The 58,407-nt window shown below is 35.2% G+C and overlaps 1 protein-coding gene across 1 annotated transcript; it reads left to right on the forward strand.

Annotated features, from left to right (window-relative positions):
* The first annotated feature begins 12,494 nt into the window (after positions 1 to 12,494).
* Positions 12,495 to 14,375, forward strand: LOC131642212 (expansin-A10-like). The gene is made up of 3 exons (XM_058912481.1): positions 12,495 to 12,753; positions 12,986 to 13,298; positions 13,710 to 14,375. The coding sequence occupies exons 1-3, from the start codon at positions 12,588 to 12,590 to the stop codon at positions 14,011 to 14,013; spliced, it is 783 nt and encodes a 260-aa protein (XP_058768464.1). The 5' UTR covers positions 12,495 to 12,587; the 3' UTR covers positions 14,014 to 14,375.
* Positions 14,376 to 58,407: the final 44,032 nt, after the last annotated feature.

The following is a 58,407-nucleotide window of genomic DNA, read 5'->3' on the forward strand; positions in this document are numbered from 1 at the left end:
TACACATTATCCGTTCTTTTAGATTCAAGATATATCACATTTTCAAAAATAGAAAACTGTTCATCCCAATTTATTTTTAAATTTTTCTTCCATTTCAAAAATTGATAATACAATCAAATTGATAATATTAGTATCATATTTATTTGTCTATTTTACATCCCAAAAGTGATAATGAAGAGTAGAAAACTGATTCTATTTTCAAAAATAAAGAAAGAGATGACGAAAATTTAACTACTATGTCCGAACCTCAAAGAGTTCTTAATAACCCAAGAATTGAAGAAAATGTTAATAGAGAGTGGGGCACGGTCATCCCAAAATTTTCTTCTATTTCAAAAATTAATAATACAATCAAATTGATAATATCAGTATCATATTTATTCATCTATTTTGAGGCTTTCTTCCAATTATGTTAATTTAAAAAATATTGTGTAAGATTGAACTCTGAATTTATGGATTTATAGGATTGCTTCTCTATTGCAAGTTGTATTGTGAATTTAAAGAACTTTACGATTTTTTGTGTTGCGTTGTGCTGAAATTTTATATGGAGTTGAACAATAAAATTAAAGTGTTTTTTTGTTAATTTCTTCAATTGATTTTGTAGCACAAAAGTGATAATGAAGAGTAGAAAAATTGATTATTTTTCAAGAGGAAAGGAAGAGATGACAAAAATTTAACTTCCATGTCTGAACCTTAAAGATTTCTTGAGAATTCGAGAGTTGAAGAAAATGTTAATAGAGTTTGTTTGGATGACAATGAGAATTCTTTAAAATGTGATCTTGGAAAACGTCCTCCAATATGAGAATATCCATTAAATCAAATGGATGAAATACGAAGAGATTATTTGAAATGGGATCTATATCAAATGCATTTAGAGCAATATCCATTGTCTGGTAAAGAAGACCATCAAAGAAGATTTTAGAACACTTGGTTTTGACTTTTTTCTTCATGGTTAGAATGTTCACCTTTAGAAGATGCTGCTTATTGCTTACAATGTTATTTATTTTTAGCAAAAGACCAAGTAGACATTCTGGTTCAAATGTCTTCATTTCTCCAAGTTTTAGAGGTTGGAAGAAAGTTTGAAAGGGAAAGCATTGTGCCTTACTTATGAAGTGTAACACCTTTGTGTGGCTGTTTCATTAATTTATTCATAAATTATACATGGGGTTTAGAAGGGTGTTACAGCCACTACCGAAAGATCTTTCTTGGCAATGAAAATTATCAAGACAAGATTGAGAAGCAAAATGGATGCTAATATTATAGGGGATAACATGATAGTTAACATTGAAAGAGAAATTAAGGCAAATATAAATTCTGGGACTATTATTGAAGATGTCAAGCTACTTAAAAATCGTAGAACATTATTATAAAATATTTTTAAATAATATTTTTTAATCATTTCATGGTAATTTAGATATTTTATGAATAGTTTTTAAATACTTCTAGTTTCGCCAAAATTCGTACCCGCAGGTACCCACTCGAACCTGTCCCGAAGTTGACGGGGAAAATCCGCTTAGTCAGGATTTGGGTTCGAGTTTGAGTTTTTTTCGATTAAAAAATAGAGGGACAAGTCGGATAATTGAGACACTAGTATTCACGCAGAAACTGCCCCCGAACATGCACCGCTTATTTTATTATGTATATTATTATTTATTTTTGATAATTTAGAATATTATATATGTGACCAATATTTTTTATTTGTATTTATTATTTAAAATACTTGAAATATATGTATGAAATTTGTTGAAATTATTTTATTTTATTATTTATAATGCAATTTAATTTTATAAAAAATTAATATTTTTATTAAAAAATTAATTTTACTAAATAAATGGTGGCGGAAATACCCGAACGGTTTAAGTTTTAATTCTTCATTCTCGTGTGTTTATATATATATATATATATATATATATATATATATATATATATATATATATATATATATATATATATATATATATATATATATATATATATATATATATATATATATATAATTTAGTCAATATAGAATCAAAGCCACGTCAGTTTTATACATATATATATGTATAATTCTTCATTCTCGGTTTAAGTTTAAGTTTAAATTAAGTTACATTCAATTTATAAAATTTAATCTTAAACAGTTTTAAGAACTGAATGTAAATTTAGTCAATATAGAATCAAAGCCACGTCAGTTTTAACCGAATCAATTTTCTCCATTTTATTCATTCAAAATTAACTTTTATCAATAATAACCAAACATACATGCATGTGCTTATTTTCTGTCGGCAATATGTAAGCTTTCAAGTATGAAAAATGAATATTTTTAATACTAGTTTTTTCCCATGGCATTACACGTGACCTAACAAAACATTCAACTAAAGTCACAACAATATCCACAATGTGTCTCTTCACATGCATAGTACACATTTGTTTGATTATTTCGGTAGGAAATCTCTTTGAAAATCAACAAGTAATATAAACTTATTGAAGATATCATGAATAATGGATAACCTCAATAATAGTTGATACCATCTTTCTTCTCTAGTTTTATTTTAATTCATGAACAAAATATGCCCATGCTGACACATGATACGATAGTATATTATGTTCTTTTTAAACGATAATCTTGCCAAATAATTTAAACATAGAGATGAAGATTTCTGCTAATAATGTCTGACATATTTTTTTTTAAATCAAGATAATAATAACGGGAGAATTGAAATTTTCTAATCTTTTTACACGAAAGAAACAGAATAATATTCCCGACAAAAGAAGCACAAAAGAGGCGGGAATTACCGACCAATTGAAGTAACGAAAGAAAAATGAGTCCTTTGTAAATTCGTAGACGCTAAAATTGGATTTTGTAATATCTCCCAAAATCGCCCATCTCCACACTAAGCTCTTTACATTCCAAACTGTATAATGAACATTACACCCGTCATTGCGAAAACAAATCTCGTTCCGGGTTAACCAAATGGACCAAAAAACTCCACATTTATCCTCCTTAACCCTCTTGCTCTTACAATACAAAAACCAATCCTTAAAATTCCCGAAAAACTCCTCCTCTAAATCATCCGGTTTGCCTATCCAAAAAACAATATCATTCCAAATAATCTTCACCACTTTACAAGAGAAAAAAAAGTGATTCCTACTCTCCACCTCAAGATCACAAAAAACACACTTTAAAGATGTTAAAGGAAGAGAAATACCTCGAGATCTTAAAAGGTCTTTAGTAGGAAGTCTATTCACAAAAAGTCTCCAACCAAAAACCTTGATTTTATAAGGCACTCCAATCTTCCATATCTTTCCCAACACCGCTTCATCCCTATTAGGAGGGCCGAAAGGAATACGGAAATTCGCATAGAAATGATAATATGAATCTATCGAAAATATCCCACCCTGTTCCCCACACCAACCAACCTAATCATGCTCGAGTAACCCAATCTCCACTTCTGATAAAATAGAACGAAGATAAGCGATTGAATTATGAAGCTCTGAATTTAATAAATTAACTTTAATACCAAAATCACCCCAACACCAAACATCATTATTCCACCCATCCATACCGCCCACTGAAACTTTTTTCAAACAAGATAAAGAATAGAGAGCCGGAAACTATGTCTGACATACTAAAAATAGTTTTTATAATAAATTTATTATTAGACTTTACTTTCTGCAGTATTTGTCACATGATTAATCAAGGGAGATGCTTTTTTGTTTTTGGTAACCTATACATAACATAAATTATACTTAAGTTAAAAGTATGAATTATACTTAAATTATTAAGAACACTCTCTTTAACAATTACATTATGAATTGAGAATAATTGGAATAATTGCATCTAGTTTTATTAGCGTAAAAAATGAATTACACCTTGGTACTTATACAATAAGTAAAGTATACAATTGTTACCATACATTGCCATACATAGTATTATTATTTCCTAACTAATTCTAACTATAATAACTAACAGTCAGTTAGTTGGTTAGTTTCTCATGCACTAAATCTTTCTTATTGTTTATACTCAAAGGAATCTCATGTTGTAACACCCTCCCACAAGTTGATGGTTGATACATGTCAAGCATCATTAACTTGGATATAAAATTGTTGAACGGTTGAGGCAGCTGTGGTTTGGTGAAAAGTCTGCTAGTCGATCCTTTGAAGTACATGGCAGTAACTTCATCAATCCATTTAACATTTTCTCCCTAACAATATGGCAATCTATTTTTAGATGTTTGGTTCTTTCGTGAAATACAGGATTAGCAACAATATTTAATGCACTATTGTTATCACAAAAAAACCCGGGTATCTTCATGCATTCAACATGTAAATCTTTGAACATGTATGTAAGCCATTGAAGCTCACAAGTGGCAGCAGCTAGAGCCAGATATTCAACTTCACTTGATGACCTTGAGATAGTCAATTGTTTCTTAGTTCTCCGTGAAATAAATGATCTTCCAAGAAAGAAGCATTGACCAGAGATAGATATTCTAGTAACTGAGCATCTAGCCCATTCTACATCTAAATATCTCTGCAACTTCAGTTGGGAATTTATAGGTAAGAAGATGCCCCTCCCAGGACATGACTTCAAATATCTTAGAACCTGAATAACTGCATTGAAATGGGTAAAACTTGGAGCTGATAAAAATTGACGAGCTATTGAGTGCAAAATGTTATGTCAGGTCTTGTAGCATTCAAAAAAAGTAGCCTTCCAATAAGTCTCATATATGCATGATTGTCATGGTGTGGTGCACTTGAATCTTTATGAAGTTTAGTGGATGGATCTTATGGAGTAGAAGCTGGTTTGGCAGATAGCATATTTGAATCCTGCAAAAGACCTAGACAATATTTTCCATGACAAAGTGAAATGCCAAGTTTTGAATGAGCAACCTCAATTTTAAGGAAGTATTTTAACTATCCTAGGTCTTTGATCTTGAACTCATGGTGAAGCTTCTCTTTAATCTGGTGCATCTCTTGTAGGGAACTTCCGGCTAAAATGATATCATCTACATAAACCAATATGATTATAAAAGATGTTTTGGTCTATTTAATAAACAAGGATACATAAGCAGTAGCTTGTTTGTTGAATGAGGAAGGAAGTTAATCTTTCACGCCATTTTCTACTAGCTTGTTTTAGTCCACATATGGACTTACTAAGTTTGAAAACTTGATTGGGTTTGGCATATGAAACACCTGGTTGAATTTTCATGTAACATCCTCTTGAAGTTGTCCATATAAAAATGCATTGCTTACATCTAATTGGTGAAGATGGCAATGAATGATGGTGCAAGAGCAATGATAGTTATGATAGTAGTTAATTTTGCAACAAAAGAGTAGGTTTTAAAGTAGTCTAGGCCTTTAATTTTCTTGTAACCCTTAGCAACTAGCCTAGCTTTGTATATTTGAATGGTGCCATCAGCATGATGTTTAATCTTGCAGACCCGCCTGCAGCCAATGGGCTTGGATTTGGAGGCAAATATAGAATCTTACAAGTACTTGTCTTCTTAAGTGCAATCAACTCGACTTGCATAGATTTGTCCAACAATCATACTTAGCTTACAAGCATCAACATATGACTTAGGCTTAGTGTGAGAGGAAATAGACAGGAGTAGTGACCGTGAGGTGAAGAAAGATTTGAATATGACATGGATTGAGAGATATGATAAAGCATACCATTAGATGATGATTTGAATTTTTGAGAATTTTAGCATACATAGTGCTGCAAGTATGATGGCTTGTGAGAAATTCTTGATGATACACGAGTGGGAATGGTAGAGGGTAAGTAGGTGGTTTTAGGTGTGTGGTTAGCAGAATGGGCTGGGATATATGGTAAGTTGGGAGCATATGAAACTGTTTGGTGGGATTTGGAAATTAAGTAAAAAACAAAAGGGTATGGTGAATTTGCAGGTGATGTTTGAGGTGTGGAAGGATTGTGTTGATTATTAGTTTGGCCATTCGGTGAGCTAGGATAATAGGTCCAGGACTGGCAGGGCTGAGGTATGTGTGGTGTAAGGTAGAATATGCTCATGAAAGGAAACATTTCTTGAGATAAAAACTTCTTTGGTGTTTAGGTATAAAAGAGTGTATCCTTTCATATGAGGAGGGTATCCTAAAAAAAAAGAGATTTTCTAACTTTAGGGTCGAGTTTAGTTATGTGTACACTAATACTTGAAGCATAACAAAGTAATCCAAACACTTTGAATGATTCAATATTAGGGAGGTTGTTATGGAAGACTAGATAATGGGATTGCTTGTTTGGAATGGTAGTAGGGACTCTATTGATTATGAAGGTAGCATAAAGTAAGGCATAAAACCAATAGGTTTTAGGGAGTTTATATGTGTAAAGTAAAGCTCTGCCATCATTAAGTAGATGTTGGTGTTTTCTTTCCACAACATGTTCTCGTCCACACCATTGAAGATATCATTCACAACATGTTCTTGTCCACACCATTGAAAATATCATTCACAACCTTGGAATTTAAAGAGTTTACCCATTTTCAACATCAATCCATTCAAATTCTGGTTTCAAACTGGTTGTACCATCTTCAGAAGTAACCATTGGATGTCTCCATCCATTTATCACAGCTTTCCATGCTTTATTGACCATGGATTTGAGAAAGATAGGCATCAATAACTTCCAATAATCATAGTTAGTGCCATCGAAAATAGGTGGTTTGTTGACTGATCCTCCATCTTTCATTGTACCATTTGAGTAGAAGTTAAACCATAATCACCATAATTAACTTGTATAAGATGATGGAGCAAAAAAGAAATAAAAATACAATCAATTGGTAACCCAGTTTGATGTAACCTGCACCTACGTCTAGAGGGTTGGCTTCCAATCCAAGAAAGGAAATTATCTATTAGTAGCTTAGTACAATTATCCTTACAAGCAACCCAATGACTTTCTATTTAGGACTCCTCCTAAATATGAGACACACTCTCAATTTCTCTCAAACACTGTCCCTAAGTGTTTAGACTCCAATCACTAACCCATAACGATTAACTTCAATCACAACTAAGTGATGTTAAATCTTACAACTCAACTAGACAAACCTACAACTATTCCAAGTTACTGAAACACAGTGTGGCGTACATAAAATAACAAGGACTCCCTTATAAACATAGTACTCTAAGATCTTCAATATGAATGCTTCAATTTTAATGTAGGTTTGATCTCCTTATATAGAATAATGAATATAGGCTTTTCTTCATGGATATTTGATTTGATTTGATTTTATCTAAAAATAATGCAAAATCTATTGGATATTATATGTTCCTTAAATCTCTCCAACAACATATGATTTGTTTCAATTTAAATCTCAATTGAAGTTTGAATTATTCTTCATCGATCCGTCAAACAAATCTCTACATCATATTGTTAAATCAATAAAAATAAAATATAATCCAATCTTTGACCAGAGAATCTTCAAAGTGCAGTAGTAATGCCTTATTGCGCAAGGCCTATATGTCGTACCAACATGTTAAGACATCGTGTCCAGCATGTGTCCCTTCTGTACTTCCATACAACTTAAGCAAGCTAGAAAAATTTTGAACACTTTGAACACTTCTCCATGTTGTTATTTTTCAAAATTCATCCAATCCAAAGAGCTAATTTACAAGGAACTTCAAGATAGTCTTTATAAAATTAATCTAAGTTATTTCCCAATCCCTGTGGATTCAGCATCCTTACAATTTGATCACTTTCTACTTAAAACATTCATGTACTTTCATGTAACTTCACATGTTTTCAACCAACATACTTATAAGGAAGCATTAGCTTCAAGGGACTCTTCCTATTTGTTAGTGGCAGGCGGCATGAACGTTGTATAAAGGAACTAGCATAACAGACATGCTTGAATTTATAAACACAAGACAACTCTAAATCACTCATTTAATACAAAAGAACTTTAATGGTGGGAAAAAATGAAGTAGGTACGAATAGAAGAAGGCCCAAAATATCCAAGGTATCCAAAACGAAATGGATCCAATAATGTCAAACCATACCCGAGAGCTTGTAGATTTACCTAAGGGATCAAGACCCATTGGATGCAAGTGGGTCTTTAGACAAAAGTATCATAGTGAAGGTACACTAAACACCTATAAGGCTAATTTAGTAACAAATGGCTTTCGATAAAAGGAAGCTATTGATTATTTCCACGCATATGCACTGGCAGCAAGGACGATAACATCTAGAGTGTTGCTTACATTAACTTCTTTGCATGACTTATTAGTTCATCAAGTAGATGTCAAATTAAGTTTGCTAAATGGAGATCTCGATGAGGAATTTTAGATGAAGCAACCTGAAGGTTATGTGCTTCCTGGAAATAAACAAAAGGTGTGCAAGCTTTTCAAATCCTTGTAAGGACTAAAACAAACACCAAAAAATGACATCAAAAGTTTGACGCTGTAATACTTTCAAATGGATTTGTACCCAATTCTTGTGATAAATGTTTGTATACAAAGGTGCATGAAAATATTTTAATATTGCTTTGTCTCTATGTTGATGACATTTTGATCATTAGAAATAAGGTGAATGGAATTTTATAAACAAAGTGGTTTCTAACTTCCATTTTCAAGATGAAATATCCTGGACTAGTTGACACTATTTTGGGAATCAAAGTAAGAAAAATAGTGGAGCCTATGAACTTAATCAAACATGTTATGTTGAGAAAATACTTGATAAGTACAAATTGTTACGTTACAAGGAAGTGAATACTCCATTTGATCCTAGTGTCAAACTTCAAAAGAATAGTGAAAGAGTTGTGGCTCAGTTGGAATATGCAAGTGCAAGATGAAATGTACTAGATCTAATATACCATTTGTAGTTAGTAAAATGAGTAGATTTACTAGCAATACAAATTGTGAGCACCGGACGACCATCACTAGGATTTTAGGTTATCGTTTAAAAAACAAAAATCACGACATTCATTATGGTAGGTTTCCTGCCATACTATAAGGATATACCGATGCGAGTTGGATATCGAGTGTTTGAGATCATAAATATACAAATGGGTTGATATTTACACTAGTTTGAATGAAATTTCTTGGAAGAGAAATAAACAAATGTGTATCACTCTCTTAACCATGGAATCAAAGTTCGTGGCACTTGCTTCCACCGATCAATAAGCTGAATGGTTGAGGGACCTCATGTTGGAAGTTCCACTGTCTAAAAACAATGTTCCAAAGGTGTTGATACATGCGATAGTCAAACCAATTTAGCTAGAGCATATAGTAACATGTATAATAGAAAGTCTATGCACATAGTTCTTAGATATTCCTTCGTGAAAAAATTGATTAAGGATGAAATCATTTCACTCAGATATATACGTTCAAGTGATAATTTAGCTGATCCATTTACTAAACCACTGGCTAGAGTTTTAATAAAGACTACCTTGAGAGAAATGAGATTGAAACTCCTCGAGTAAGATTTTCAACTACAGTAGCAACCCAATCTAATGTTAGGAAAACATTAACCTCAAGATTCAATGGATAACAATAATTTGTTGATTTGGATGTTTGTGCAATATTATGTAATAAAGTTGACTATTGCATTTAGAGGGTTGAGTTTTTCAAACTCTTAATGTAGTTCAATGTCGAGAATATGTATCTCAAGTAAAGTGGATACAATATGAACTTCACTACGTGAATTTTGAGACAATGTCGTCTCAAAGTGAGAATTAGAGTTTCTCTCACGATGAATTCACAAAACAGGAAAACACATGATCATAAACAATGTTAGGTGAGAGATGTATGAAAAGAACTATTAAAGAGTGTGCGTAAGGTAATATCTATTTAATTACAAGAAATAACAGGTTCAAAGCTTTTCTACCTAAAATTCCAATTAGACTCTATGTTCTCTTTACTAAGATTAAGTTTAAATTGAAAGCTACTTATTTGTATTGACTTTCTTTGCTACTTTTTATGGAATTGGTTTTGTCATTATTAGAACAAGTGGAAGATTGTTATAATTTTTAATTATTCATGAACATTGGTGTGTTTCAAAATGACAAGAAAACTTGCTAGTAAGTAAATGAATATTCAATCATGAAAAATAGTCTCACATAGAAAGTTTAACTCACTTTAATGTTCCTTTTATAAAGTTGCATTTATAAATTCAATAAAGGAGCTGAAGAAAATAAAGTGCCACATAGACGAGTGTGGTGCTCCTAAGTCTTATGCCACTTGTCGCCTTCACACTCCCCTCGTCGATGTCGCCACATGCGACACTGACTTTGACTCCAGCACCAACATTGCAGACGTGGGTGTGGAGGCGACTTGTAAGTGGAACTTGAAGTGACAACACTTTGGGAAGTGTTGCAATAGTTGATAAAATGTGAAAATAATTTTTCACCAACATCGGATGCAGGGACATTCCTTTAGTTTGTTATTTTTTGAGCTCGAAAATGACAACGCATTGTGAAGTGTTGCAATAGTTGGTAAAACATGAAAAATTGCAACACTTGTTTGAAAATAGATAGAATTATCCTAAATATTCTTGTCTACTGTATAACATTTTAAAATTACTTAAAATACAACTAGAAAAATAATTACATGCATTATTATAGTCTTAATGCATTTAACTTACAATCTTTATCTAACATATTTGTTATAATTAAGGGTAAACCAGGTTCATAATTTCTATAGTATACAAATTTTATATATAGTTAAAAACTATAAAGGTCACTTTTATTTAAAAAAATCAATAAATGAGCAACGCTGTCATATTTCTAGCTCATGTTTAAATTCTTAATTAAAGACATATCCACCTTTAGTAACATAAGAGCTTTAAATATGATCATTGAGTAGAAGTAATTATAACCTATAAAGATAAAAATGTGGATTCACCAAAATATTTGCTATTTATTTCACATGGTATTTCATCAAATATTTTGGTATAAAAATGTATATGCCATTGATTTGACATGATATTCCACCAAAAATTACTTACCACATTAATGCAATAAAGTATATATATTTAGTATTTTTAAATCTAATGTATTTATCTCACACGAGGGTTAGTTTTGTAATGATGTCAACCACTGGTACCAAGCACAGTTTGTACAACAAGAAGCAAAGCTAGCTGTTTCTTTTTAAACTATCAACCAAACATTTAAATTACATTTAAGAAGTTAATAAATTAACAAACATGAAACATGTCTTTGTTTTCTTATATCAACGTGGCACATTCTCAGGCACATACAAGATACTGATTTCCTTCCTTCCCCTCTTGATTATTGGAAAAGGGGAGGTGCATGTCCTTAAGAACTTGTTATTGAGAGATACTCCTCCATGTGCTAAGATAGTGTTAATCTTTTTCTTAAGACCCTACTCATTTCAATTCATAGTGTAGTTTAGGCCTCTTTAATTATTTAAAAAAAATTGTTGTCTTTATTTTTGTCTAACCATGTCTACTTTTAATATATAAATTGAATTATTTGTGTATAATTAAAGAGATTAATTTATTAAGACAGAAAAAATTGTAATAAATAATAAAAATATTTAAAAATATTTAAGACCGATGATTGTCTAAAGTCGGACTCGAATCTCAAACAAATTAAAATTATAAAAATTATTATCATCTCATTCAAATACTCTTAGATTAATTTAGTCTTTTACATAGTTTGTTAATAAAATAAATAAATATTCTTAAAATAAATTACTATGATATATACAATATAAAATTATATTGAAATTTGTTTATTTCTGAAAAATAATAAAAAAATTGTTTTAGAGATTTTTATTATTTAATTATTTGTTGATCTAAGATTCAATTTCTGAAAATATTATTTTTTTTATAATATATTAATATAAATAAGTTATTGATTTTTTGTAAATTTATATATTTTTAAAATTAAATAAACACAAATATTTATTTTAACAAAATTTAAATATAAGTCTCAATACTTTTGAATATTTTAAAATAAATAATCATTTTATTATTTAAACTACCAGTTTTCACAAATTTAATTTATAAATTATATAAATATAATAAAAAATTGTTAGATATATGAAATCCGTCAATTTATATTTCAAAATATATAGAAATCATCAACTTGGTTCTTAAAAATCTTAATAAAAAGATAAATGTGATAACTTTTAAGTTTTTAAATTATTTATATAGTTTAAGAATTAAACTGAAAAGATAATAATGATAATTATCTGAGGATTAAATTAATAGCTAATTGATTATTTTATTATTGAAACTCTTAACACCAAGCACTACCTAATCATTCACAAGTTCTTATCCTATTATTATCCATTATAAACAAGTGGAAAAAGAAATATAAAACTATAGCAATCAAATGATATTGATGTTGGTCTATAAAGTTAGGAAGAAAAATAGTTAGGAATGCATGTGCACTACTATGGCCCACAATATTAGCGGTTGGGAAGCCCAATCAAAACAAAAGCATGTGCCATTGATTTGTCACTTGTTATGTGGCTTTTGGGAAGAAAAAAACACATGAACATGTTCATCTTGATTACAAATTGTTGCTTATAAATAGAACTCCCTTATACCTTATGACATCACAACACAACACAACACATTACAATACAATACAACATAGCAAACAAAGTGCAACTTCCTCTGTTTTTTCTTCTTAATGGCTCAAAAGCTTAGAATGGGAGAACAAGAATTTTCTATTGCTATGGTGATTCTATTTGTTTTGTTTATTAACATGAATATGTTAAGTGTTAGAGGTGATTATGGTGGTTGGGAGAGTGCTCATGCCACTTTCTATGGCGGCGGTGATGCTTCTGGCACAATGGGTGAGTTTAAGTTTAACTGTATCAGGACAGTTTGTTGTCTGTTTGTCTTTTAGAAAATAAATGTAAAATATATTGTTTAATAATAAAAAAAATGAGCCCTCCAAATTTGGGGACTAGTGCTATAGCACAGGCTGCACCTGCACTTGGCCGCCGGGTCTGATTATAAATGCAAAAATATATGTAATATTTATAATTTTGCATATTGTCACATATAAGTTGTCTTTTTTTATAGGTGGAGCATGTGGATATGGAAATTTGTATAGTCAAGGATATGGAACAAACACAGCAGCATTAAGCACTGCTTTGTTCAACAATGGATTAAGCTGTGGATCTTGCTATGAAATGAGATGCAATGATGATCCAAGATGGTGCAAACCTGGTTCTATTATTGTAACTGCTACAAATTTCTGTCCACCAAATCCGGCTCAAGCTAACAACGATGGTGGTTGGTGTAATCCTCCTTTGCAACATTTTGATATGGCTGAGCCTGCTTTCCTTCAAATTGCTGAATATAGAGCTGGAATTGTTCCTGTCTCCTTTAGAAGGTCAGTGTGAATCACAGTCAAATACGACTTCAATTCCTATTGTGTACGTCTAAAGAACTATGATATTGTCACCAATCTTATTTCAACTGTCGAAAATCAATATTGTTTTGATGGACGCCAACATAAGAGTTCGAACCATAAACCTCACGTGTTTGATAAATTTTAATGATTGTTACAATTTCGTCTAAAGATAAATAAAAAACGTGACACCAGAGTTTAAACAGGGTACGTTTTCCGAAATTTATAATTTATATTTCATTTGGTCATTATTATAAATCAAAATTCACTTTTAAAAATTTATTGAATAATTTGTGTATCTGAGGAATCTATAAACTGAATATTTGTTTAGTAGGTCTTAATTAGTCATTGTTAATGTGTCTAAAAAGGTTATTATGTTTGTGATGATTTTAGGGTGCCATGTTTGAAAAAGGGAGGAGTAAGATTCACAATAAATGGCCACTCTTACTTCAACCTAGTTTTGGTCACCAATGTGGGTGGAGCTGGTGATGTCCATTCAATTTCCATCAAAGGCTCAAGAACTTCATGGCAACCAATGTCAAGAAATTGGGGTCAAAATTGGCAGAGCAACTCTTACCTTAATGGACAAAGCCTCTCATTTCAAGTCACCACAAGTGATGGTAGAACAATGACAAGCTATAATGTGGCACCAGCAAATTGGCAGTTTGGTCAAACCTTTCAAGGAGCTCAATTTTAGAGTTTGCAATATGAAAAAAAAGTTTGTATACTTAGTAAGTTCATTCATCAATTTGAAAGGCCTAAAAAGTTTCATAAGAGGTATTTGATTATTGAGAATATGTTAATGTGATTTTGAGAGACCAGTGTTTTATTTGATTGGTCTGTAAAGTAGCTGAGGTTGTTATGTAGCACCCGCTGGTCACTTCTTAAATATATAATAATATAATATACATGATGGAGAGTTTTATGTCTTTTTGTTTATGTATTGTGAGAGAGTTCTTTTCAATTGATATTAGTAAGATTGATGAGAGAAATGTTGTTGTTATTTGATCTCAATATAAATAATAAATAGATGATACAAATATTTGCTTATTTTATAAATATGTGGTTGATGGTTGATGAGAGGAATGTTGTTTGAACTCATTTTTTACTTATATGTCATAAGTATATGATCGATTACCTCAACCATAATCTAGATGGTATTTCATAGTTTTGGGTGTTGTTCTAAATGATTGCAAGGTTATTGTTAAGTTGATGGACAAGAAAAAGTCAAACAAACAATAATTATAATGAAATTAAAATTTTAAATAAATAAAGATTGTATCAAAAACAAAAATTAAAACTTATGTGTTAGAAAATTACAAACAATTAACTAAAGACGAAGATAAAAAGAGTAGAAGAATGATAAAAATAAAAAAAAAAACAAAGTTCAACGTTAAAAATGCCTACATTTTTAGGGATGAACTCTTGTTGATATCACAAGAAGAAAGCATAAAGGAAAGTAATTTTGTATTATTGAATAATGAGTTCCTGTTACATTGAGTTTCCATATATATATATATATATATATATATATATATATATATATATATATATATATATATATATATATATATATATATATATATATATATATATATATATATATATATATATATATATATATATATATATATATATATATATATATATATTGTATAAATTAAGTGTACTATATGAATAAAACTATACACTATGTATATTAATACATCATCATGCAGCTGTATGTATACTAAGCTAATACCTCCCCACAAGTTGGAATGTGGATATTGCACAATCCTAACTTGGACAAAAGAGAGGAAAACAGTGGTGAGTGCAGAGGTTTTGTAAGAACATCTGCCAGTTGAGAATTAGAAGGCACAGGAAGCAAATGAATGAGGTTAGATGCCAATTTCTCCCGAATAACATGTCAATCTATTTCGATATGCTTGCTGCGTTCATGAAAAGTTGGATTGTGAGCCAAATAGATAGAAGATTTGCTATCACAATAGACGGAAGCTGGCTCAGAAAAGGGGATGCGAAAGTCATCGAACAAGAAACGCAACCATTGAATCTCACAGGTTAGAGAAGCTAATGCCCGATACTCAGCTTCACTGGAGGAACGGGAAACAGTGTTCTGCTTCTTGGAACGCCATGAGAGTAAAGAATCACCAAGAAGAACATAGAAACCAGTGACAGATTTCCTAGAATCAGGGCAACGAGCCCAATCGGAGTCTGCAAAGCCATGAAGTTTAAGAGCACTAGAACAAGAAAAGAAGATACCTTGAGCAGGAAATGTCTTCAGATAACGCAGGATTCAAGTGGCAGCTTTGTAATGGGAGACAAAGGGGTTAGCAACAAATTGGCTGAGATGTTGAACCGCATATGAAATGTCAGGGCGTGTATTTGTAAGATAGAGGAGTCTGCCAATTAGTTTCCTATAAGAAGAAGGATCATCCAAGGGAGTGCCATTAGTGGAAGAGAGCTTTAAGGTGGGATCAATAGGAGTAGTGGCAGGTTTAGAACCAAGGAAGCCTGTATCCTCAAGCAACTCTAGCACATACTTCCTTTGATTCAAGAAAATGCCTGAAGAGGATCGAGCTATTTCCAGACCAAGAAAGAATCTGAGCTGACCTAGGTCTTTGATTTTGAATTTTTTATCCAAAAAAGACTTGACCAATTTGATCTCAGTGAGAGAATTGCCTGTAAGTACTATGTCATCAACATAGACTAGAAGGGCAATGAAATGTTGGTCTGTGTACTTTGTATAAAGGGAGAGGTCAGCTTCAGATTGTGTATACCCCAAGGCTAAAGGTGCAGTGAATAGTTTTGCTTGCCATTGCCTGCTAGCCTGTTTCAAGCCATATAAGGATTTTGTGAGCTTGCAAACCTTAGAAGAGTTAGGACAGCCATAACCTGGTGGTAGTTGCATATACACCTCCTCATTGAGATCACCATGGAGGAAAGCATTGTTGACATCAAGCTGCTCCAAATGCCAATGCTTGAAGGCAGCAACTGCTAAAAGAACTCTGACAGTTGTGATCTTTGCAACAAATGAGAAGGTATCAAAATAGTCCACTCCCTCAAGTTGAGTGTATCCCTTAGCAACAAGTCTTGCTTTATATCTCTCTATGGTTCCATCAGCATTGTATTTCACCTTATAGACCCACTTGCATCCAACTAGAACTTTACCTGCAGGAAGATCTACAAGAATCCAAGTTTTGTTAGACTCAAGGGCATAAATCTCAGCATCCATGGCATGTCTCCAACATTCATGTTTAGATGCTTGGTTAAAGGTTTTAGGTTCAGGGATAGTAGAAATGGTACAGCAAAAATGTTTGTAGGCATTGGATCAATTTTGATATGATAAGAAATTTGAGATGGGATAAGGAACATTTGGACAATGCTGAGAACTAGTGGATAAGAGATTGCAACGAAAATCTTGGAGGTAACTAGGGGGATGTTTAGCCCTAGTGGTTTTTCTTGTAGGCTGAACTAAGGCAGGTGGGGAAGGATTGGGAATAGGGCTGGTGATAGCAGGGGTAGCATCTGACAGGACAGGGTCAGATGGAGAATTAGGGTCAAAGTCTATTACATGAGGACTGGGAATAAGACTTGTAGGGACCACAGAGTCAGAAATAGGGGAAGCAGGTTCAGGAGTGATTGAGGGAAGGGATGGACTTGCTGAGAGAGAAACAGGCTCAACTTCAAGGGTAATGTTATTATCCAACATGTCAGGAGAGGTAGCCTGCAAGGGAATTTTAGAGGGAACAGGTTTGAAAGGAAAAACACTTTCATAGAAAACCATATTTCTTGAAACAAAAATCTTATGAGATGACAAATCATATAAGAGATACCCTTTTGTACCATCTTTGAAGCCAAGAAAAACAGCCTTTCTGGCTCTTGGCTGGAAATTAGTTCTATGAGCCTGAAGAGTAGATGCAAAAGAGAGGCAGCCAAACACTTTGAGGTGAACTAGAACAGGAAAAATGTTAAAAAGCAATTCATATGGGCATTTGTTTTGAAGAAGAGGACTAGGAATTCTGTTAATTAAATGCACAACATGTTTAATACTAAAACTCCATAAGGAAGTAGGCATGTTGGAATGGAAAGCATGGGCTCTAGCAACATTGAGAATGTGCTGATGCTTTCTCTCTACCACCCCATTCTGTTGGGGTGTTTCAACACAAGATTTTTGGTGAGAGATGCCTTTGGATAGAAAAAATTGACTTAGAGTGAGAAATTCTGAACCATTATCAGATCTAAAGCATTTTAAAGTTGTTTGAAATTGATTTTCTAAAGAGGCAACAAAGTGGACAACACTCTGCCTAACTTCAGTTTTAGATTTTAAGAAAATAATCCATGTGAAACGAGAGAAATCATCTACCAATGTAAGAAAATATTTGTGACCTTGAATAGATTCAGAGGCAAAAGGGCCCCAGAGGTCAGCATGGAGAATATCAAAGGGAGCAGTAGTAGATGAAGTACTAATGGGAAAAGGAAGCTTTTTCTGTTTAGCTAAATGGCAGGAATCACAAGGTTCCATACTATCTTTATTTGAAGGAATAATAGGAAAATTCTTAACTAAAGTAAGCAGACAAGAATCAGAGGCATGGCCTAACCTATAGTGCCAAGTTTCAAAAGAATTGGAAATAAGAGCATTACAATGAGAAGAATGAGTGTGAGTATCTATGATATAGAGGCCTCTTTGCAGCTTAGCTGTACCAATTGTTTGCCTCGAATGGTTCTGCAAGATATGACAGGAATTCGAAGAAAATTTCAGAGAACAATCCATGCTATCAGTTAGTTTGGTAACAGAAATCAGATTAACATGAAAGGTGGGAATGTAAAGAACATTATAGAGAGTGAGAGTGGAAGTGATGTTCACAGTGCCAGAAATGTTAGCAGCTATGTTAGAACCATTAGGTAAAGACACAGATATAGGCACAATAGTGTGATAGGAAGAAAAATTTGAAATATCAAAGGTGATGTGATCCGTGGCTCCTGTGTCTAAAATCCATAGGGTAGAAGTCTTACCAAAACCTGATGGTGTGTTGGAATTCGTGGCCAAGGGAGAGGTGGTTATGGAATTGATGGCAGGGGTGGATTTTGACTGTTGAAGCAAGGCCCGGATGCTTTGAAATTCTTCCCGAGTGAAACCAAAAGAGGATCCTGAGGCAGTATCTGCAGAAGCTGATCCATTGGTGGCAAGATTTGCTTCAGACTGTGGAGGAGTATGAGCAGGAGTCTGGATTTTGTTCCTCTGTTTGAATCCAGGGGGATAACCATGTTTCTGAAAACATGTATCCACAGTGTGATTCGTTCGACCACAGTGAGTGCACACTCGATTACCCTTGCCCTTGGAAACATTAGGCTGTTTTCCATGTTGAGCATTGACATGGAGAGCTGAGATGGTAGATTCAGTGGAATCTGAAGGTGATGCATAGTTAAGCTCTCGTTCTTGCTGAATAACAAGAGAGAAGACCTTGTCAATGTGAGGCAAAGGTGTCATCATCATAATCTGAGACTTTGAGTGAGCAAAGCGCTCATTCAATCCCTTCAAAAACCTGATAGCATAATCTTGTTCACGGTATGTCTTAGCAGAGTCGACAACGCCACATGAGCAAGCAAAAGAGCAGGTACAACAAGGGAGAGGGCGATAATTCTCAAGCTCATCCCAAAGCATCTTCAATTGAGTAAAATATTCAGAAACATCAAGAGTACCTTGGCGGAAGTGATAGAGTTCTTCTTGGATATCTGAGATGCAGAAAACACCGCTCTGTGAAAACCTAATCCGTAAATTGTTTCAAACGCCAGAAGCCATCGCAATCCACAAAACTGATTTCGCAATGGATTTAGAGATGGATCTTTGAATCCAAGAGAGGACCATATTGTTGCATCAGATCCACTAAGCGTATAAAGGATCTGAGACGAACGGTTTCGGAAACGTACCATCAACGAACTTTTCCTTGTTCTTTGAAATCAATGCAAGAAGCATGGATCTGGACCAGGTGTGGTAGTTCTTGTTATCCATAGGTGGAGCAACAAGAATCAAAGCAGGACTTTCATTCGGATGGAGGTAGAAGGGATTAGCAGAGTTTGTTGCAAAATCCGCATAGCTCTGGTGATCCATGGTGAAGAGAAGAGCAGCGATTGAAAACCAGAAGATGAAGAACTTGATCAATCGGAGAAGAGAAGAAAATGAGGCTTGTGCAATCGGAGAAGATGAACAAGCGAGGGAGAATAGCTTGTGCAATCGGGGAAGATGAACAAGCAAGTGAAGAGATTGGTCACCAGAGCTCAAGTGATGAGATCTGATACCATGTTGATATCACAAGAAGAAAGCATAAAGGAAGGTAATTTTGTATTATTGAATAATGAGTTCCTGTTACATTGAGTTTCCATATATATATATATATATATATATATATATATATATATATATATATATATATATATATATATATATATATATATAGTGTATAAATTAAGTGTACTATATGAATAAAACTATACACTATGTATATTAATACATCATCATACAGCTGTATGTATACTAAGCTAATAACTCTCTACTATCAGCGAGACTTTACAAGAGTTACTAAAAATTCACAAAAAAATAATGTCAATTGTTAGAGACGAAGAGTTTTAACCTCTCAACCCTTAAGGACTTTCATTTTATAATTCAATTGAGAAATGTTGAATCCTCTCCTTGTTGTGATATAAACCAAGTTGTGTAGCTCAAACCTAAAGTTAATTAGGGTTAGAGTTTGTTATTTAGTATACAAGTTAATTAGTTGTATATAAATAGATATTATGTAATTTGGTTTGTATCATTCAATAATACCAATCCCTATTTCTATACTTTTTTCTCACCTCACTAAAAGTGTCTTTCACACTAACAAATTGGTATCTAGAGTTCCGGTTAGATTCTTGATTGTGTTTTCAAGAACCAAACGTCAGTGATCGTGTTTTTGGGATCGTGGGTTGTTAATCATTAGCTGCAAATATGAATGATACTAATGACATTCCGAATTGTCTTTCAAATCTTGACGGCAAAAATTAGAACCAATAGAACAAGTAGATGAAGTCTTTGTTTGGTTTTTATGAAACCCTTGAAGTGGTCAACAATGGCATCCTTGAGCTTGCTGATAACGCAACTGGTGCTCAAAAAGTTAGTCACAAGGATGCGATGAAGAAAGATTGCAAGGCTGCGTATTGTATTTAGTCAGTGGTAGATGCGGCGAATTTTGACTGGATTTCTCATGTTGAATCGACGAATGAGACATGTGATATTCTTGCCAAGTATTACGAAGAAGGTGAGAAGGTTAAAGTCATCAAAATGCAGACGTTTCCAAGGGAGTATGAATTACTTCATATGGGAAAAGAAGAAAAGATTGCAGGCTATGTCTCAAAAGTACAGAATCTCGTCCATCTCATGAAGGGTTGTAGTGAAACCCTAACTGATAAGATGATAGTTGAGAAGGTAATGTGTATGTTGACCTCTCACTTTGATCACGCTATCGTAGCTATTCAAGAATCCAACAATCTTGCAACCCTAAAACTGGAAGATTTGGTTGGTTCATTGGAGGCGTGTGAGATTAGGATTATCGAAAGGAAAGGCATGGAAGAAGCATGGTGGTTCCAACAAATTCAAAGGCAAAGGAGAAAAGACTTAGAGTAAGAAGTCTTGGTTGAACCCTCAAAAGCATAAGGTCGATGATAGTGCCTCCGAATCCTCAAAAAGAGGAGAAGAAAACTCATATTAGAAAGACAAATAAAACAAAAATGTGTGAAGTGCTATAGATGTGAAAAATGGGGTCACTTGGCCAAGAATAGTTAGTACAAGAAAAACAAGGGAGCAACAAAAGGCAAGGACAAAGGAGAGAACCTTTCACATCAAGATTCATATGATTTGTGCTCATGGCTGTTGTTGCAGATGACCATGTTGACACCAAGACCTTGTTCCTTAATATAGGCTGTTTGAATCACATGGCTAGTAGAAAAGTGTGGTTGGCAGATTTCGACGAGTCAAACAAGAGCAGGGCCAAACTTGCTGATAATAGCTCGTTGCAAGCGGAAGGTACTGGCAACATAGTTATTCAAACGAGTAACGGAGCAAAAGCTATGACCAAAGATATACTCTATGTACCTAGAATAAAGGGCAACTTGCTAAGTGTTAGACAACTAGTCGAAAAAGGGTTCTTAGTGGTTATGAAAGATGTAGTCTTAGAACTATTCAACATTCGGAATAATTTGGTCTTGAAATCTCCTCTATCGAAGAATAGGACATTTAAGACCATGATCAATTTGACTGAGGTACAATGCATGAAAACAATTATCGACCACAAGAATAGTTGGTTGTGGCATTTGAGGTTTGGCCATCTGAATTTTAGGTCACTCAATCAACTGATTACTTAAGATATGGTAACTAGTATACCAATCCTTGATATGCCCGACAAACTCTATGAAGGTTACTTAGTAGGGAAGCAACCCGGAAAGGCTTTTGTTCCGACTATGCCAATGAAATCCTCCCGCATACTCAAAGTTGTATGTATGTGGCCCATTCGAGGAGCATACAATTGGTGGAAACAAGTCTTTTGTCTCATTTTTTTATGAGTATAGTCGAAAAACTTTGTATCTATGTGATCAAGCGAACGAAAAAAGTATTTGAAATCTTTAAGAGATTCAGAATGCTTATTAAAAACCAAAGTGAAAAGAAGATCAAGGTTCTGCAAACAAATGGAGATGGCGAATACACATCCAAGATATTTGAAGAATTTTGGGAAGAACATGGTATTGATCATGAGGTAACTGCTCCTTACACACCTCAACATAATGAAATAGCAGAAAGACAAAATAGAACCATATTGGATATGGCGAGATGCATGTTGAAGCAGAAGAATATACCTAAATCCTTATGGGGTGAAGTTGTCACCACTATTGTTTATATTCTGAACAGATACCCTACCAAAAAGCTGAAGAACAAGGTTCCGAAAGAAGTGTATAGTGGTAAACGACCATCAAATAGTCAGCTGAAGGTGTTTGGCCCTATTTGTTACAAGCATGCTTCTTATGAAAGAAGAAGAAAGCTTGATGACAAAAGTGAACCTATGATTCTGGTAGAGTATAATAAAATTGTAGAAAGAAATATGAACGAAAAATAATAACCTAATTTGAATGAATATTTAAGGTGATTTGGATCATCAAACAAGAATGTCTTGAATCATATATTTGTAGACATATGTACCACAAATCTCTACTTTGACTTCAAATCAACGGTGATGATCATCTCTTACCTATAAATCACTTATCGCTCTCTCCAAACTGAAATTTCTCTTCAACAAAATTGATTAAGTCCAAATAACATTGATTTAGGTAATTACTTAATGAGAAAATTCGTCAAGTTTTCCGTATTTCTGCTTTTCTAATAAAAATCAATAGGATGTCGATGTGTTTCGCTCTGTATAAATACATTTGGTGATTTTTCTAATGATTCAAATTTTCGTTATCACAATGTGCTTCACTTATCCTTTAGTAATTTATACCCCCTCAATCATACTCTTCAACTACATGATTTTCTTCACCATTTTAACAAGACCAATGTACTCAACTTGGATATTCGATATTACCACAATAAATTGTTGAGTTGTCTTCCAACTAATAGTTATTCTAATTAACTCAAAAACATAATTCAATAAAGATTTTCCAGTGTCCACAATTTTGAATAAATCTTCAAAACACCACACACACACACACACACACACACACGCACGCACGCACGCACGCACGCACGCACGCACGCACGCACGCACGCACGCACGCACGCACGCACGCACGCACAAAACATATTAATTATCTCAAAACCCACTTTAAATCTTTTTTATACATTTAACCAGGATTTGCTTTTAACAAGCTCCTTAAGCTAATTACATATGTTATGAACTACTATAAGCTATATCATGAATAGTATTTCCTACTTTACTACGAGCATATCGAGTAATGTCCATCTTCCTCATATCTTTTTTATTGTATGATTACAAACTTCGCATGATGACTTAAAGGAGTTCCAGCTAACTTAACTTTGTGTTGTTGGGTTTTCATAAGATAGGCCTTAAGAAGTCAAACCCACGAGCGGAATAAATTTATTGTCACGGATCACGTAAGCAAAAAAAACTCACAAATCAAACTCTTGTGTTTCCCTCTTGAAGTATCAAAGAGGATGCAAATCACCAACATACAATCTTGTCTTTATACTCGGCTCACACGAACATTTGCCTCATAAGTAAAAGTTTATAGAGTTTGTTTAGAAAAGGCACAATATAACTCAGTTTTTATTAAGGGAACAATTTTTCAATCTATCGTAAAAAATTGGATAATATACATTCAATTAATTATATAATACTATTTAATAATAATAAATTTAATTATTTATTAAATATTACAAATATTTATTGTTTTCAAAGTATTTTATATTCAAAGTAATATTATTCAATTTTTTTAATTGAATAGATAGAATTCACTTTTCATCGGTCAACCTTGTATGTTACAAATATAATTCATAATATTTAGTTAAATAATTATTTAACTAACAAATATTTTTTAATTAAAGGTTTACTTTCCCAATTAATTGTTCTATCGTGTGACTCTATATACACTTACTTAATTTGAAATAGTATAAATATTGATAAATGAATGATTTCTTAAAATGGACCAATGTTACTCACATGGTGAGAAAAACGATGATACAATATTATTTAGGGAATTTCTTAACCCGCTTTATATTTTTCTTACGCATTACTTAAATTTTCAAAAATTCTCCTTAAAATTAGAAATGCATATCGGGACGCACTAACTTTGGAAATCTGGATTTTAATGGACGAGATCATATGTGAGAGCTTTAAACTAACCGAAAGTACAACTACGGTTAGGAATCAGAGATGCATTTCGGGAAGCACCCCACATTCATATGGATTTTTAAGCCTTATTGACGTCTACATGCAGAAACAGACTGGAAATGCACTTACGAGATATAATCGGAGATGCATCTCTGGTTTGTATTGCAACTTAAACGCGCGATGCTTCTTCTCCTCCCACAGTTTCAGAAATATATTCAAAAGCACAAAACACATTCAAACCCTCTCAACTCTCATTGCGTCAAAATCATCTCATTTTGCAAAAAGTTTATCAAGAATCATCTATCATCACACATTATTGTTCAACCAAATTGAAGCAAGAAAAATCATCACTTGTAAGTTGTTTTTGAGCTTTTTAGAGTTAATGTAATTTCACCTACAAATTGTGTTTTAGGGTATAAAATTCAAGTTTTTATAGTATTTGCAAGCTTAGAAGTCATAATAGACGTTTTAGAAATGTTGTTTTTACGATCAACGACCATGTTTTTGAGGACTTGGTGGCTGAGTTTCGCCATTGACGAAACTGTAAAGTTACAGGTCGTACCGGAGATGCATTTTTTGTTTTGTTCAACGTTTCATCAAAAATCAGAAATGCATTTCCTATTTTATCTTATTTGCATTTTCCATTTGTATTGAGCCTGATTCATATTGTTGATGTTTGTTTCGTTATTCTACATGAGTAATAGTTGATGAGAGAGCTTCTAGACTGAGACATGGTAGGCTACAACACGCTTCTATGCATAGTGTTAGTGCTTTTGAGGATTGGCTTTATGTTTGGTAAAACTAATTTAGCAGCAATAGGATAAATAGAATTACAACTTGTAAGAGAAAGTAGGTGGAAGTTCTATTTACTGGAGAAACATGTTGTGTTGAAATGTTTCAACATCTGGAGCAACATGTCGAAGAAGATGTCGTGACATCGTGTTTGAGCTGACAGTTTGGATTCTGTTATAACAGAAACAGAATATTCCTAAAACATTGAATCCTTTGTGGAGCTATATCTAAGGAGAATATTTAGGAAACTAAATGTTGAAATATTTTATAGGAGAATCTGTTGCAAAAGTGTAACAACTTATTGTTGTTACTTGGAGCATATTTTATGGAGATATTTGTGGAGAATATCTTGGAGCTTATATTGTGGAGCAATTTTAGCAACATTTTTTTATGTTAGTTTGTTACGATTTGAAGGCCCAAATCCAATTGGGAATAGGTTATAAATAGAAGCTTTGTAACCTAAGTTTTGGACCAACCGTAATTTTAATAATGTAGTTTTTAAGGGCTGAGTCTGTAGAGTGAACCTCCCGAATTGTGGGAAGGTCACCATGTTTTGATGCGTATCATTTGTGAGTTTTGAACACTTGATCAAGTTAAATGAACACTACCCTGCCCCAGGGTTAAGATAAAGGTTTTTTTCTGATCACAAAAGAAATTCCTACTTCAGGGCTCAAAGGGGATAACGAGGGTCTATCTCCCTTATATCTTCAGTGTTTGGGGATTTGAAACAATGCCTGTACATCCTCAGCAGGGTTTTATTCAAAAACACACAATTAGGGATTTTGCATTTTTTTCATCATTTTCCATCCGCCCGTTGCCTAAGCAAGAGATTAAGTAAAAGTTGGTATCATAATGCCAAAACTTTTTATGAGTGAAAACGAATGGATTACTTCAAGACAAACATAAACAATGTATTATGGTTTTCATTCAGAAATTAACAAATTTTTACATGCTAGCAATGCTTAAACAAACAACAAAATGTTACCAATGAGAATGCAATAAATAACTAAATGAATGCCCTTGTTGAGGAGGCTTGACTCCGTATGGACTTATTGCTCTTGAATGCCTTCTGCAGTTTTGATACCCCATTGAGACTTCAATTTGTATAGACCTCTTGGAGTGAATGTGATCGTTCTGAAATCAATGAGGACTTGAATTATGCCTTTGAATGTCCTACCACCTTTAGTTGAATGGCTAGGTTCCCCATCATGGTAGCCACTTAGCATTATCCTACGTTCCTTCCAAACACTTTAGATGACTTCCCAGAAGAAAACTCCGACAAAGTCATACATGAATTGTACGTGTTTGCCTTACTTTAGGGATTCGAGCAATGCAAATGATGCAATACTCAAGATAGACAATGTCTTGCTTATCCCTCGGTCGGGAGCCCCAATCATAGTTGCTAGAGTAGTAATCACCATCATAAATGGAAGAACCTTATATGGTCATCAAACTCAGGAGAGCTATATGTGGTAAGGAAGACCCAGAACACAAATCTTAACCAACTGAGATTCTAACCAGCAGGGAAGCAATTGGTCACAAAGGCATCAGAATTACATCAGTTCGTTTCTTATATTCTTTCTTTCTCTGTTGACGAGCAAAGGCCACTGAGAAGAAAATTCCAGGAAGAGATGACCCATGATGTGAAGAAGAACCTTGAGAATGAGGAATGTCTTCGTAGAACACTCTTGATTACCACATGGCAAAAGATTTTGACGACGTCACACAAGAATTAGTAGTGCTTTAGGGATTCGAGTAATGCCAATGGTGTTGTACTCAAGACCAGAATACGTCTTGCTTATCCCTCAGTCGGGAGCCCCAAGCAATTTCCACATATGTACAAGTGATGATTACCACTTTGACTTGCATGTCCAAACTATCCAGAGAGAGAATAAATGACCTTTGCAGCTCTTGACATCAAGCACTAGGCACAATCCAACAATGTCTAACTCGAAGGAGTCACGACCTTTTATGGCTTTCAACCTTTTCTCCAAGAGGTGGAACCTTTTTCGTTTTCAATAATCGGAAACTTGAAGACTTTCCTAATTATTCTCATGATGTGAATTCTCCTTAATAGGAATAGGAACCTCAACAATACTTCATACACTCTAATTCATAAGAAATTTCCTTGAGGTGAAGTTAACATTTGCATTTGGCCTTTGACGAACCTTTCTCAACTCTTCTTGTCTAAGAGAAAAACCTGAATAGCCTCCATACACTAATCCACATTAGTCCCCATTTTGTTCTCATCTTAGTCAAAACCTCATGGAGTTGTTCCATGGTTACCTTTCAAGCACAACGGTGAGAAGTCAATTTTGTTGTTGAAGTCAAAATCTGAGAAGAAAGGGCCCCCATAAGATTCTGAGAGAACTATGAAATGCATGATATTATGAATGCGTGTCTCATTTCTAAGGGATCCTAAAGCCTTTTCACACTTTTGCTTCTCTTTTATTCTTTTTTTTTTGCATATTGTATCTTTTCTCTTTTTTTTTTCTTTTCCATCTTTTCTGTTTTTCTACTTTTTTTTTCATTTCCTCTTTTTTTTTTTTGGAAATAGACTTTAGAATCCCCCACAAATGAAGTCGATAAAAGTAATGATGTTATGCAATGCAAAGTGGTGAGACCGAACTTCTCGCAATCTGGATGTCTGAATTATACTGATCTTTCTGAATGATGCAGGTTCAACATTCCAGCTTCAGATTGCAATATAGAAAATCCGGGTATGATGAAGGCTAGTATCTTGTCCCACCCCAATCTCACGGGTATGTAGTCTAGACACGGACAAGTGGTTCCTAATGGTCACTAGGGTCTACAGTTCCCATGGGGTACAAAGTTTTTAAGGCAACAAGCGTGCCAGACACAGTGTTCCACGAAAGAACCTCACCCAGTTGTGGTACCCCATGTCAAGCTCGATCATAGCAAGCGCTACGAGAGTCGACATGGGCATTCACGCTAATCCTATGTGTCACTGGCCTGGGTAGTGGGCCTTTTACCTTACACAAACCCCCCACCTGTAAAACAAAGCAGAAAAATATGTGGCCCCCACGAGGGCCCATAATATGGTCCAGAATGCGGGAAAGTAAACATGATATGCAAGCAGAAAATAAACATGATATGCAAGCATATATATAGGATATAAACATATAAACAAACAAATAAAACACTCACTAAACGAAACAAACAAAGGCTAGGATCGACTCGCTACGAATGGACCAGCACAGGTCTATCACTTCCCCAGCAGAGTCGCCAGCTGTCGCTACCGCGAAAAATGGAATCAGAGTCGCCACCAATATATTTATCCCATAAGGGAAAGGAATACCAGGAAACCTAACTCAGAATAAGAACAAGGTCTTTTGACCAGAGAATAGGGTACGGGAGTCGGTTACGCAAGGGGAAGGTGCTAGCACCCCTCACGCCCATCTTACTCGATGGTATCCACCTATGTTTATTTCTATCTAAAGGGTGTATTTCTGTCTAAACCTAAATGCGAATGCATGCAAAAGAAATACGGGGAAAAGAAGGAATTATTTACAATTGTGCTCGCTTAGGCCCCGCGACTCAATGCCTACGTACCCCTTACAAGGAATCAGAGCTACCGTAGTTCGGCTCACATGTTTCTGTTTGTTTTTGTGTTTTTTAGTTGAACAGAGGTTAAAGTCGCACTCCACGATGCTCGACCTTTGGAGATTTACACGCCTAATTATGGAATGGATTCAACATGTTCTTAAGAATGCCACGAGGGCGAGATATAGAAGAGAGTTTGGGTGTTTCGAGTGGATCCCTTAAGCAAGGGAGACTCGAGTTACCCTTTGGTTTGTATTTTTTAGATTGGGAATTTCCTCTCGAGTGATTCCCTTAAGCAAGGGAGACCCAAGTTTCCATTCCCTATTTATTGCTTTTCAACCTTTATGAATGTTTTTTAAGTGTTTTCTTTGTATTTTTTAAAGGGATTTTATTTTGAGTATTTATTAGGTGTTTTAGTGTTGTAAAAAGAGAAGAAATGAGAAAGGGGGAGACTAACCTAATTTCTAAACCTAGAGATTGTTATCTAAGTTGTTGTTAACATGGTGACTAAATTCTAAAAGGAACATCAAAATGGCATTAACAAAATAGGCCAAAAATATGGCCAAAAGCTAGCAACAAAATCACACAACAATTATACAATCATAGCATGGAAATGGTACAAAATAATAAAAGAAACAATTCAAGCATTAATACAAAAAATACTACTATTTTTATGAGTTTTTAATGAAAGTTTTTATGTCAACAATTACCTAAAAAATCTAACAAGTTTTAATGGTGATTATTGTTTTAGAACCTAAAAATATGGGAAAAACCTAGAGGAAAAAGAGGCCTAATTCTAATTAAAACTAAGCGAATCAGGGGGTGTAAATCTGGAAATATGGTGCAGCAAGTAGAACACAGGGCCCAACAGATTGGTGGCCCAAGGCAGATTTTTCCTAGCTTTTTTTTTTTAGATGCCAAAATGGCGCATGGGCCTCAGGGGGACGTGTAAAAATCGTAGCAGGCCCAAGACATAGTGATCCATTAGATTTTATTTCAGATTTTATTAAAAAGAATATAACAAAAATTAAAAGAAAAAAAAAAGGGAATTAAGGTTTTTTTAGTTGTGACGATTCAGCTTTCGTTCAGACTCACCCCATCTCGTTCTTTCACTCTAGCGATTTCCGGCGAAATGTCACCGCCGCCGCTGTTGCCAATCTCCTTCAAACAACGCCATCTAAACACAAACCTAACCTAAAATCACGCTGTGAACTTAATTCCTTCATCAGATTGCACTGAAACTCCCTCATTTGACTGGATTGAGGAATTGAATTATCAAGCCCTAAGTTCTAGTTATCACGGATTCAAGCAAAATTAGCATCGATTCAAACAAAATGCCATTCATGAACATCCAAACAAGCTATAACGTGTACGACTCAGCAAGAAAAACGTGTAAGGAACCTGATTTGGGGGCCTGAATTTCTGTTACGGTGGCGGAGATTCCCGACCACTGTGGAACTCAGGTAACGCTCTTCATCTTTTTCTTCTATTCGCTTCCGATTCTTCTTCTTCTTCTTTTCTGAAATTTTGTGATTCTTGATCGTTGTGTTGAGTCTGAGTGTGAATTAGAGAGAACGAGAACACGAGAGTGACGTCACTGAGAGCGTAGTTGTTGCAATTTGTTTGCGTGAGATTAGAGTAGAGTGATGAGAATTGAGAGCTGAGAAATAAACTCAGCGAGGTTTGAAGGATTGAACAAAGTGAGAGTTGTGGAGAGATGGAAGCATGAGGTTGATGATTGAAGGTGTAATGGAGGTTTAGCTCGGTTGAAGGAGTTTCAGAGGTTGAAACTCCAACAATGGTGGTGATGAGCTTTGGTGAAGGTGAGGGAGAGAGATCAATGGTGTCGGTTGAAGAATATGGTTGAAGAATTGTGTGGAGAGTGAGGTGAAGATGATTGAAAGGGTGGAAATGACGTGAAGAAAATTTGAATTGGGGAGGGAAAGTGTTTATATAAGGAATAGGCTCGGGTGAGTTAGGTTTGGAATGAGGAATGGAAGGAGGTACGTGTCTGTTATGGAGGTTTGGAGGTAGTTACAGGGGAGTGAATCTGAGCCCTTGGATTGAAATTCAGCTAGGAGATTAAAGGGTGGAGATTGAGTCACAGGGGAGGATTGAGAGCTGTCAGTTGGAGTTTTGTTATTTCTGTTTGAAAGTTGGTTAGAATTATGAGGATTCTGTTAGGCTCGACTCAGTTTGTTGGCTCAGATCAACTCAGTGAGTGAAGTTAGTTATAGGTAGTTAGGTTAGAAGGAAATTCTGTTAACTGAACTGGACTGTCATTCTGTTTCCCATTTCCTTGTATTTTCTGTTATGGTTTGTGGCTTTATGATGAGATGGCAATGTATGTCTTTGGTTCTCAGATTTTCTTGTCATGTTAACTTCCTGATTTTCTGTGATATGCTTAGCTCTGTTTTTGTGATGCATTTACACAACATGAACTGCTCTTATATATTTGCTGCACCACTGTGTCTTGAATTTTCTTTGGATGGATGTGTGTATGAATGTTTAATTTGCGACTGCCTGTTTGCATTCCTATGAATGTATTGTTGCAGCATCAGAGGGCATGGTGCAGGAGCAGTTTTGGTGGCTCGGGTTTGATGAACTTTGGAAGTCGCAAGCCTGAACTCATGTATGTGATTCTTCCACGGGCGCAACCGGTATCAACATAGGTAACTAACTGATATCTATTTTCTTCAAGTTAAGACTTATCTATTGCTTGGTTATTCAACTCTTGAACTTGACTTATCTTTCTCTGCAATTCCCAATTGTTTCTGAAGTTATGTTAGTAGTTATGTTTGGAGTTGACTCAATTATGAAACTGTTTTGTAACTGCTGCAGTTAATAATTGATGAGTTCTATTTGGATTTTGTGCAGGTCACAGCTGGAATGTCGCGAGGGCATACTTCTGTTCATGGCAGCAGTAACAATTTTGGTATAGCAAGGACATTCGTTGCCGTAAATCCGCTTTGGCAGCCATAGCATGGATTGGATTCAAGCTTGGAGTGTGATGGATGATTATAGCCATTAACAAGAAGATAACATTTGGAAGCATGGTGGAGTTGTAGATTTAGAATTTGGGAGGAACTGACTGCATTCTTGTATTTTGGCTTTTGTAATGGACTGACTTTGGTTTGAATTGAAGTAGTGTGGAAGGTTTGAACTTCTGTATGGTAAATGATTGCATGGTAATTGGCCACTATTTGTGTGCATGAATGAATTTCCATTTGGGCATGTTGGAATTTATACACATGTGTACATTTGCTTAAGCATGTCTGCAAATGCCTCAGTGCACAAATCTTAATCCAAAGAACCAATCAAGTTCTTGATTAAGTGTCAAACATCCTTTTTCTTTGAGGAAATGAATAACCTTTTGCCAAGATCTATGTGAAACTCCCGCTTGCTTCGTGACCCTTAATCCCTTGCTAGATTATTGATTAATGAATGCATGAGTTATGTTAAATGTCCTAATGGGAGGATGATGCATATGAAATGAGAAGTCTAAGCCAGTTAGAAATAAATATGGAGGGCAAATTTTGGGGTGCAACACCAGTTTGTGAGATGGTCACTGATTTGTGCCTCGAAGCCTGTCGGTAAGAGGTTTGTTTTACTCACTCAGAAGTTGTGAAGCAATGAGTGAATTTTTGTTCTTGGAGAAAGCTTGTAAGCAACTTCGAGTTAACTTTGTATATGTGCTTAGGATGTTAGTGAAGGGTTGTTGATGTAGTGGCTGGGGTGTTGACTTCTAGACATCATTGCTATGATTGGGAATGGAATGGAGATATTCCATATCTAGGGAGAACCTAGGTAGAAGGGTCATTGGGTAGTGATTAAGTGAGAAGTTGTAAATGGGGGAGTTTAGCTTTGAATTGATACTGCTAATAGTGGACTTCATCCCTGGCTTGGTAGCCCCCAGAGTAGGTATTGTTGTATATCGAACTGAGTGAACAATTATGTGTGTTATTTATTTTCTGCACTATTATTTGTATTCCTATCTTGTATGTTTTTATAATGTCAGATCATATGCCATGACATCCATATATGAAATCATGAGTCTGTCATACCAGAATTTCAATTGGTATCGGAGCAGGCATCCTGTTTGACTCTGGATGAGATTCATGGGGGATACTTTCTGGTTGTGTACAAGGTAGAAGATTGTTTGAACAAGGATTGTTCATATTATATGGTCCATTGAAGTGGTGGATGGAACTATTTGTGGAAGACTTTGGATTGTATTGTTCAATCATTATACACAGAGAAGAGTATTATCAAAAGCTTCATGCGGGATTGAAGACTTTGATAAGGTAATCTCTGTAATTAAGGATTATGATCAGGATTTGATGTTTGGAATAGGGTCAAGAATGTAGCTTGTTGAAGAAGCAAGCATATTGTAGGGTTGATTTACTTTCAATCCATGGATGCCATGCTTACAATTAAAATATGGAGTAAGCAATGTGTGAATTCTGTTGAAGTATGGCTATTTTCCGCTGCATAGCTTCTGGTGCAACCCCTATTGTAAAAGAAAGATTCTAGGATTATTTATATTCAACAGAATGTAGGCAGAACCTTACAACTATAATTAAAGTGTTAAAGATACTTGAGTAATCTCTCAAGTCCACTCATAATGGCATGGTTTATTAGAGCTGTTGAATATCAACTGATCAATGATATTCATAATCATCTACAAGTGTGAACCTTGAAGAATTTCAAGGCTGGAGTGTTCCTAGAAGGAGGAACAGATGTCCTACCGGATGTTGGGACATTAAGTACTGGTATGCAGCTACCAGCTGAAGAACAGATGTTCTGGTGATAAGCTAATGTAGTGTGAGAACATTGGTTAGGAACCTACTCCTGGTCTGGAAGAGGAGACATTTGATTATAAGTTGATCAGGACACGATCAACATGTGCTTCTACTCCAAATCCTATTTTATGGGAGATTAGAAGTAAAAGCTCAATGCCAAAGAAAACTCATGAAGGTATTCCTTTCTGATCCTTTATGTTTAATCAAGATGAGATTACATCTGGTATTTTCCTCTAATCAACGGAACCAGATATGTGAATTTTCATTCATAACCATAAAGCATTTGTTGGAGCTGAATACTGTGTCTCAACCACGATGAAATATTGTCAAGAATGTTTACTGCCCTAGTTGTTATCCAGAAAGGGTAGTGTTATTTGGAATCAAGGAAGTCAGATGGCTCAGAAGAATCTGACTAATTCAGTGTTATGTCATGACAAAGTCTGTTCCAGAAACCTAAATGAGGGAATCTCCTCTATATGTACAGACTATGGCATCCATCTTCTCAAAATCAGAATGAAAGTCTAAAGAAAAGCTTATTGAGATGTTGGCTATTCTATTCCTTGATATGTCTGGGTATTGCTGATAATTACACTCTTTTGTTTCAACTCCAAGTTCTATGAATTAGATGTTAAAGATGTTAACCAAGAACCATGAATGATGATTTCATATCAGATGTTACAACATCATCTCAAGATCTTCATTTTTTTGTGTTTTTACCAAGAGGAAAATATATAAGTGTGAAGAGGTAATCAGTCAGAATGATCTAGTGTGAGTAGTAAATTCTTACTGACTAACTAGTAAGTACTTTGACAGGAGATTTAGTACTTATTAGGTGTAGAACCTGGATGCAAGACTGAGAAGAAGAAATCATTCAAGATGAACTTGTGTGAGTAGTAAATATTATTGAGCAACTAATAAGTGCTGTGACAGGAGACTTAGCACCTATTTGATAAGAAGTCCTTCCAGTTATGTATTCAAGGACTAGTGTGAACTAAAGGTCTGTGTTCACTGTTATCTTCACAAGTTAAGGAAGTGTGGCAATGGTATCTGGTGAAGCATACTGATTCTGTTAAATATCTTGATGGGAGCTGGATATTTTGCAATGTCTGTATGAAAAGCTCAGACTTATCAGCTGAAGATTGATTTATGGTTATACAATCATAGTTTCTTCTACTTCAAGTTGCAGAGTGTGGCAATCTGAATCTTGTGTAGCAAGTAAACTGAAGTTTCTAAATTTGGAAACTTTGGCAAATTCCAAATGAATGGTGCTTCAAGGAAGAACATCAAAGATGTCCTAAATTTGTATACCTCAGGGGTAGTAAGAGAGTATGAAGATTAGCAAAGACAATGTTATTCTGCTTCTAATCAAATGGAAAGTCTTTCAAAGATTGATATTTAAGCCAGAAGAACAATGTCACACAAGATGTCAGAACATAACTCAAGACATGTTTATTCTTAAAGAACAGCAAGGATTATTCTTTGTATTATCATCTAAAAACATGTATTGATGGTGTGTATCACTTGTTCTGACTTAGTGCATGTTCCAACCTATGCACAAGTCCACCTGATGCAGTTCTTCTTCAAATAACATCTCTTGATCAAGACTTTTGTAAAATTCCAGGTATGTTGTTTAAATTGCTCAGGTTTCTAGAGTCTTTTCCGTTTTATACTTTTGAGTCTTGTTTGAGTCTCTCATGTTCTTCTTTCGGATATGAGGAAAGTCTAGAGTCTAGGTTATGTTTGTCAAATTGTGACAAGTATAGGGTATAAGGGTAGTGTTCATACATTGTTAAGTCTGAGGTCATTCTTGGCAGTTGTTTTGCAAATATATTCTTTTCAATTTTAGAGTCTTGTTTCGAGTCATGAAAACATATTGTTTCTTGTGTTCTAAGTCATTCTATAGAAGTCTGTTGTCTCTATGGATAGTCCAAGTTATTGAGTCATTCTAAAGTCATGAACACTGATTTTCTTGTGTTCTGAATTATCTAATATAGAGGTATGGTTCTCTATGTCTGTAAATGGATAATTCAAAGTGTTTAAATTTCTGTTAGTAAGTATCCTCTTATGCTCTAAAAGAGGATGTTGTGTCAATTTGTGTCGTAGCATAGTTCTTAATTTGAGGGGGAGCATTTAGTATTTTCTTCCTCATGTGCATCATAGACTTAGTTTTCTCCTTCTCTATGAAGATGATATCTGTGATGTTATGTTTCATATGCTATAGTGAGTTCTCCTTCAACAACGCCTTTGTCTTATTGTGACTAAAAAGGGGGAGAAGTGGTTATGTTATGTTATCTCTGAAGAGCAACTTTTAAGGGGGAGAAACTTTGTGTGATCTGTGGGATCCTTAAAAGGGAGAGAGAATATTGGAGTTGGACCTGCCAAAAAGATGTCCTAGTATAATGTTTCAACATCATAAAAGAATACTGAAGACTGTCACTTGTAAAGTTTGAAATATCATAAACAGTGACTACTAAAGACTTCTAAATTGCTGCTACTGAATTGTAATGTTTAAACCCTTGTATTTTTTATGCTTCTGTAATACAAAGGTTATGTAAATTAGTTTTATCCAAAATAAGCCAAAGGGGGAGATTGTTAGTGCTTTTGAGGATTGACTTTATGTTTAGTAAAACTAATTTAGCAGCAATTGGATAAATAGAATTACAACTTGTAAGAGAAAGCAGGTGGAAGTTCTATTTAATGGAGAAACATGTTGTGTTGAAATGTTTCAACATCTGGAGCAACATGTCGAAGAAGATGTCGTGACATCGTGTTTGAGCTGACAGTTTAGATTCTGTTATAACAGAAACAAAATATTCCTAAAACATTGAATCCTATGTGGAGCTATATCTACGGAGAACATTTAGGAAACTAAATGTTGAAATATTTTATAGGAGAATCTGTTGCAAAAGTGTAACAACTTATTGTTGTTACTTGGAGCAAATTTTATGGAGATACTCGTGGAGAATATCTTGGAGCTTATATTGTGGAGCAATTTTAGCAACAGTTTGTTTTGTCAGTTTGTTACGATTTGAAGGCCCAAATCCAGTTGGGAATAGGTTATGAATAGAAGCTTTGTAACCTAAGTTTTGGACCAGCCGTAATTTTAATAATGTAGTTTTTAAGGGCTGAGTCCATAGAGTGAACCTCCCGGATTGTGGGAAGGTCACCATGTTTTGAGAAGCTAGCCGAGTATTGACAAGATGTAATTTTTAGGGTTAGCCGTGTAAGTGAACCACCCGGTTTGTGGGATGGTCACTGATTTGTGCCTTGAAGCCTGTAGGTAAGAGGTTTGTTTTACTCACTCAGAAGCTGTGAAGCAATGAGTGAAGTTTTGTTCTTGGAGAAAGCTTGTAAGCAACTTTGAGTTAAATTTGTATATGTGCTTAGGATGTTGGTGAAGGGTTGTTGATGCAGTGGTTGAGGTGTTGACTGCTAGACATCATTTCTATGATTGGGAGTGGAATGGAGATATTCCATATCTAGGGAGAACCTAGGTAGAAGAGTCATTGGGTAGTTATTAAGTGAAGTTGTAAACGGGGGAGTTTAGCTTTGAATTGATACTGCTAATAGCTGACTTCATCCCAGGCTTGGTAGCCCCCAGAGTAGGTATTGTTGTATATCGAACTAGGTGAACAATTTTGTGTGTTATTTATTTTCTGCACTGTTATTTGTATTCCTATCTTGCCTGTTTTTATAATGTCAGATCAGATGTCATGACATCCATATATGACATCCTGAGCCTGTCATACCATAATTTCACATAGGGAAATGTGTCAGTCATCCCAGTCTCCTACATCTAGACAGGTTGTGCCGGATGCATCTACATCTCAGGCTGATCTTATTTCTACACCTACTACTTCTTCCTCCTGTAGCAGGAGAGGTTCTCCAGTTCACTCCCCGCCTCCGTCCTCTCGTAGACGCACATCATCACCTAGTGTGTTTGAGGTAGGAGAGAAATCTGGCTCCCACTCGACAGCGGATGTCACACAGCCTGAGGCAGAGGAAGAGACACATGTTGAGGCTCCTGAGATAAAGCATAAGGCTCATGAGATACAACCAGAGGCTCATGAGGGCCTTCTAATTTGTCATTATTGTCTCAGTACCCGGGCCATGTTGCTAGACATATCTGGGACGGAGAGGTACAAATTTATAATTGTTGTTATAGTTAATTTTGTTGATCTAATTTTCTTATTAATTTTTGTTTAATGAATTTTATTAAACCATGTATGCAGGAATGTAATCTGCTGAAGATCATTAACCATGGATAGAAGATCTCTAGACTCATACCTCCCATAGAGCCATAGTTTGATCATCTCTTGGTGCTTTCAGGGTTGAAAGGCCTGACCCTTTGTGTATATAACATCGTTTAATAATGGTATGCTTAACGCTTTTGTGGAAAGGTGGAACCATGAGACGTCCTCCTTCCATCTACCATAATGTGATATTTTGATCACACTCGATGGCGTCGCGTGTCTATTGCACCTTCTGATAAGAGGGAGGTTTTTAGACCCTGAAAGGTGCGGCAAAGAGGAGGCGTTGGAGTTGTTGGTTAAGAAAACGAGAGTTGACCCTGAGAATGCAATGGTTGAAATGGATAAAACTCGTGGTTCTCATGTCAGATATAGCAGGTTGAAGGTGATGTTTGATGATGAGCTTGTGCCAGCACAGCAGGCTCATGGTGATCCGGAGCAGGTCTCCCATCACAGAGCGTATGCTATGAGAGCATACATATTATATCTGGTTGGCACTACCATTTTTATAAACACCAGTGCCACTTACACTGATGTCATATACCCATGGTTCTTTGATAATTTTAAGCAGATCCATAAGTGGAACTGGGGGCACCTTGTTTGGTGTACTTGTACCATAAGTTGTTGATCAGTGCATTTTAATGCACGTTCTTCCATGTTTGTACTCAAGCATTTCTTCGATTTATTTTATTTATTTTTATGTTTTAATATGTTTTAATATTTTATTTTATTTTTGCACTTATTTGTTTTTCGTATTAATTTTTCAGCAATAACAGTCTGCACGGAAACGATGATATCTGGAGTTCCAGGAGTCCGATTGAGGCGTTCTAATAATCGCCGGAAAGCTAAGAGAAAGAGCTACAATTCTTATGTTTGAGTTGAAGTCAGAATCGGACTGTAGAAGGGCCAGAATATTCGTTGAAGTTGCAGCACTAGTTTTAGTTAAGTTTCGGGTCAATTGGTTTTGGGCCTGGGTCGTATGTTTGACCCAGTTGGATTGTAAAACGGGTCATTCTCTTTCCCCTTAGGTTAGGCAGCCGCGGACTGTAGCATGGATATTCCATTCACGATTTTGAAAGCTTTAACGAATTCATGGAGAACTAAACACCTTCTTACGGATTCACTGTACTCAGGTTTCAAACTTTGAGATTGTTATAATATTTACAATTTGATTTCTATTCCTTTCAATTATGCTATAAGATTCTTGTTTGCTTAATTCGATTATCATATAACATTGTTGATTTAATTTGATTGATTCGTGTTCCCAATTTTAATCGCTGTTAACTTTGCTTAATTGTTAATTTGCGCTATTCATAACCGTATGCTTAATCCGGCAATAGGAACATGTTTCTCATAGTATCAATCACGCTTGTTGATTGATATTGTAATCAAATAGGACAGAAAATCCGCTTAGGGAATTGTAATATTAGCAATCGATGATAAGTAAGAACCGAGTCAGTGGATCTGTTTGCTTTATAATCACTTATTTCAAAACACTTATTTTCAGAATCACTTATTTTAAGCACTTTTTTCTGTAATTCGACCACCAAACCAACCCCCCTAATTTCGATTTCAGTTAGTAATAATTAAGAATCCTTGAGAGACGATATTCGAGTTACCGTTACCGTCGTACTACAGTTTTACAATTAACTCGTTTTTGACCCGCGTGCGACAGCGGATCAAATTGGCGCCGTTGCCGGGGATTCTTGTGAATATTAACTGATTTTAGAGTCTTAGATTTAGTGTTTGTGCGTTTAGGCCGTAGTTTCCTCACGGTTTTGGTCAGTCCGCGTTTAGAGTCGGAAAAAAAAATCAGTTTTTGCAAAAAATTGTATTCGATTGTAAACTGTTTTTGCCTACTGGAAGTAGAAAAATCGTGCGATCAATACTTCCTTACTCTAGAAGAGTAAAGAAATTCGACCCCAAAATCGCCAAATTCATTGTTTTTCTATTTTTAATGATTTATTTTCTGTTTTCATAGAGTCGAAAAATTCCGAAAAAAATATCAAAATTTTATTTTTACGTCATTAGATTATTTTTGGTGTCAGTTTATTTTTTTGAATTATTTTTAATCGATTTGCTTCATTGTGTTGTTTTAGGGACATAGTTGGCATTTTCACGATTGTTGCTGCATTGCTGTGCACTAGTCCTGGCTACTAGGTCTTCCTGTCCTGAACTTGTTGCTTTTGATCCTGAGGTAGAGAGAACCTTGCACACACTTCGTAGAGCAGGCCAGGCTAGCAATAGTTCACCTTCACCGACCATAGCTGAGTCTGATTCTGAGTCTGACTATTTGCATAATTTGTTTGATTCTGATTCTGAATTTGCTTTTGAAATGGCTGAAAATAGAACTCTAAGGCAACTTGCAGCCCCTGATGTTAATTATAATGGCTTGTGTATTGAATATGATGCTGTTGCTGTTCCTTTTGAATTAAAATCGGGTTTAATACACTTGTTGCCAAAGTTTAATGGTCTTGCAGGTGAGGATCCACACAAACATTTGAAGGAATTCCAGGTGGTGTGCTCTACACCATTGAAGCCTGAAGGGATCACTGAAGATCATATCAAACTTCGTGCTTTTCCTTTTTCTTTGCAGGGTGCAGCGAAGGACTGGATATATGATCTCGAACCGAATTCAATCACAAGCTGGAATGCTCTAAAGAGAGTGTTTTTGGAGCGATATTTTCCTGCATCTAGAGCTGCTTCAATCCGAAAAGAGATTTGTGGTATTAGACAAGATAACGAGTCATTGGCTGAGTACTGGGATAGGTTCAAGAAGTTAGTTTCAAGCTGTCCTCAACATCAGATTACCGAACAACTTCTCATTCAGTACTTTTACGAGGGGTTGTTACCTATGGATAGAAACATTCTTGATGCTGCTAGTGGTGGAGCACTTGTTGACAAAACTCCAGCTGCTGCCAGAGCCCTCATTGAAAATATGTCCTTAAATTCCCAGCAGTTCACCACTCGAACCAATTATGTCCAGACCAAGGGTGTACATCAAATTCAAGGTTCCTCGAACAGAGCTTTAGAAACCAGACTTGATGAGCTGACCGCTTTAGTTAAACAACTTGCAGTAGCGAAACCTCAAACAGCAACTGTATGTGGCATTTGTACAGCTCATGATCACCCCACTGATACTTGTCCTCTTCTGAAAGATGATACTGTTACCGAGCTGCCTCAAGCTTATGCAGCCAACCTTTACAACCAGAACAGGTACAACAACACCCCTGACTTGTCTACCAACAAATATCACCCCAATTGGAGGAATCATCCCAACCTCCGATATGGAAATCAGCAGCCTTCCCAACAACAGCTCACCGTTCCATTACCCCAGCCACATCACACCCCTCCAGCTACTACTTCCGGACCATCCTTGGAAGATCTTGTTAAGCAAATGGCCGTGAACAACATTCAGTTTCAACAAAGAACCGACACTAGCATTCAGACCTTGACCACACAGATGGGACAACTTGCTACTCAAATAAATAATATGCAAGCTCAAGGTTCGAACCAACTTCCAGCACAAACTGTTGTCAATCCGAATGGTAATGCTAATGTGAGCGCTATTTCTTTGCGATCCGGAAAAGTTACAGAAACAGCCCCTGAAAAGAATAAAAAATTCATTGAGGTAACTTCTGAACTTTCTCCATCTGAACCTTTTCCAGCTGAGCTTTCTTCTCCTTCTTCTGTTGTGGTCGGAACTAAAAAAAATAAAGAAAAGGAGTATGTGCCACCAGTTCCTTTCCCACATAGAGTTCTGAAAAATAAAAGAATTGAGGAGGGAGACAAAGAAAAAGAAATTCTGGATATGTTTAGGAAAGTAGCGGTAAACATTCCGCTTCTTGATGTGATTAAGCAAGTTCCAAGGTATGCAAAGTTTCTGAAGGATCTCTGTACAAACAAGAGAAAAGTGAAAGGAAGTGACAGAGTCAACTTGGGAAGAAGCATCTCTGCTTTCATTCAGCCCGAACAAAGTGTTTCGGCCATCTCTCAGGTCTTGCCACAAAAGTGCAAGGACCCGGGAACTTTTACTATTCCTTGTACCATCGGGGATAAGAAATTTGATAATTGTTTGCTTGATTTAGGAGCGGGCATTAATGTTATGCCTACTTCTATTTATAATAACCTTTGCCTTGGTCCCATGCAGCATACAGGTTTAATCGTTCAACTGGCGAACAGGAGCAATGCACGTCCCACCGGCATAGTGGAAGACGTCCTCGTTCAAGTTAACGATTTAATTTTTCCTGCAGATTTCTACATTCTGGACATGGAAGGAGAAACTAAGTCAAGCAGAGCTCCCATCATCTTAGGCAGACCGTTCATGAAAACGGCGAAGACAAAAGTTGATGTTGATGATGGAACCATGTCCATGGAATTTGGTGACATCGTCGCAAAATTTAATATCTTTGATGCCATGAAACACCCCGTGGAGGAGCATTCGGTTTTTAACATTGAGTTGATTTCTGAATTAGTTGATGAGAGTTGTTCTGAATTATTTGCACTCGATTTTCCATCTCTCTCTGATTTTGAAGATAATTATTCATGTCCTGACTACACTGACACTAATGTTTGTGTCCTTTGTGCTGAGATTGATGCTTCCTTGCAGCCTGATACATTTCCTACAGGTGAAATTGTTACCGATGAGGCTGTTTTTGCCGTCGATGCTCTTGACATCTTGGCTGCCCCAAGCCTTCCATCCATCATTCAGCCCCCGTCCTTAGAGCTAAAAGAGCTCCCTGGGAACCTGAAATATGCTTACTTGGAGCATAATGAAAAAATTCCTGTTATTATCTCTTCTAACCTTGATTTCAATCAAGAGGACAGACTTTTGCAGGTATTGAAGAAGCACAAGAAAGCAATCGGGTGGACATTAGCCGACCTTCCAGGTATTAGTCCTTCGATGTGCATGCACAGGATTTTACTTAAGGATGGAGCGAAAACAGTAAGGCAGCCCCAAAGGAGGCTTAATCCTTTGATTCTTGATGTTGTAAAGAAAGAGGTAACCAAACTCTTGCAAGCAGGTATCATTTATCCTATCTCTGACAGTAAGTGGGTAAGTCCAGTGCAGGTTGTACCTAAGAAATCTGGACTCACAGTGGTAAAAAATGAAAAGAATGAACTTGTTCCCACTAGAGTCCAGAACAGCTGGAGAGTTTGTATTGATTACAGGAGACTGAACCAGGCTACTAGAAAGGATCACTTTCCTTTGCCGTTCATTGACCAGATGCTTGAACGGCTAGCTGGTAAATCACATTATTGTTTTCTTGATGGTTTTTCAGGTTACTTTCAGATTCATATTGCACCTGAAGATCAAGAAAAGACCACTTTCACGTGCCCATTCGGTACATTTGCTTACAGGAAGATGCCTTTTGGCCTTTGCAATGCTCCTGGCACTTTCCAACGATGCATGATGAGTATTTTCTCTGATTTTATTGAAAATTGCATGGAAGTGTTTATGGATGACTTTACTGTTTATGGTTCTTCTTTTGATGCATGCTTGAACAGTTTAAACTTGATTTTAGAAAGATGCATCGAGACTAACCTTGTGTTGAATTATGAAAAGTGTCATTTTATGGTTGAGCAGGGAATTGTTCTTGGTCACATTATTTCTGAAAAAGGAATTTCTGTTGACCCTGCTAAGATTAATGTGATTTCTACACTGCCTTACCCTTCTTGCATTCGCGAGATTCGTTCTTTTCTTGGTCATGCAGGTTTTTACAGGCGTTTCATCAAGGATTTCAGCAAGATAGCTCTTCCGCTGTCGAACTTGTTGAAGAATGACGTCACTTACGAGTTTGATGACAAATGCAAACAAGCGTTTGACTTCTTGAAGAAAGCATTGACCTCCGCTCCCATCATTCAGCCCCCTGACTGGACACTTCCTTTTGAGCTTATGTGTGATGCTTCGAATTATGCTGTTGGGGCTGTCCTTGCACAAAGGGTTGACAAAGCTGCCCATGTTATTTACTATGCTTCTAGGACTTTAGATTCTGCACAGTCAAATTACACTACCACTGAAAAAGAACTGCTAGCTATTGTTTTTGCTCTTGACAAATTCAGATCTTATTTGCTAGGTTCCAAGGTTGTTGTTTTTACTGACCATGCAGCTTTAAAGTACTTGCTGAAGAAGCCGGACGCCAAACCAAGATTGATTCGGTGGATGTTGCTGCTCCAAGAGTTTAATGTTGACATTAAAGACAAAAGTGGAGCTGAGAACTTAGTGGTTGACCACTTGAGCAGGATAGAGAGAGATGAAGATCCTTTTCCTATTAAGGATGACTTTCCTGATGAGCAGCTGTTTCTTTTGCATGGGATTACACCTTGGTTTGCTGACATTGTTAATTTTCTTGTTGCTGGTGTTTTTCCTACAGGAGCATCTAGATCACAGGTTCACAAGCTCAAGAGTGATTCCAAATATTATGTTTGGGATGATCCATATCTATGGAAGTTTGGTAGTGATCAGGTAATCAGGAGATATGTCCCCGACAATGAGATTGAATCTATTTTGAAATTTTCTCATGCATCTCAAGTCGGCGGACATTTCGGTCCTCAAAGGACTGCGAGAAAAGTCCTTGATTCAGGCTTCTATTGGCCAACTATTTTTAAGGATGCTTTTGAGATTTATCGCACTTGTAAAGAGTGCCAGATAGCAGGTACAAACATCACTCGCAAGAGTGAAATGCCTCAGCAGCCTATGCTTTTCTGTGAGGTATTTGATGTATGGGGGATCGATTTCATGGGTCCCTTTCCTGTATCATTTGGTTTCCTTTACATTTTGCTTGCTGTTGACTATGTTTCAAAGTGGGTGGAAGCTATCCCCACTAGGACTAATGATTCTAAAGTTGTTGCAGAGTTTGTTAGGTCTAATATCTTTTGCAGGTTTGGAATACCGCGAGCTATCATAAGTGACCAAGGCACTCATTTCTGTAACCGCACCATGGAAGCCTTACTCCGAAAGTATGGAGTTGTGCACAGAGTCTCTACTGCATATCACCCACAGACTAATGGGCAAGCTGAGATCTCCAACAGGGAGATCAAACAGGTTTTAGAGAAAATGGTGCAGCCAAACAGGAAAGACTGGAGCCGTCGTCTAGAAGACGCACTTTGGGCTCAAAGGACAGCTTTCAAGACACCCATTGGGATGTCTCCTTATCGACTTGTTTTTGGTAAGGCGTGTCATCTTCCTGTTGAGATAGAACACCGTGCTTTTTGGGCGGTGAAGAGTTGTAATTTGGAGATGCAACAAGCAGGTATTGAAAGAAAACTCCAATTGCAACAGTTGGAAGAGCTTAGATTAGAGGCTTATGAGAGCTCTAGGATTTATAAAGAAAAAACTAAGCACTTCCATGATAAAATGATTTCTAGGAAGGAATTTTCTGTGGGCCAACAGGTTTTACTGTTTAACTCCCGCCTTAAGCTTATGGCTGGGAAACTTCGATCCAAATGGATTGGCCCCTTTGTTGTTACTAATGTTTTCCCTCATGGTGCAGTAGAAATAAAAAGTGCAGGTACTGACAAAGTCTTCAAGGTTAACGGGCAGCGACTGAAGTTATTCCATGAAAGTTCGGTGCCTGAAAATGTCAGCATAGAGGAGCTTTCTTTAGAAGCACCTGACTACACTGCAACTTGATCAGGGAGTCCTTCTTTCCTTCTCTCTACTTTATTAGTAATGTCTTTTCATTGAGGACAATGCTTAGTTTAAGTGTGGGGGAGGAAATTGTGTGTTTTATTTGTTTTTTGTGTGTTAGTATTTTGTTTAATTTCAATAAAAAATGCATCTTCTTGAAAGTTTTAGGCTACACACTGATTTGAGTCGGGTTTGCGGAGACTTGGGAAAAATTCACAAGATCGGTATCATTCTAACACCGTAAGTCTCCTGCATACGGAAATTGATTTGAATTTGTTATTATGTTTTAGCCTTAATTTCTCATTCTTTGACAGCTCTTGAGTAGTTTATTTCAGCAGTCGGCACCATCTCTCACACACTTTACGCAGGAAGCCGATGAATATAAGTGAATGTTCCGAAAAGAAAAGAAAAAAAGAGAAAAGAAAAAGGTAATACACCTTCTAAGTTTGGTGATCCTCACCCGGTCACTTAACCCAACGGTTGTGTAATCTTAAAAAAAAAAAAAGTTTTCAAAACTCTTTGTTAGTTGGTTCAGCGGTTTCTGGTGCTGAACTTGGTAGGGAGGATTACGGTCCGATCCCCCGCAACTACATCTGAGTAAGCAAAGGGTTATGCCACGCAAGTACCGGAACCCCGTGCAAAAGGATCAGAGTCACTAACCGGTTGTCCTGCTATAAGTGTGTGGAGATAACGGGCTTAATGTGATTGCGCCTGAATGAAAAAGAGCAAAAAGGATGAGTAAGTTAGGCTATGGTATAATAATATGATTTGAATTGGTTTGTGTATTTAGGAGCCTTATGTCTGCATATTTGTGGTTAGTGTTCTTACGATGTCCTTAGTGTGCAAGATTAGTACCTGTCGATGCAAACTCACCCGAAGAAGATCTGTAGCCTAGGATGAGTAACTGTTGATGTTTTTCTGCTTTCTTTTCATTTTGCTCGGAGTGCAAAAGTTCAAGTGTGGGGGAATTTGATCAGTGCATTTTAATGCACGTTCTTCCATGTTTGTACTCAAGCATTTCTTCGGTTTATTTTATTTATTTTTATGTTTTAATATGTTTTTATATTTTATTTTATTTTTGCACTTATTTGTTTTTCGTATTAATTTTTCAGCAATAACAGTCTGCACGGAAACGATGATATCTAGAGTTCCAGGAGTCCGATTGAGGCGTTCTAATAATCGCCGGAAAGCTAAGAGAAAGAGCTACAATTCTTATGTTTGAGTCGAAGTCAGAATCGGACTGTAGAAGGGCCAGAATATTCGTTGAAGTTGCAGCACTAGTTTTAGTTAAGTTTCGGGTCAATTGGTTTTGGGCCTGGGTCGTATGTTTGACCCAGTTGGATTGTAAAACGGGTCATTCTCTTTCCCCTTAGGTTAGGCAGCCGCGGACTGTAGCATGGATATTCCATTCACGATTTTGAAAGCTTTAACGAATTCATGGAGAACTAAACACCTTCTTACGGATTCACTGTACTCAGGTTTCAAACTTTGAGATTGTTATAATATTTACAATTTGATTTCTATTCCTTTCAATTATGCTATAAGATTCTTGTTTGCTTAATTCGATTATCATATAACATTGTTGATTTAATTTGATTGATTCGTGTTCCCAATTTTAATCGCTGTTAACTTTGCTTAATTGTTAATTTGCGCTATTCATAACCGTATGCTTAATCCGGCAATAGGAACATGTTTCTCATAGTATCAATCACGCTTGTTGATTGATATTGTAATCAAATAGGACAGAAAATCCGCTTAGGGAATTGTAATATTAGCAATCGATGATAAGTAAGAACCGAGTCAGTGGATCTGTTTGCTTTATAATCACTTATTTCAAAACACTTATTTTCAGAATCACTTATTTTAAGCACTTTTTTCTGTAATTCGACACCCAAACCAACCCCCCCAATTTCGATTTCAGTTAGTAATAATTAAGAATCCTTGAGAGACGATATTCGAGTTACCGTTACCGTTGTACTACAGTTTTACAATTAACTCGTTTTTGACCCGCGTGCGACAGCGGATCATTGTCTAAAGGATGCAAGTGGAGGACGAAGCAGATGACCAGCAACATCACACTCATGACGGTAAAATGTATTGGTAATATATTATGATTATGTTTTGTTGATTATTGTGATTCCGTTACTAACTAATAATCATTATAATTTAATGCTTGGATCCTACAACATTTCCCCCAAATCTCGGGTTGGTCATTGGATTTAGGTTATACCGAGGACTGTTCACGTGTCACTACATTCAACCCGCCCAGAGGGAACCAGGCGACAGATCCGTTTAGAGTCTACATTGGTCTGTTGGTTTTTGATGATATTCACTTTCAAGCATACGCTAACCACCGTGTAACAATTCCATTTGATGACGTTGCTTTGTTTTCTAGAAGGTTAGTTTGCGGGTCGCGCAAGACGACTGCTTATCTGCTTATTTGGTTTATTTTGTAACTTACGAAACTTGCATTAATTTGCTGTTAGAAATGATGTTTTCAAAATTTGTTGCTTACAATTTGATTCTTGTTAGAAATGTATTTGCTGCAAAACCGGAAATACATTTCCGGTTCCAAACGAAGATGCATCTCCAGAACCAATTAAAATCTAACAAAAAAAGGTGTGTCCCTGTTAGCTAGGACTTTCGACGAGTAAAATGAGATGAAGATTATTCATGAAGAAAGTTACTTCGAAATAAGATGTGAATTCAAGCTCACGAAGTGAAGATAGGGACTTAGAGTATTTTTTGGAGCTTTTTGAGAAGAATAAGCTTCGACGGTCACGTTAGTTGAGTTTGGCGCACGAAAGGTAAAAGAATCAAATTAAAATGATCAGTCTTATCCAAAAAGACACGTGGAGGCCTTAGAGATCGGAATGCATGCAAACGGCGAACGTGGCACTCCATTAGGAAAAGGCTGTTAGGGTCGAATTAATATAAATTAAAGTCATAGCATTAGATTTTAGTGTGTTCAATCTGTACAAATACTCAATTATACTCAAAGTGCCAACATATATAAAAAAACGAGAGCTGAGAAATGCATGTATGATTCACCACAATTTAATCCAATTTCCATTTATTTACCAGTTTTTGTCTTTACTTTATTAAAATCCTTTAAATTCCTTTTACATTTCGAGTCAAAGCCTTTAAATTATCTTTACTTTTCTGCATTTACTTTGTCTTTGAACAATCCCTTTTTACTTGCAAATTAACCACATCAATCGAAAGATATGTACCAAACAATTATAGTTTACAAAATTATCTGAATCAATTGTAAATTTTTGTATATAAAAATATTTAGATCAATAATAGTTTTTTTCCCGTATACCTTTTTTGAATACAAATTTTTTTGATCATAAATATCATTTTTCATATATAAAAATATTTAGATCATTAATAGATTTTTTCCATATAAAAATATTATTTATATTTAGGTATCGCTTACATAAAAATAGATCAATAATAATTTTTTTCCCGTATAACTTTTTTGAATAAAATTTTTTTGGATCATAAATACCATTTTTCGTATATAAATATATTTAGAACAATAATATATTTTTTCCAGTATACAAGTATTATTTTTGTTTATATATCATTTACAAAAGTATCTGAATCAATAAAATTTGATATTAATAGAATTTGACTATAAATAATAGTAATATGTTACAATTGAATAAGTAATACACTTTTTCCCATGGATATATATATATATATATATATATATATATATATATATATATATATATATATATATATATATATATATATATATATTTCTCCTATTTTCATTGATAACATATATTTGTGAAATGACATTAATAACAAATAATTTTTTTAATATTTAATTGTACAAACATTATTTTAATTGTATAAACTTCATTAATGAAATATATTAATATAATAATATTTTAAAGGGTCTTACTAACCAGTGCCCTCAGGGCAATGGTTAAGCATTCATAAAAAAGAAAATATTTTATAGAAATTTTAATATTTCAATTTCCAAGGCATTAAATACGCGGATTACCGAGATAAAGTTACTATTTTAAAGCTTTTAACCATTGCCCTGAGGGCAGTGGTTAGCATTTCCCTATTTTAAATCATATAAATTAAAGTTAATGATAAGTGACACACATTTTTGTATTTTATCCAATAAAACACCTTTTCAAGTATGTTTTTAAGTTCATTTTAATTGAAATATTTTTTTTAAATTAAAATTATTATTATTTTCCTAAAAAATATTTTATTTTAAAATACAAATTATTTCAAATTATATTTCTTCGTTATTAATATTCAATTACTAAAGTTAATTTTTAAAAATTAAATACTATTTTAAATTTAAATTAACAATTAATTAAAATGATCATAATAATATTTTTATTAAAAAATAATTTATTGGAATATCTTAATTAATATTTTATTAGAAATAATAAAGTAATAAAAAGTGAAAAGTGAATAAGTAAAATGTGAAATGGTGAAAAGTGAAAAGGTGAAAAGTAAAAAAGTGAAAAGTGAGTTTAAAAAAATTAGCAAAAGACATTTTTTACCCTCAAATTATTAATTTATATTAAGATAACACAAGGGTATTTTTGTGATTTCCAGAGCAGCAACTTTTCTTATATTATAGATTTTAATATTTCAATATCCAAGACATTAAATACGCAGATTACCGAGATAAAGTTACTATTTTAAAGCTTTTAACCATTGCCCTGAGGGCAGTGGTTAGCATTTCCCTATTTTAAATCTTATAAATTAAAGTTAATGATAAGTGACACACATTTTTGTATTTTATCCAATAAAACACCTTTTCAAGTATGTTTTTAAGTTCATTTTAATTGAAATATTTTTTTTTAAATGAAAATTATTATTATTTTCCTAAAAAATATTTTATTTTAAAATACAAATTATTTCAAATTATATTTCTTCGTTATTAATATTCAATTACTAAAGTTAATTTTTAAAAATTAAATACTATTTTAAATGTAAATTAACAATTATTTAAAATGATCATAATAATATTTTTATTAACAAATAATTTATTGGAATATCTTAATTAATATTTTATTAGAAATAATAATAAAATAATAAAAAGTGTAAAGTGAATAAGTAAAATGTGAAATGGTGAAAAGTAAAAAAGTGAAAAGTGAGTTTAAAAAAATTAGCAAAAAGACATTTTTTACCCTCAAATTATTAATTTATATTAAGATAACACAAGGGTATTTTTATGATTTCCAAAGCAACAACTTTTCTTATATTATAGATTCAACCACTTTTTATTCACATTTTTTCTAAACATTTTTATGAAGCAAAATTCCAGTATTAAAACCAACATTTATCACCCCCTATTCATGAACATCATCAACAACTAGCAACAACAATTATTCTTATCTTTCACATTTTTATGAATCAAAACAAATGATGACATGCACTAACAAACACAACCAAAATTCTGCATTGCTAATGTTCAAAACAGTTCCAATTATTCACATATTTTCCAAGCATTTTTATGAAGCAAAATGAATGAAAGACCACACAACCAATACCAACAAAAATTCTGCACTAAAATGTTCTAAAACAGTCCCACAAAGTCTATTAGAAACACACCTAAAAACAAGAAAATGACTCATGGTTATCGAAACAAAAGAACACATAATTGGCAAATAAAAAAACATTGCAACATGATTTTATAGGCAAAACAAACAAGTAGTAGCACCATTATCAATCCACTTTTTTTGTTCACTTTCCAATACTACTTTTAAACTAGCAGCAAACAGAATTATGCACACTCATGAAATAAGTTTTACACTGACTAGTTTTATCAAATTTTTATCTTCAAGAACAACAACTCTAACCATCCAGCCATTTTAATCATCAAGAACCACAACTCTATGTTTGGATATCACGAAATGAACGGAGCGGAATGGAATGGAGCGGAGTGGGATGGAGCGGAGTGGAACGGAGCGGAACGAATGTACCATTCCATTGTTTGGAAATTTTAGAACGGAATAAGACAAATTATTCATTCCGCCCAAATTGGAGGGGAAGGAATATGGTGGTAAGTGATGGAATGGAATGGAATCCATACCACTCCTTTCCGCTCCGCTCCATCCGTTTTTAAATTATCCAAACAAGGGAATATCATTTTATTCCATTCCATTCCGCTCCGCTCCATCCGATTCCATCAATCCAAACAAAGCAAATTCCGAACCAAAAGCCACAATACACACACTTACTCAAATGATATGGACAAAACAAACTCAGTGTCAACTAGTAACAACCAATAAACCTCACATACTCTACACCTTCCAGGTCATCTAAAAAACAAACACTAACAAGTTTAATCAACTAATTTCCAGCATTGAAAACATCAACAAGCTTTCCACAATTATCTAAATTCCAAAGCTATGCAAGAACAATCACACTCATAATGAAAATATGTCTAAGGTGCAATTTTGGCTTGGGACAGCATGCTACTGTTATGAAAATGAAATCAAGATAGCATTGGAATTAAAGGAAAAAGGTACCAGCTCCTATTATCATCAACACTCACCATTTCAAACAAACACATGTGCATAACAATACAGCCGTGACACATCTTTACACTCACTGTATGCATATTACTTCCAACAATTGTTTCATGAACACACACTTTTAATTCAAATATGGTAACAAAATCGGTCCCACTATTGAGTCACATATACTCATCCTCATCCTCACTTTGTCTCCCCAGTTCAAGAGTACAGAAAATTCTTAGCACATTAACAATGATCCATACGGTTTAATTCATAAGCATGATTATCACCGACTGCCTCTATAATCCAAATAATTTCACAAACATCTAACCGACATCATCACATCTCAACATAACTCGAATCTCCTAAAGTCTCATCCTCTTTGGGATAAGTAATGTTCAGTTGGTCGTCCTTGAATTGATTCGCCTCTTCGACTTCCTTGCTTAGATAGACCATGTTTACCTCCATATCTTCTGTGATCCTGATTTCTTGGAATGGAACCCTGAGGCCTTCAGTGCCCTCCACCATGTTAACTTTGGTGGGCTCGGTGTAATGACCATTAGCAATCCGCAGAGGGCCAAAATCGATCCTCATTTGGGACTTTGCCTTTTCGCCAAACCTCAATCTCCCGTCTTTGATAGCATTCCGCACAAGATCCCTGAAAAGAAAACATCATGAGATTTTGTGGCATAAAAAGTTAAGATAATTACCAAACCCTCTTTTATTTCGTTGTTCTAACGGGGGTATTTTAGCACCAGGTGGCACTATCATTTGACCATCTTTAACTAGTAAGTCAAAGATCTCATCACACTTTGTTATGTCGAAGGTGTACGTTCTCTTAGGAAACCTATCATTTTTCTTTTATTCAACGGGATTTTTCCCATTCAAAGGCACAGGCATTTTCTAAGAATAGGGAGGCCCTTGTTTTAATTTGGCTAAATCAATTTCACCTTTGTAGAAACCTATGGGGTAACTTAATATCTCTTGGTCATCCTCTTCCATTTTGAAATAGGCTACCTTTTCCCTTCTTCTATTTTTATTTACTCTAGTCTTTTCATCTTTCAATCGTTCGACTTGTCGAACTCTATCGGCTAGTTAGGCCATGTCTCTTAGGTATTGGGGTCTAATTTCTTCCTAATAGAATAATCTAAGCCACCCACTTCCATTTCAACTAACTCGTGATTAGGTGCTTGTGTAAAACACCTTGCCATCAACAGACGGAATATATTGAGATAGTCGTCTATTGGCTTACTAATCTTGCATTTAATTCTATCCAATTCCTTAAGACTAATTTTCAACTGTCCCATTTAGAATTGTTCACTGAACAATATTTCCAAGCGATTCCCATCATGGTTCGAATTCGCTGGGAGTATGGTAAACCAAGTGAAAGCGTTTTTAGTCAGACTTGTAACACCCGTAATTTATCTAATTATTTAATTAAGTTATTTCGAGTATTTGTCATAAATTGTTGTGTTTGAGTTGCCGAGACGGGTATTTTAATTGGGTAGTCGGTCGATTACTAATGGAATTAATTAGTATTATTACTATTACGAATAATATGGTAATTAGTAGTATTTTTTTGAGAAAAGTTGTTACATAAACAAATTAGTTGAATTAAGTACAGACAAAATATTAGGAGGTGTGTATTCTATTTTATATGGGCTGACTTTGAGTAGTGATGTTAGCAGTACAAAGGTGTTGTAATGATAGGCCCATTTGGAATGTAAAACAAATATGAAACAAATATAAGTGGCAGTATAGAAGTTAGGTTTTTAAAATATCAGGATAAGTGTTAATAACAGGATAAAAATGATAGCAGAGCTGGTATATAATTAACAATATAGGTGCTAAATTTAATAGAGACAAAGATTGAATATGATAGTATGTAACAGAGAACACAGGCAAGAATTTTAGTGGCAGAAAATATGTGGCTATGCAGTGTATTTTAGCAAAGACTATGTCGGGAACATTTTTTATGTTGCTATTTTTTCTTTGTAATGTATGTATATCCTTGATGATGTGCTGTTAGTATTTTGTTCGTAAAGTAAAGATGCAAGGACTGTGGTGACGATGAATTACTGTATATTTGTTGGTAATAACAGTGATAAAGGCGTATGCCCCGCGACGATTTTTGTTGATTGTGTATGTGATGTTGCATTCATCGAGTCACATACATTTACATTTATTTGTGACGGCCTAGATTGGCAACAATGACGAAGGCTTATGCATGTGCGTTTGTTAGTGTCTCATTCTATATTGCATGAGTATTGATTTATGTGAAGTGTTGTGACTTGTATTGTGAATTGAATCGTTTGTTGGATATAATGATGTAAAGTGAATTGTGACGATAATACCGCGATGTGGTAATTTTTATGATCTAACTCTAATATATTATTTATCATAATCTCAATTTTATCGATAGATATCTCACCCTTTTCTTGTCGGTCGTTGCCTTTATACTGGTAACGTGCAGGTGATCCGCAGACAGGCGCAGTGAGTGAAGACTTAGTTACCATGAGTTCGAGTTGGTGTTGTCGCTCTGATACGTAGCACTCAGGGGGACGAACCCATGCTTTTATTATTGTTCATTTGTTTCTATTGCTGAATTTTTTAGTTGTTTCATTAAGACTTGTTATTTTTGAAGTTGTTTTATGTTGAAGCAAGATGCTATGTTTTATTTGGAGTTTAAAGTTGAGAATCCGCTGCATGGTTAATTAAAGTTGAGTTATTGTTTTCAAGACTAACCAGGTCATTATAAGTTCGTTCATTTCAAAAGTGTTATGTATCTGTTTTGAATGCGTTATGTCGTTGTGATTAAGTTGTAAATATGATATCTATGTATTGGTTGGATTTTTTATACTCTGATTTTTGTTATAATTACCAGGTAGAAATGGGGTGTTACAAGGCTACTTGGGAAATATGTTATTCTCAAGTCTTCATTGTTTGCAATATCCCCAGCCATAGTTAGATACCTGACTATGTGTTCGACAGTTGAATCACTAGTAACACCAGAGAATTTAGTGAACTTTGAGACTTTGCATCCTCTTGGGAGTTCAGCTGGCAAAATGTATTCAGACTAAGGGTATGTATAATTGGTCATGTGGAGGCCTATAGTTACCCACTTTTGTGCCATAATCCTTCCGACCATGGTTGCCAAATTATTCTCTACTACGACGCCATCGTTCCTAATATGATGACCGACTTCGTCAGCATTTTAGTTACTGTTAACCATAACTATCCTTGGGGGCTTCCCTCTTCCAATGTATTTGTTGTTCGATCCTATGAGGTTTGCCATTTTGGCCCTGATCCAATTCACCGTATGTGGTACGAAATGTTGGGCCTGGTTAATGGTTGGATCTTCCTCTAGGATACATCCTTGGTTTTTTACCATCCATTTTCGACGGGGTTGTCAAATTTGCGCCTAGGGAGCGCCTAAGAAATCTGCAATGCACGTCAGTTTGCGCTGCCAATTGTTGATTAGTCTGGGTGGTATTTTGTATTAAAGGATTAAAAATTGTACCCATATGTTGGGTAAGCATGTTAACTATATCATGGTTACTCTCATCCATTTGTTATCTTAATATTGCACCAGAATTGTTTGTAAATGCGGGTAATTGGGCAGAAAATCCTGCCCCTGGGTTGTGGATATTTCAACCCAAATTATTCACAACTGATCCAAACCCTTGTAATGGCGAAAATGATGTCGCCACCGGTTCAGAAAACATTGATACACTGTTATGAAAATTTTCAATTATAGAAGTTGGCTTGCCATATGGTTGTTCGCGACCATTTGGTGACATTGTGAATCCAGGCACATATGTTGGCCTAGTATTATTATTTCCCCTGGTCTTGGGGTCACCGGTTGACCTTGTGTTTGCATTAGGGATAAAATCGGTCTACTTTGCGCATTTAACAGGATTGATGTTGTACTCACTGTGGATGGTATTGCTTCAGACACATTTGATAGGGGAGGTTGTTCTACATTGTTAGTTGGTGGATTGACCATCCTTCTAACGTTTTTCCTTCTAGGTATGAGGTCATTACTTCTGGCTACCCTACCACTCCTCAATCTCATACAACGAAATCTGAAGGGAAGTTAATCTTGTAAAATTGACAAAATTTTATCAAATTTTGAACCGGACACAACATGTCCCACTAGGCGTACCAATTTGTTTACCCTTGATTTTGGTAAACAAGTGTTAATCCTCTGAAATTATAAACTTTGATTACTCGTAGGATCGACTAAATTGATCCTAAAGACAGTTGTATTAAAGTTCTATAAATTTAGGTTTTCTAGGCCTAAATGTGCGTCTAATCTTAAAGAAAAAGAAAATAAATGGCTGTAAAGGTATGTGTTTAAAAGTAAAGGACTAGGAAAATTATAGGATAAGGGAAGTAAATGACAAGGAAAGTAAATTTGGACTAGAAAGTAAAGGTTTTCGATAGAAAGGATAAAAGAAAAATTGTAAAAAGATGATGAATGTAAATAACTGTTTATGACTGAAATAAGTGGTGTTTCAAATGTACATTCTCATAGAAAACTCTTTTCTCAATACACTAGATATTTTGAGTATATTTTGAGGATTTGTACAATGTTAAACACACGGAAAATCTAGTACTATTTCGACCACAATGGTCTTCTACTCTTAATGATGACACGTTTCTTGTCTGCATGCGCTTCGCTTCTTGTAAGCTTCCACGCATCCTTTTTGAAGATAGATAAGGCCAAATATCCCTCCAATGACCTATTTTGAATTCGCTTCTTCAATTTCCAAGTCCAAGTGCCTTGAAATATTTCTAAGTCCGGGATAACATACTCAGTCCATCAGCATGACTAATTATCAGTCGAAGTGAATCTCCATGTTCGTCGAAGTGAATCTGTTTCCATAAAATGTAATACTTTATCTCCTAAATATACTCCTCTCGGTGAGCGTCGAATTTGCAGCTAACAATTCCATAATAAGAAACCCAAACATTCTATACTATTATTTAGTGGAAAACCCAAAGATATTTGTTTTTTCTGACTCTGATAATATATGAGAAAATGGATCTATGTTAACCAAGTGAGTATCCACTATCACTCTGATTACAATTTTCAGGCTTTTCAAAAATATCCTAGTCTCATCTCAAGGGAGCTTATAAACCTCACTCTGAAGAAGTTGAGATTAATTTTGGCAAGTGTAAAACTCAGGGGGAGCTTACAAACCTCATTCTGAAGATGTTGAGATGAATTTTGAGAAGTATAAAACTTAGGGGGAGCTTACAAACCTAACTCTGAAGTTTTAATATATGTTAATCCAAGTAAAAATTGTTCATCAAAATACATGAATTTTTGTCATCATCAAAAAGGGGGAGATTGTTGGAACAAGTTTGGATTCCGTAAGTATCCTTAAGTTTTGATGTTAACAAAGCCTATAATGTATGAAGAATACTTTTGTACTCTAACAGTTTTGTTTTTTTTTTTTTAATAAGCAATTGATTGAAAAGCTCGCACTAGGGGTGCAACCCTTACAAAAAAACACCAAGCACTAAAGATTGCTTGTTTCGGATAAAGGAAGTTTAAACCACTCATAATAGGTTGGTCTAAACTTAGTATATCCGCTATACAACCATCTCCAAGAAAGAAAAATAATGTTAGAACAAATAACATCGAAGCAAAACTCCTCCCCCTTGAAGATAATCGCATTCCTCATAATCCAAATGCTCCATATAGTAGCCACCCAAACAAAATTGATTAAAATTCTTCGGTTGCGACACTTAACCTTTTCTTGAATAACACCGAAACAAAGAATCTCCTCCACGTTTATCGCCTCCGAAATTCCGAGCCAAATAAAAACTTGATTCCAAATTATTTTCACCACTTGACATGTGAAAAAAAGATGAGAAGATGATTCAACGGAAGAACCACACATCACACATTCCGGGCTCGAAACATTAGCAACACCTCTTTTCAATAATTGTTCTCTAGTAGGAAGCCGATCAATAAAGAATCTCCAAGCAAAGACCTTAATCTTGGGTGGAAGTTTTAGCTCCCACATCACTTTCAAGGAATTAATCAAATGATAATCCCAAGCAAAAGATTTGGCACCATCTATCACGTGAGTGATGCTCGCTACGGTAAAATCCTTATACTCATCTAAAGACCACTCAAAAGTGTCGCAACCAAACTCATTAGGCGTGAATCCCCGAATGCGGTCGCAAAACCGAGTCCAATTTGGACTGGCTGCTGCCGCGGCTGAATTGTTAAGTGCGCAGATTATGGAATAGCAAGTTATGGACTCTGAACTAGTGAAACTATGGACTCTAAACAAGCAAACTCTGAACTCTCGACAGTAAATGCACTCTGAACCAAAGGAGGAATTCAAAAGTGTGTGCTAAAAGATGTCAAGCTTCTGGATTGTTAAGTCAACGCATCTGCAAGCATTCATCCAGAATGCCTCTAATAATTCCAACAAGAAAAGTCTCTGGATTATGAACTCTAAAGACTCAGAAGTCTCACTCTCATCAAGTTAATAGACTTTGATAACTTTGATCTCTACTTAAGCTTCATCAACTTATATTTGAAGCCTATGATTCAAGAAGATATTGAGGTAAATTCATTCAATTCATTTCATTGAGGCAAATTATAACTTATTATAATACATTTAAATGTACGAAAGCCGGTGTGAACATT

Source organism: Vicia villosa, unplaced genomic scaffold (assembly GCF_029867415.1).
Source record: "Vicia villosa cultivar HV-30 ecotype Madison, WI unplaced genomic scaffold, Vvil1.0 ctg.004662F_1_1, whole genome shotgun sequence".
NCBI lineage: Eukaryota > Viridiplantae > Streptophyta > Magnoliopsida > Fabales > Fabaceae > Vicia > Vicia villosa.

Bases quoted from the DNA above. Each gene is read 5' to 3' on its own strand.
- LOC131642212 (XM_058912481.1), top strand. From the start codon at position 12,588: ATGGCTCAAAAGCTTAGAATGGGAGAACAAGAATTTTCTATTGCTATG. The intron at 12,754-12,985 runs GTGAGTTTAAGT...CTTTTTTTATAG, and splicing joins TGATGCTTCTGGCACAATGG to GTGGAGCATGTGGATATGGA. The intron at 13,299-13,709 runs GTCAGTGTGAAT...TGATGATTTTAG, and splicing joins GTTCCTGTCTCCTTTAGAAG to GGTGCCATGTTTGAAAAAGG.